General features: G+C 52.2%; 3 protein-coding genes across 3 annotated transcripts; all 3 read right to left on the bottom strand.

Moving 5' to 3' along the window:
• Positions 1 to 14,442: 14,442 nt before the first annotated feature.
• Positions 14,443 to 23,929, bottom strand: LOC134056956 (serine/threonine-protein kinase PAK 3-like). The gene is made up of 11 exons (XM_062513917.1): positions 23,854 to 23,929; positions 22,859 to 22,952; positions 21,427 to 21,506; positions 20,305 to 20,368; positions 18,985 to 19,033; positions 17,675 to 17,787; positions 17,029 to 17,146; positions 16,292 to 16,391; positions 15,649 to 15,845; positions 14,921 to 15,058; positions 14,443 to 14,532 (listed from the first exon to the last, which is right to left on the bottom strand). Exons 1-11 carry the CDS (start codon positions 23,927 to 23,929, stop codon positions 14,443 to 14,445), a joined length of 1,119 nt encoding a protein of 372 aa, XP_062369901.1.
• A 4,846-nt stretch (positions 23,930 to 28,775) lies between these two features.
• LOC134056955 (serine/threonine-protein kinase PAK 3-like) lies at positions 28,776 to 38,243 on the bottom strand. Its single transcript, XM_062513916.1, has 11 exons — positions 38,168 to 38,243; positions 37,173 to 37,266; positions 35,765 to 35,844; positions 34,643 to 34,706; positions 33,323 to 33,371; positions 32,008 to 32,120; positions 31,362 to 31,479; positions 30,625 to 30,724; positions 29,982 to 30,178; positions 29,254 to 29,391; positions 28,776 to 28,865 (listed from the first exon to the last, which is right to left on the bottom strand). The coding sequence occupies exons 1-11, from the start codon at positions 38,241 to 38,243 to the stop codon at positions 28,776 to 28,778; spliced, it is 1,119 nt and encodes a 372-aa protein (XP_062369900.1).
• A 2,386-nt stretch (positions 38,244 to 40,629) lies between these two features.
• On the bottom strand, positions 40,630 to 50,092 carry LOC134056954 (serine/threonine-protein kinase PAK 3-like). The gene is made up of 11 exons (XM_062513915.1): positions 50,017 to 50,092; positions 49,021 to 49,114; positions 47,604 to 47,683; positions 46,482 to 46,545; positions 45,170 to 45,218; positions 43,860 to 43,972; positions 43,216 to 43,333; positions 42,479 to 42,578; positions 41,836 to 42,032; positions 41,108 to 41,245; positions 40,630 to 40,719 (listed from the first exon to the last, which is right to left on the bottom strand). Exons 1-11 carry the CDS (start codon positions 50,090 to 50,092, stop codon positions 40,630 to 40,632), a joined length of 1,119 nt encoding a protein of 372 aa, XP_062369899.1.
• Between the last annotated feature and the right edge of the window lie 3,138 nt (positions 50,093 to 53,230).

The following is a 53,230-nucleotide window of genomic DNA, read 5'->3' as shown; positions in this document are numbered from 1 at the left end:
TGCCCCCGCTCTGCCAGTCACAAGAGATAGGCAGAAAGGAAGCTCGGAAGATGAAATCAATCCTCCCCTTCCCACCCATTCCACCCAAGCCATGGCAAGCACCAACGCAATCCCTTACCTCGCGGGAGACAGCTGCTATCTCTCCTTCTGCCATTTGGATCTCCCTAATGACATCGTGCAAAGACCCTCCGTCCATGTATTCCATCACGAGCCAGAGTTCCTCGTGCAGCAGGTAGCTGAAAGGAGGAAACAACCACCTGCAGGTGAATGCGTGCGCTTGCGTGACCTGATGGACCCTTTTGTCCGTGTCTCTCTCCGAGGAAGACAGGACGAAGGGAATAGGCATTCACAAGGCTCTACAGGGCTTGAACTCTGTGCAGTAGAAAAGACTGCTTGGTATGCACAGCTGTGCAACAGGCCATGGGAAATACCATCTCCAGTGCTTTGTCAGAACTCAAGAACCTTGGGGGAAAAATCAAACACCAAACCCAACAGGACAATGGGCACGGAGGGCAGGAACTTGGAGGCTGCTGACGCAGTAAAATTGGGCCGAGACCTGCTCTTTGAAAGCGCACTTCAAACTAGATATGCCGCAAAAGATAAATGCAGCCCCCATGCAAACTCCTCCAAGATGCTGTGGATCAGCCCAGAAAGGGGAAGGAATTAACAGCTCCACCCTCTGCCAGCAACCAAAGGAGTGCTTGAACCTCTGGCTTGCAGCACGTCAGTGACCCTTCACGGCAGAAGAGCAGAACCACTCACCTGTCTACATAGTTCACCACATTGGCGTTCTTATTGTCCCGCATGACCTGGATTTCATTCACGCACAGTTCGTTGCTCTTCACTTGCAACAGACTGATTTTCTTTATGGCCACCTAAAACGACATGCAAACCATGGATCAAAGAAGTCGATGGCACAGGAACACAAGGCCAACAGGGACACTGTGATTTTGGGATGATACAGCTGCGCTGTGCCAAAATGCCTTGGGACTGGACATCAGAGGAACCGGAAGCTGAGCTTGCAAGAGCCCTTTACACTGCTTCCTTGGTCGCCACTCCCAGGACACACAGCCAGAAACCCTTTGCCTTGCAAACCTGGCAGAAACACAGTCTCAACTCTCCAGCTCAAAGCTCTAACCACCCTCGCTGCACCCACATTCTTCCCCCAGGGCCTCACTTTATCATCCCCATTTTGAATTCACACACCACTTGCAAGCAGGAAACAACTTAGGCCTAGGAAAAATGGAGCAAAACTCCTGGGAAACCTTGGCCATTTCTAGGGGGCTTGATCATTACTCCGGTGGCCACCGGCATTCTTCACTGCACAACAACAGGGCAAACCCTTACAGATATGACAGATAAAATGCCGCCCTACAAACATCCTGACCGTCCCCCCCACCCCACACCCCCCAGAGAAATAAAAACCGACAGATTTTATGGAAAAATTGTTGTCATGATGAGAACATCATTAAGGACACATCAAAAAAAAACAAGGCTAGCACATCCTCACTTCAGCAATTTTCCATTTGTTCTGCTAAAATGCTTTCTAGCACACCAGTGACATTTGCAATTCCTGACTGATTCTAAAAAGAAATAGCTCATGCCTTGATCCTCTAGCGATACACACCAGGCTCTGAGCAGGGCTTAGGCCCTCGAGAGACTCCTTGCAGACCTCTCTCTCTAAGCACAGTTCCCAAGGGCAGCACTGCACGTGCCTAAGGAACTACCATCAAAATTCCCATGGATTTGCTGACAGCGCGAAAGGAGAAGTCGGGAACCGCGAGCCAAAGCCCCAAAGGGCACCGCCATTCTCTAAGACACCGCCTTGCCACTAAGAACCAGCTAGCGTGTCCTCCTCAGAAAGACAGCCCTTGGCCTCCTTGCATTGCTTGCGGCAGCTCAGAAGGACACAGTCTGTCCCCACTGGGCTTGGCAGGCAGACCCTGCTCTGCACTTCAGTTGCCTTTGCAGCAAAGCTCTAGTGGCGACCCAAAGCTCAGGCACAGCTCACAGCACAGGGGAGGGCACTCGAGAGCTGCACAAGCTGCAGCACCGCTTGACACTTACCTCTTCTCCTGTGGCAGTCTCCACTGCCGTGCACACAGTGCCGAAACCCCTAGAAACAAAACAGCAGCAGAGAAAGGAGAAGTCCTTTAGTCCCTGCAGAAGCCAGACACTGTGGCCCAAGGAGGAAAAAGAGGCCAGGGACAAACAGCAAATGCACCGCGACACATTCTGCTCTGGCTCCTTTCCCCCTTTCTCTTTCTGTGGCCGTGCGTGTCTGTGATTTTTCCAGACACACACACACACACACACACACACACACACACACACGGCCGTTGGGCCTGCTCACACTTCTCCTTGCAGTGGATGTGCCACACTCAGGCACCTCCACACAGGCCTTCTGAGAAGCCTGAAGCCATGTCACAGACATCAGAAGAAAACCTCTCAACACACATCCTTTCTGCAGCTGACAAGGAAAGTAGTCTCCAGCCACAGCTGCAGCCACAGGCAGAGCAGGCACAGGTCTCCACTGCTGCACACACAAATGGAGAAGTGCTCAAAGCAGAAGATCCTCAGACAGCTGCCTTCTGGCTCCAGAGCCATGGGCAGCTGCTTCTCTTGGGTGCAGCAGACACAGGAAGCACTCTACTTTTCAGGGGACTTCTTCTACATTTGGCTCCTCCCAGAGGAAATGTTGCAAATCAATCCCACTGACAGTCAGCAGAGCTGGCTTTCAGTAGGGAATAGCTTGGTGCTTTCTTTGCAGGAAAGGCCGCAACCCCACAGGATCCACGAGGGCTCTCCCCTCAGGCACTCGATGCCTTTTCCTCTAGAGTGCATTGGCATTGGACACTGGCCTGAAGCTTTGGCTTTTGCCACCTCAGCTACAAAAGAGAGCTGCTGCTTTTGTGTCTGCTTTTGGCTTCTAGACTAGCTAGGTGGTCATCCTGACCACTGAACCTTGTTTTCAGCAAAACGCTGGAACAAAGCTTCCTGAGAGCTGTTCCCTGACAGCCCGCAGCTGCTACCTTGACCTTGGAGGCAATGAAGTTTTTCCTCCTTTCATTGCCACGGATCCTGTATCCTTTTGGGACACAGAGAAATGATTTGTCCCAAGAAAAGCGGCAAGAGGGGGAAAGACACTTGAGGGACAGGAGATGTGCCAGGTGCTGCTCCTTGCTGCAGAAAGGACCATTCCAGCATCCAGGTGTCTTTGCCATGCCTTCAGACCACAGCTATCAATGCTGACCAAAACTGAGACATAGCAGCGTCTCAGCGCAGCGTCTGCACAGCTTTGCAGCTTGCCTGACATCACTCCGGCGACAGGTGACAGCAGCAAAGTACACAGCCCCTCCCTTTGAAGAAGCACCTGTGGCTGCACTCACCCTTTGCCAATAATTTCCAGTTCTGTATATTTAGCCTCCGGATCTCCTTCGCTCACCAGCATCCCTGTAAAAACCCAAAGGAAAGATGCTCACTTCAAAACTGAGATGCCAGCCTGCAGCAGATCACCAAGGCAGCCCCACTCTCTGGCCCACTGGGCCCTTTCAACTCCCTCACTGGACAAACAACAACACCATTGCCGCACCAGCACCACCAGCAGCACCACCAAAACAACAGCAGCAGGACAAGCAGCTCTGCAGCACATACGGTCTGCACTAAACTAGAAGCCTAAACTAAAATCTAAGCACGTGGAGAAACAGTCCAAGGACACAGAGATCAGAAGGCCACGATCAAGACAAGTGAGTGTGGTCTATAAAACCCAAACCTTTCTGTTCTTGGCCATGAACACTCTGCGCCATTCAACAATTGCTGGCATCCTTGCAAGCAGCAAAGGCACCTTGGCTTCTGCAATCAATTTGTATCAACAGCTGCCCGCTCCAGAAGCGGAAGAATAGTGCGCAGTGCTTCCAGCAGAGGCATGATCTCCGCCTTGAAGCAGCACTTTACCTAAACAATGCCTTTCTGGCTTGCAAGAGCAGCAGCAGCAGCTGACGTTGCAACCTATTGCCATGGGCCTTAACAATGAGGTTCCTCAGCCTTCAGGAGAGGCTATGATCTGAAGATGACCTTGGCTGTGCCCCACAGGAGCTGGGCCCCACAGGAGCTCCCTGAAGTCGCCTCATTCACAAGGTCCCGGCCTCCTGCTCAGCCACAAACCATCTCTCTTTTGCCTTTTGTACTGAGGCAAGCTCAGGCAAAGCCAAAGCACGCCAGGCTGCCCTCAGAGGCAGCAGCAAGAGCCCGCTGTTCCTTCAGCACCTCCAAGCACAACAACAGCTCCTGTGTGGAGGCCGCAGCAGCCGACACTCAGCCCAGCAGGAACTGCAGGTGGGACAGCTCACGCTGACACAGGATCACACAGGGCACTGCTCCAGCACACAGGCATCACAAAGGACATACTCAGCAGGGCCAGGCACTCGTCCTCTGTCCTCTCTCTAAGCAGCTGCTCCATGCTGCCCGAGGAACTACTTGTGCTCCAGGTGCACGAGCTGCTCGCGCTTGACTTTCCAGCTTGGGGACAGGAGGCTTCTTCAGAGCCGGCAGCTGCAGCTCGTGCTGGCGCCAGGCCAGAGGAAGTGGAGCTCTGGGACAAGAAACAAATTTGGGTCACAAACACGCCTGCCACAGATGCCCCTCCAATCCCATTTCAAATGCAAGCCCCTTGGAAGATGCTGCTGGCCACATCCTGGGCTCTTCACCTCTCGGCTTTTGCTGCCCCCTTCTCTCACACAAGGCGCAAATTCCAAAGGCTGCTTTTACCCGATGCACAACATGACCCCAAAGACACCGCTGACCAAAGCAGGCGCTTACTGATGTTGGCTGCTCAGGCCGTGGGCTGACAGCAGGGACAGGTTCATTAGCACCTTCCTCCTCTTCAGCCTCTTCCTTGACTCCAAGTTCAGCAAGAGCAGGGGCTGGTGCTGCCCTTGGGCTCTGGGCACAGACAGCAGCGGGAGGGACAGGAAAGAACCTGTCATTCAGAACCTGACAGATATTCAGCTACAGGCCCCTGCTGCAGCTTAGCTGCTCCTTGAGCTCCCCACAGCTGCTGATGAGCAGGGCCAGGTCCCTCCAGGGGACAGTGGCTCCTCCATATCCTGCAAGGCTGTCAAGTGCATCTTTGCACGGCTCTCCTCACCAGAGATAGGGAGCCTGCACAGCCACTGGCCACCAAGGGCCTCACTTGTACCCCAGCAGCATCCCAAGACACCCTAATGCTACCTCTTGTCTCTTGCTAAGAGGAATTCACAGCCCCTATCAGAGTGGTGGGGAACGGATGCCTAAATGTCCAAGTTCCACACCCCTTTCCCAGGGGTGAAACACTCTGCAAGTGCCAGAAAGATTCCAGCCTGACTCAGCATCTTCAACTACGCAGGGGAGGTGCTGTCTGATCAAAAACTTCCAGCTCTCCTTTGCTCCAGCCACAGGGCCACTCCCAGCTGCCACTTACTGATGCTGGATGCTCAGGCCCCACAGTAGCAGCAGCTGCAGCTTGGTGGGCATCTTCCTCCCCTTTGGCCTCTTCTTCAGGAAGATGCGCAGCCGCAGGAGGCTCTGAGGTTGCTTTTGGGCTCTGCAGACAGACAGCAACGGGAGGGACAGGCAACCTTCTTGATATTCAGCTCTAGAACCCAGATGCACTAAGGAGGAATCATCTGGATTCTAAGTTGCTCAGCCTCCAGCTAATTGGACCAATCAGAGCAGACTGCGCTCTCTTGCACAGGAGAAATTCCATCATGCATTCAAGCAACGAGCAACCCCACTTTCCACTGCTTAAAAGCTCTGAAATGGAACTGGGCAAAACAGACACACATCCTCCACACATTGCTGCTGCTGCTGCTGCTGCTGCTGCTGCTGCAGAGAGCCTGCACTGTACTTTCATTCATCCAAGCAGGCTGGCACTGGACTGCAGCAGGCCCAGCTCACAGCTTGCTCCACAGCTGTCCAATGCTACCAACGCCAAAGGCTCCTTTCCCACTCACCCAAGGGCTGGATTCTCTCCAGGCACGGGCGATGTGACCTGCAACACACAAAGGAAAAAGAACCCCATGCTGTGAGAAAACTGCCCGCTCCGGGAAAACCCACCAAAAATCAACCCAAAGCCAGAGCATACTGCTTTCACTCCATGCCTCCAGCAGCAAGCCTCGTGTCACACAGCAAGCAAGACAACAGCACAAAGGATTGCCTCGTGTCTGTCTTTTGTCCTTTTTGGCCACTCAACCCTCAGAAACCTGAGGCCCATGAAGTCCAAGTTCTGAAACAGTCATTGTTTCTGCCCTGCCCCACCCAGCAGGAGCTACAGCTCGTCTCCTTCCTGTATTTCAGTTTTCTGAAGAGATGCAAGCGTCAGTTGCCACGAGCTTGCTGAAAACTTTTGCCCCGAAATGCTTCAGCCCAAGCCCTTTAGCCATGGTGGCAGTTCTAATGTGACGCTGCACAGCAACACCTCCTGTGCCCAGCAGCATACCGGAACTTGTCTGAAATGTCTATTTCAAGGGCCTTTCCCAAGCTGATTCTGTGATTTCCTCACAGAGGGAAGGGCTCTTTCAGCACACAGGAACTGTCAAGTCCCACACACATGTGCTGGGATGGGGGAATGCAGACAAGAAGAGGCTTCCCCTCAGTCCTGGAGAGCAGCGCAGTTTTTCCAAGCGCTCCTTCTAAGCTCTCCCTGTCTTCCCCTCTTAGAAGTTGTCATTCTTGAGCCAGCAAACGCAGGAGATTCCAGACTCCACTGCCACAGGCCATGCCGTGTGGGGAGAAGAAGCCCAGCAGGCGACATTACAAATGCAGCCCACGCCCCGCTGGCTAGAGACACCCCCTTGTCAGCTGCAGCTGCTGACAGCAGCTTTACCCAACAAAAGGCCTCTTCATGGCCTTTGGCCTTCCATCTGCTGCACCGAATAGAAGCGCCTACTTACGTGCCAGGTGGGTGAAAAAGTAGCCAGAATAAGCCACGGTAAAAGCCGTGCAAACTGCAGCACACACTCTCTCCATGGCGGGAGCTATGCTGCTCAAGTCAGCTCCAGACAGCACTTGTGGGGACAAACAAAAATCCTGCGAGAGCTCTCAGGGTGCAGCTGGCTGTCAGAGACCTCGTCGATCAGCAGGTTGCACCTGCAGGGAGCATGCCAAAGAGCTGCTCTGCCCACTGAGGCCTCCCGTGCCTGGGCACAGCAACTTTGCCTTGACAGCGCTGGGATGCGGCCGCTGACATCACAATAGCAGCTGCTCTAGGCTGCCTTGTGAAGTCATGCAGAGAAGCACACCTTCTCACTTCAGCTAAGGCCAAAAGGCACCTGCAAAGTTCTCCTCTGCTACAAAGCAACACAAAAAGGCCGCCTAGTCCATAAGCTGTTGCTCAAGGCATCTGGGAGTAACACCAAGAACACAGGAAGCCCTTGTAGCCCACGCTGAGAAGCTGAACACGGAGAAGGGACCATGATGATGTGAGGAGAAACCAAAAAAGAGAACAGCACCTTTGGCCACTCATTGTCCTGTGTTAAATCATGAGGCTTGATGCAGGTGGGGCTCTAAAAGGCAGCACCAATGGAAATCCCCCCTTCAGTGCCAGCTGTGGGACAAAACCTCAGGAAGGCCTTTCAGAGCCCTTCTTCCTCACTTGTTTGCTGCAGAACAAGGTGGGACACAGGCCTAAAAAGGTACATTGATGAAAACATGGAAAGCTAAGCAACACATCCACTAAAATCACATCATCCTCCTGGTGCACTGCTGTAGCATTTCCAAGGAGGCTCGCCCATCTGAGGTGCACCTGAGGGAGCTTCCCTGGGCAAACGTGTGCCTCAGAGGGGGCTGCCTGCTGCAGATGGGAAGGAAGGAAGAAAGGAAGGAAAAGAAAGAAAGAAAGAAAGAAAGGAAGGAAGGAAAAGAAAGAAAAGAAAGAAAGAGAGAAAGAAAGAAAGAAAGAGAGAAAGAAAGAAAAACAAAGAAAGAAAGAAAGAGAATAGAAGGTACCAGCATCATCGCTGTGGGCCGAGTCCCAAAGTGCTGGAAGGAGTAAAGCAGTGTGCCCAAGTGGGCTGGTCCCAGAAAAACTGAAGTTTTGAGGCAGAGACCAAATAGATCACGTGCTGGAGCAGCTACGGGAAGGCAGGCTGAGGAAAACAGAAAAACCACCGCCATTCCAAAACGTGGATGCTTCCTTCTCCCTCCTCCTCTTGCATTCCAACCTCTTTTGCTGTATTTGCCATGTTGTGGTATAAGCCCAGGCAGCAAGCAAGTGCCACACACAGCCATTCTCACTCGATGCCCGGTCACCAGCAGGCTGGCCTGTGCAGAGAATTGGAAGAGTAGAAGCTGGAAAATTGCCAGGTGCAGAAAACAATTGAGCTGCATAGGGAATGCAGAAGCCTCATGCATAGGCCAAGAAACCCCTTTGAACTCATTCCCCATTTCCCAAGTGGAGGCAGGTGTTTCACATCTCCAGGACATCAGGGACCCCTCAAGCCTCACAGTGACTTGAGAAGACAAATGCCATCACTCCAAACATCCTTCCTCCTGCTGGTACCCAGCTTGAAATACTGAGCAGCATGTGGGATGGTCAGGAATATCTCTTTGGGCACTTTGGGTCCCCTGCCCTGGCTGTGTCTCCTGCCAGCCTCGTGTGCAGCATGACCCCAGGGAGCTCTGTCTGGGCAGCTCCTTCCCTAGTGCGGGGTGCCCAGCTGACACAGCCCTTGGCTCACACAGATCCAAACTGCAGAACTTTTCATCCCTCATCTTGGCCTCAGTTCCCGTAGCAGAACTCGTGTTCCCACCATATCGGAAAAATAATGTTAGGAGAAATGGGGCAACTGAGAGACTGGATAAAAAGTGCTTTCTAGCCTTATGGCATCAATCTCATAGAAAGGTGAGGCATTAAAGGTGTTACATCCAGTGCCATAGTATCAGAAGCCTTTCCCTTCTTCATTCCGATGCCTTATGTTCGTTTTTTCACTAGTCACATACTTCTGCAAAACTTGTGAACATCTTTTCATAGCAATCATTAATTCCTTACTTTCTGCAGCCTTGCCAGAATGCATCATTTTTCAACCAATCATACAGCATTTCTAAATTCACATTGCTGCATCTTCATCTTTTCACTCACTTTAGAACAAGTTCTATTGCTACGTTTGAAAACCTTTTGCAACCTTACTTAACGTATTGCCTGGCTTGCATAACACATCTTTCCCTTTGCTTAAAACATATTTCCATTTCAAGTGCAAACCTGTATTCCTCTTTCCTGTCTGCTTCACTTTTTAGCTTGTAATTCTAAAGGCCTTCCCTAAAGTCTCAGGTTAAACATTGTATCCATCTCTACCTCTGAGCCTGGATGCACAAGGCCCGGAGAGCTCTCTGGGCTTTGCATTTCCCACAAGCGAATGAGCAAAGAGCTCATTTCCCATTTCCCAAGGTGTAATGGTTTCGTTTGTTTGTTTGTTTGTTTCCGGGCCAATGTACCAATAATGTAATAGTTTAAGGTTTGCCAATTTTAATATCGTTACCTTTTGTGGTGAACTAGAATTAGGAGTAAAAGTAAAGCAGGCCAAACACTTACAAAGGGAATAAAGAAAAAGACTTTATTAACTACACAAAGAATAAGAATAATAAATTCAGAGCAGATTTTCAGACCAGCTCTTCTTTCCCCCTTTGTTACAGCTTAACAACATGCAGAGACACTTCCGTCAATTTCTTCCGTAAATTATCTTTTCCAGTTCACTTTAGGGAGAGGAGTTTCTTTTTCTTTAGCTATAAGGATCTTTTACTAAGAGAGGAAATTGCCAGTTCTCTTTTGACTCCACTTGCTCAGGATTCACAGCTGCCCGGGATCTGCTGTCAGGAAACTCCTCCCACTTCACAGTCTGTTCACAACTGAGTTGCGGGCCATGGTAAAAAGTCATGGGGTATTACTTGTAAGGATGAGCTACTCCAAGGCAAAAGTTCTCTTTAGCTCACTTCTCTCTCTGTTTATATATTATTCCCAGGAACAGAGATCCCCCTCTTTTCCTCAGGGCAAAGGATTCTTCAAACCCTTTACACCTTGCTCCACCCCCCCACCACCCCAGGTCTCTCTTTTTTTCCATGGTTTAAAGAAAATGTTTGTGAAGCACAGTCCACCCCTATAACTTACAAAAAAGATATTTCAGCCCACCTTCATGGAGTCTCTTCATTCTCCTTCCATTTAGAAACTTAGCTTTGACTTCATTGACTTTGGTGTATCTTTTCTGTTCTTCTTCCTCTCACCCACGGGAAGATGAAAGGCGGTAAGTCTTATCTGAGCATTGGAAAAAAACTTAAAATCTCCCACAGAAGTTGCAGGAGATGGGCCCGGCCATGCGGCAGCTGTGTCAGGAGCTCAGGCCGCCCAGGCCACGCTGGAGGGGCAGGACGAAAACTGCAAAGTCCAGCCAGAGGAGAAATGGGTGCCAAGGCTCTGGCTCCATGGCTTTCTTCCGGCTCTCACTGCACCCGGCTCCAGCTGCAGGCCGGGGGTTCTCCCTCTGCCTTGCCCAGCACACAAAGCCGTGGGGGGCTCTCCCAAACGGGGCCCAGCTGCCTCCCCCCAGGCCGTGAGGGCGGCCGGGCGGGCTCGGCCACCCCAGGGCTGCTCCGAGCCGGGGCAGGGCAGGGCCCCGCCGAGCCACAGCCGCACCGGGAAAAGGCGAGGATCCCAGCAATGGGCCTCTCCTCCTCTTGACCACTGGGGCCCCTGCTTAAAGATGGGGCCCGGCAGCCTCTGGAGCTTGGCCCTGTGCCTGGCCCGGGCCCCATACTAGAAGGGACCGGTGCTAGGCCAATGCCACACCTTAAGAGGCCAAAAATGCAAGAGAGCGTTCCCGGGGCTTACCTGCTTCAAATGTGATGCACGGAGCAAACCGACTTTTCCAATTCTTTTCTCAGGCTGTCAACAACTAAACCAGCCTCCAATTGGTCCCATCAATCCACAGAGGAAGTTCTCATGGGGAAAAACTTGCTAGTGGGCACGCCCGCCAGGGTAAAACCAGCACACAAGGGGAGGCAGGTGTTTCACATCTCCAGGACATCAGGGACCCCTCAAGCCTCACAGTGACTTGAGAAGACAAATGCCATCACTCCAAACATCCTTTCTCCTGCTGGTACCCAGCTTGAAATACTGAGCAGCATGTGGGATGGTCAGGAATATCTCTTTGGCCACTTTGGGTCCCCTGCCCTGGCTGTGTCTCCTGCCAGCCTCGTGTGCAGCATGACCCCAGGGAGCTCTGTCTGGGCAGCTCCTTCCCTAGTGCGGGGTGCCCAGCTGACACAGCCCTTGGCTCACACAGATCCAAACTGCAGAACTTTTCATCCCTCATCTTGGCCTCAGTTCCCGTAGCAGAACTCGTGTTCCCACCATATCGGAAAAATAATGTTAGGAGAAATGGGGCAACTGAGAGACTGGATAAAAAGTGCTTTCTAGCCTTATGGCATCAATCTCATAGAAAGGTGAGGCATTAAAGGTGTTACATCCAGTGCCATAGTATCAGAAGCCTTTCCCTTCTTCATTCCGATGCCTTATGTTCGTTTTTTCACTAGTCACATACTTCTGCAAAACTTGTGAACATCTTTTCATAGCAATCATTAATTCCTTACTTTCTGCAGCCTTGCCAGAATGCATCATTTTTCAACCAATCATACAGCATTTCTAAATTCACATTGCTGCATCTTCATCTTTTCACTCACTTTAGAACAAGTTCTATTGCTACGTTTGAAAACCTTTTGCAACCTTACTTAACGTATTGCCTGGCTTGCATAACACATCTTTCCCTTTGCTTAAAACATATTTCCATTTCAAGTGCAAACCTGTATTCCTCTTTCCTGTCTGCTTCACTTTTTAGCTTGTAATTCTAAAGGCCTTCCCTAAAGTCTCAGGTTAAACATTGTATCCATCTCTACCTCTGAGCCTGGATGCACAAGGCCCGGAGAGCTCTCTGGGCTTTGCATTTCCCACAAGCGAATGAGCAAAGAGCTCATTTCCCATTTCCCAAGGTGTAATGGTTTCGTTTGTTTGTTTGTTTGTTTCCGGGCCAATGTACCAATAATGTAATAGTTTAAGGTTTGCCAATTTTAATATCGTTACCTTTTGTGGTGAACTAGAATTAGGAGTAAAAGTAAAGCAGGCCAAACACTTACAAAGGGAATAAAGAAAAAGACTTTATTAACTACACAAAGAATAAGAATAATAAATTCAGAGCAGATTTTCAGACCAGCTCTTCTTTCCCCCTTTGTTACAGCTTAACAACATGCAGAGACACTTCCGTCAATTTCTTCCGTGAATTATCTTTTCCAGTTCACTTTAGGGAGAGGAGTTTCTTTTTCTTTAGCTATAAGGATCTTTTACTAAGAGAGGAAATTGCCAGTTCTCTTTTGACTCCACTTGCTCAGGATTCACAGCTGCCCGGGATCTGCTGTCAGGAAACTCCTCCCACTTCACAGTCTGTTCACAACTGAGTTGCGGGCCATGGTAAAAAGTCATGGGGTATTACTTGTAAGGATGAGCTACTCCAAGGCAAAAGTTCTCTTTAGCTCACTTCTCTCTCTGTTTATATATTATTCCCAGGAACAGAGATCCCCCTCTTTTCCTCAGGGCAAAGGATTCTTCAAACCCTTTACACCTTGCTCCACCCCCCCACCACCCCAGGTCTCTCTTTTTTTCCATGGTTTAAAGAAAATGTTTGTGAAGCACAGTCCACCCCTATAACTTACAAAAAAGATATTTCAGCCCACCTTCATGGAGTCTCTTCATTCTCCTTCCATTTAGAAACTTAGCTTTGACTTCATTGACTTTGGTGTATCTTTTCTGTTCTTCTTCCTCTCACCCACGGGAAGATGAAAGGCGGTAAGTCTTATCTGAGCATTGGAAAAAAACTTAAAATCTCCCACAGAAGTTGCAGGAGATGGGCCCGGCCATGCGGCAGCTGTGTCAGGAGCTCAGGCCGCCCAGGCCACGCTGGAGGGGCAGGACGAAAACTGCAAAGTCCAGCCAGAGGAGAAATGGGTGCCAAGGCTCTGGCTCCATGGCTTTCTTCCGGCTCTCACTGCACCCGGCTCCAGCTGCAGGCCGGGGGTTCTCCCTCTGCCTTGCCCAGCACACAATGCCGTGGGGGGCTCTCCCAAACGGGGCCCAGCTGCCTCCCCCCAGGCCGTGAGGGCGGCCGGGCAGGCTCGGCCACCCCAGGGCTGCTCCCAGCCGGGGCAGGGCAGGGCCCCGCCGAGCCACAGCCGCACCGGGAAAAGGCGAGGATCCCAGCAATGGGCCTCTCCTCCTCTTGACCACTGGGGCCCCTGCTTAAAGATGGGGCCCGGCAGCCTCTGGAGCTTGGCCCTGTGCCTGGCCCGGGCCCCATACTAGAAGGGACCGGTGCTAGGCCAATGCCACACCTTAAGAGGCCAAAAATGCAAGAGAGCGTTCCCGGGGCTTACCTGCTTCAAATGTGATGCACGGAGCAAACCGACTTTTCCAATTCTTTTCTCAGGCTGTCAACAACTAAACCAGCCTCCAATTGGTCCCATCAATCCACAGAGGAAGTTCTCATGGGGAAAAACTTGCTAGTGGGCACGCCCGCCAGGGTAAAACCAGCACACAAGGGGAGGCAGGTGTTTCACATCTCCAGGACATCAGGGACCCCTCAAGCCTCACAGTGACTTGAGAAGACAAATGCCATCACTCCAAACATCCTTCCTCCTGCAGGCACCCAGCTTGAAATACTGAGCAGCATGTGGGATGGTCAGGAATATCTCTTTGGGCACTTTGGGTCCCCTGCCCTGGCTGTGTCTCCTGCCAGCCTCGTGTGCAGCATGACCCCAGGGAGCTCTGTCTGGGCAGCTCCTTCCCTAGTGCGGGGTGCCCAGCTGACACAGCCCTTGGCTCACACAGATCCAAACTGCAGAACTTTTCATCCCTCATCTTGGCCTCAGTTCCCGTAGGAGAACGCATGTTCCTGCTGGACACTCACCTGCGCCTGAGCCTGTGGAGAAGCCTGGCTGCCTTCCTCTCTGCCCAGGGCAGCACAGACACTCCCAAACTTTCCCAGCAGCTGCCACACAACCACGGCCACAGCGGCGTCCCCAGCAGTGACACCCCTGCTCTGCTCTGTTTTGCCCTCTTCTGCTCCTCTATTCACAGCTAAAAGCCTGTATCTCCACAAGGAGGTTTGTTCTGGAGGAAGACCTCCGCCCACTTCCAAACTGACTCCCAAACCCCATCCCTCTATCTTCCCATGCTTTAGAAACACCTGACCATTCAGACTCAAATTTACAGCTTATTCACAGAAGGAAGGGAAGCTTCCAACACAGTGATGGTTTTACAGTATTTATTTTGACTATCAGTCTAAACTATCTACAAACTACAAACTACAAACTACTCCTTCCAACCTACAAACTCAAAAGAACAACAAACAACAACGGCCTCTTGCACGGCTAGAATCTTCTGTCAGCCATAAACTGCTGCGCTGCCATGATCAGAGGCGTCAGGCTGGAGGTCGGCTTGGCTGAAGTTACAAACGGATGCTGCCCAAAGAGAAAAAGAACAAATGAACTTCTGCTTTCCTCACAGGCTGAAGCAGCCTTTCTCTGGCTACCAGAGACACAGAGAAACGAGGGCAGTCTGTGCACCTCTGTCTCCCTGTCCAGGACTTTCCTGCCACAGGCAAACATGGCTTCCAATTCCACAAATGCATGAAGCCAGAGGTCTGCAGCTTAAGGAGACTTAGTCTAATTGTCATTGCAAGGCTCCTTCCAAGCCATGGCAGGCCGGGATTCTCCTTGTTTTTCCTTTGGAAAGCCCCCAGAATGGAGATTCTTAGGAGCGGGGCCCACCTGACGCCTTGGACTTGAGCAGAGGAGGAGCCCCTGGCAGTGGGTAGCTGGCACAGCCTGTAGCTGCTCTGCCTTTTACCTGCAGAAGTTCCTGGGCAGACCAGCGCCTGTCCTCGTCTGTCTCCAGGCAGCAGTGCAGAAAGTCTCGCAACCAAGCCGACTGCTGCCTGGGCTTCTGCAGCTTCGGGGTGCCCCCGGTGCTGATCAGCTGTCGAGCCTAGAGAAGAAGGCAACGCCACACTCCACCTGTCTCCTTCGCACCCAAAACTGCTCACCCACACCCCGCTGGCCAAGCTGCACTCTCACAAGTGGCCCTTTCTTCCCCGCCAGAGGCTGTGACATGCCTTTCCCACCCCAACCAACTGAACCCAAAGCCAGAGGCAACCACAGCCAGTCCAATGTGCAAAGGCTCCTGCCTTCAGCCCTGATTTCATGGGCTGATTGGGAATCAGGAGCAAATCCATCAGCAAAAGCACACTCGGCTTCTCCGAGGACTGACACCAGCTCTACCGCCGCTTTGGAAGAGGGACTTTGGTCTAACTCTATTCTTCACAAGGATTCTACCGTAACATGCAGCTTTGCGCTGCTCACTGCTCCCTTAGGCAAAGCTGCCAGCAAGCAAATGGCATCAGCGTACTTTGGGCCGTTCCTAATTCAAGGGCAAGGGGAATAATACAGGGCAAGAAGCACAAGAGACTATGCAGCCCGGGAGCTATGGTCTTCAGGTGTTACCAAGCTTGGCAGGCAGAAGAACGGGGGCAGATTTTCTTAGAGGGACGGGAGCATCTGAGAGAAGTTGCAGCGCACCGTGCGGGAGGTTTCCATCAGGTAAGGAGGAGCTCCTTCCACCATCTCCATCCCCACGATGCCAAAGGACCAGATGTCCACTTTGGGGCCGTAGGGCTTCCTGGTGAAAATTTCAGGCGCCATCCAGTAAGTAGTCCCGACAGCCGATCTGCGTTTGCTCTGCTCAGCCGTGAGCTGAGCAGCGAGGCCAAAATCAGCTGAGGAGAAAAAACACACTCGGATCAAGCCAGCGTGAAGTAGGAAAGCAAAGAGAAGAAGTCCCCACTCTCCCAGTGCCCAAGAAGGCAGTGTGGAATCCAAAGGGAATGCAAACGGGAATGGCATGCTGGCATTCCTAACAGCTGCAGCTGAGGAAATAGCAGATGGGCCACTTAGCAAAAGCCCCCCGTTTCACACAGTGGCTTTTAGTTCCCTGAAGCTCCAGACTGAAACTGCCTTGCTTGCGTGAGGGCACACACAGCCCAAAGCCCCTCCTGACACCTTCTTCCCAGCCACACCGCCCTGCACCTTGTGGCTGTGCTCTGCGCTTGCAGCAGGGCAGCCTGCACTGCCACGGGCACCACTCTTGGGCAACTGGAAGTCACTCAAATGCACCCCCAGCCCACAGCCCACCACGGCTAGGCCTGCCCTTAACAACACCCACCCAGCTTGACAGATCCATCCAAGCCCAGGAGAATGTTGTGGCTTTTGATGTCTCGGTGGATCACTTGCTTGCAGTGAAGGAAATCCAGGCCTTGCAGGCACTGAGGGAGGAAAAACAAACAGGAGATCTGACTTCGTCCCTCATGCAGTGCAGTGGCACATCTGCAAGACTGACTTGCTGGGGGACGCCGAGCCATGGCAGGCAAGGCTGAGGGGAGGGCAAGAGCTTGCTGCTGCAACATGACGACAGCAGGGCCTTTCTAAGAGAGGGTGTATTCGCTTTGAAAGAGAAAGGGCAATGCTTTTTCTGGCCAGTGCCCTGCAAACACAGACTGAAGGAGCACCGCTGCAGTGCCTGTGCTCTCTCCAGCCAGATGACAGCAAATGCCTTTGCAAATGCCCCTTTGGGTGCAAAGCTCTCCTTGGAGGCTGAGCTCTGGCAGAGTCCTGTGAGTGTCTCTTTGTCTTTGCCACTCGGTTGACACTGTGCCACCAGCACGGCTGCTCTTACAGGGAAGGAATGCAGCACACACAGCCAGCAGGCAAGTGTTTGCAGAGGCCAACGCAAACAAACGCACTAGAAGAAGGGCCCGCACCTTGGCAGGCCCTCCAGATGCACTTGCCCCTGCTCTGCCAGTCACAAGAGATAGGCAGAAAGGAAGCTCGGAAGATGAAATCAATCCTCCCCTTCCCACCCATTCCACCCAAGCCATGGCAAGCACCAACGCAATCCCTTACCTCGCGGGACACAGCTGCTATCTCTCCTTCTGCCATTTGGATCTCCCTAATGACATCGTGCAAAGACCCTCCGTCCATGTATTCCATCACGAGCCAGAGTTCCTCGTGCAGCAGGTAGCTGAAAGGAGGAAACAACCACCTGCAGGTGAATGCGTGCGCTTGCGTGACCTGATGGACCCTTTTGTCCGTGTCTCTCTCCGAGGAAGACAGGACGAAGGGAATAGGCATTCACAAGGCTCTACAGGGCTTGAACTCTGTGCAGTAGAAAAGACTGCTTGGTATGCACAGCTGTGCAACAGGCCATGGGAAATACCATCTCCAGTGCTTTGTCAGAACTCAAGAACCTTGGGGGAAAAATCAAACACCAAACCCAACAGGACAATGGGCACGGAGGGCAGGAACTTGGAGGCTGCTGACGCAGTAAAATTGGGCCGAGACCTGCTCTTTGAAAGCGCACTTCAAACTAGATATGCCGCAAAAGATAAATGCAGCCCCCATGCAAACTCCTCCAAGATGCTGTGGATCAGCCCAGAAAGGGGAAGGAATTAACATAGCTCCACCCTCTGCCAGCAACCAAAGGAGTGCTTGAACCTCTGGCTTGCAGCACGTCAGTGACCCTTCACGGCAGAAGAGCAGAACCACTCACCTGTCTACATAGTTCACCACATTGGCGTTCTTATTGTCCCGCATGACCTGGATTTCATTCACGCACAGTTCGTTGCTCTTCACTTGCAACAGACTGATTTTCTTTATGGCCACCTAAAACGACATGCAAACCATGGATCAAAGAAGTCGATGGCACAGGAACACAAGGCCAACAGGGACACTGTGATTTTGGGATGATACAGCTGCGCTGTGCCAAAATGCCTTGGGACTGGACATCAGAGGAACCGGAAGCTGAGCTTGCAAGAGCCCTTTACACTGCTTCCTTGGTCGCCACTCCCAGGACACACAGCCAGAAACCCTTTGCCTTGCAAACCTGGCAGAAACACAGTCTCAACTCTCCAGCTCAAAGCTCTAACCACCCTCGCTGCACCCACATTCTTCCCCCAGGGCCTCACTTTATCATCCCCATTTTGAATTCACACACCACTTGCAAGCAGGAAACAACTTAGGCCTAGGAAAAATGGAGCAAAACTCCTGGGAAACCTTGGCCATTTCTAGGGGGCTTGATCATTACTCCGGTGGCCACCGGCATTCTTCACTGCACAACAACTGGGCAAACCCTTACAGATATGACAGATAAAATGCCGCCCTACAAACATCCTGACCGTCCCCCCCAGCCCACCCCACACCCCCCAGAGAAATAAAAACCGACAGATTTTATGGAAAAATTGTTGTCATGATGAGAACATCATTAAGGACACATCAAAAAAAAACAAGGCTAGCACATCCTCACTTCAGCAATTTTCCATTTGTTCTGCTAAAATGCTTTTTAGCACACCAGTGACATTTGCAATTCCTGACTGATTCTAAAAAGAAATAGCTCATGCCTTGATCCTCTAGTGATACACACCAGGCTCTGAGCAGGGCTTAGGCCCTTGAGAGACTCCTTGCAGACCTCTCTCTCTAAGCACAGTTCCCAAGGGCAGCACTGCACGTGCCTAAGGAACTACCATCAAAATTCCCATGGATTTGCTGACAGCGCGAAAGGAGAAGTCGGGAACCGCGAGCCAAAGCCCCAAAGGGCACCGCCATTCTCTAAGACACCGCCTTGCCACTAAGAACCAGCTAGCGTGTCCTCCTCAGAAAGACAGCCCTTGGCCTCCTTGCATTGCTTGCGGCAGCTCAGAAGGACACAGTCTGTCCCCACTGGGCTTGGCAGGCAGACCCTGCTCTGCACTTCAGTTGCCTTTGCAGCAAAGCTCTACTGGCGACCCAAAGCTCAGGCACAGCTCACAGCACAGGGGAGGGCACTCGAGAGCTGCACAAGCTGCAGCACCGCTTGACACTTACCTCTTCTCCTGTGGCAGTCTCCACTGCTGTGCACACAGTGCCGAAACCCCTAGAAACAAAACAGCAGCAGAGAAAGGAGAAGTCCTTTAGTCCCTGCAGAAGCCAGACACTGTGGCCCAAGGAGGAAAAAGAGGCCAGGGACAAACAGCAAATGCACCGCGACACATTCTGCTCTGGCTCCTTTCCCCCTTTCTCTTTCTGTGGCCGTGCGTGTCTGTGATTTTTCCAGACACACACACACACACACACACACACACACACACATGGCCGTTGGGCCTGCTCACACTTCTCCTTGCAGTGGATGTGCCACACTCAGGCACCTCCACACAGGCCTTCTGAGAAGCTTGAAGCCATGTCACAGACATCAGAAGAAAACCTCTCAACACACATCCTTTCTGCAGCTGACAAGGAAAGTAGTCTCCAGCCACAGCTGCAGCCACAGGCAGAGCAGGCACAGGTCTCCACTGCTGCACACACAAATGGAGAAGTGCTCAAAGCAGAAGATCCTCAGACAGCTGCCTTCTGGCTCCAGAGCCATGGGCAGCTGCTTCTCTTGGGTGCAGCAGACACAGGAAGCACTCTACTTTTCAGGGGACTTCTTCTACATTTGGCTCCTCCCAGAGGAAATGTTGCAAATCAATCCCACTGACAGTCAGCAGAGCTGGCTTTCAGTAGGGAATAGCTTGGTGCTTTCTTTGCAGGAAAGGCCGCAACCCCACAGGATCCACGAGGGCTCTCCCCTCAGGCACTCGATGCCTTTTCCTCTAGAGTGCATTGGCATTGGACACTGGCCTGAAGCTTTGGCTTTTGCCACCTCAGCTACAAAAGAGAGCTGCTGCTTTTGTGTCTGCTTTTGGCTTCTAGACTAGCTAGGTGGTCATCCTGACCACTGAACCTTGTTTTCAGCAAAACGCTGGAACAAAGCTTCCTGAGAGCTGTTCCCTGACAGCCCGCAGCTGCTACCTTGACCTTGGAGGCAATGAAGTTTTTCCTCCTTTCATTGCCACAGATCCTGTATCCTTTTGGGACACAGAGAAATGATTTGTCCCAAGAAAAGCGGCAAGAGGGGGAAAGACACTTGAGGGACAGGAGATGTGCCAGGTGCTGCTCCTTGCTGCAGAAAGGACCATTCCAGCATCCAGGTGTCTTTGCCATGCCTTCAGACCACAGCTATCAATGCTGACCAAAACTGAGACATAGCAGCGTCTCAGCGCAGCGTCTGCACAGCTTTGCAGCTTGCCTGACATCACTCCGGCGACAGGTGACAGCAGCAAAGTACACAGCCCCTCCCTTTGAAGAAGCACCTGTGGCTGCACTCACCCTTTGCCAATAATTTCCAGTTCTGTATATTTAGCCTCCGGATCTCCTTCGCTCACCAGCATCCCTGTAAAAACCCAAAGGAAAGATGCTCACTTCAAAACTGAGATGCCAGCCTGCAGCAGATCACCAAGGCAGCCCCACTCTCTGGCACACTGGGCCCTTTCAACTCCCTCACTGGACAAACAACAACACCATTGCCGCACCAGCACCACCAGCAGCACCACCAAAACAACAGCAGCAGGACAAGCAGCTCTGCAGCACATACGGTCTGCACTAAACTAGAAGCCTAAACTAAAATCTAAGCACGTGGAGAAACAGTCCAAGGACACAGAGATCAGAAGGCCACGATCAAGACAAGTGAGTGTGGTCTATAAAACCCAAACCTTTCTGTTCTTGGCCATGAACACTCTGCGCCATTCAACAATTGCTGGCATCCTTGCAAGCAGCAAAGGCACCTTGGCTTCTGCAATCAATTTGTATCAACAGCTGCCCGCTCCAGAAGCGGAAGAATAGTGCGCAGTGCTTCCAGCAGAGGCATGATCTCCGCCTTGAAGCAGCACTTTACCTAAACAATGCCTTTCTGGCTTGCAAGAGCAGCAGCAGCAGCTGACGTTGCAACCTATTGCCATGGGCCTTAACAATGAGGTTCCTCAGCCTTCAGGAGAGGCTATGATCTGAAGATGACCTTGGCTGTGCCCCACAGGAGCTGGGCCCCACAGGAGCTCCCTGAAGTCGCCTCATTCACAAGGTCCCGGCCTCCTGCTCAGCCACAAACCATCTCTCTTTTGCCTTTTGTACTGAGGCAAGCTCAGGCAAAGCCAAAGCACGCCAGGCTGCCCTCAGAGGCAGCAGCAAGAGCCCGCTGTTCCTTCAGCACCTCCAAGCACAACAACAGCTCCTGTGTGGAGGCCGCAGCAGCCGACACTCAGCCCAGCAGGAACTGCAGGTGGGACAGCTCACGCTGACACACGATCACACAGGGCACTGCTCCAGCACACAGGCATCACAAAGGACATACTCAGCAGGGCCAGGCACTCGTCCTCTGTCCTCTCTCTAAGCAGCTGCTCCATGCTGCCCGAGGAACTACTTGTGCTCCAGGTGCACGAGCTGCTCGCGCTTGACTTTCCAGCTTGGGGACAGGAGGCTTCTTCAGAGCCGGCAGCTGCAGCTCGTGCTGGCGCCAGGCCAGAGGAAGTGGAGCTCTGGGACAAGAAACAAATTTGGGTCAGAAACACGCCTGCCACAGATGCCCCTCCAATCCCATTTCAAATGCAAGCCCCTTGGAAGATGCTGCTGGCCACATCCTGGGCTCTTCACCTCTCGGCTTTTGCTGCCCCCTTCTCTCACACAAGGCGCAAATTCCAAAGGCTGCTTTTACCCCATGCACAACATGACCCCAAAGACACCGCTGACCAAAGCAGGCGCTTACTGATGTTGGCTGCTCAGGCCGTGGGCTGACAGCAGGGACAGGTTCATTAGCACCTTCCTCCTCTTCAGCCTCTTCCTTGACTCCAAGTTCAGCAAGAGCAGGGGCTGGTGCTGCCCTTGGGCTCTGGGCACAGACAGCAGCGGGAGGGACAGGAAAGAACCTGTCATTCAGAACCTGACAGATATTCAGCTACAGGCCCCTGCTGCAGCTTAGCTGCTCCTTGAGCTCCCCACAGCTGCTGATGAGCAGGGCCAGGTCCCTCCAGGGGACAGTGGCTCCTCCATATCCTGCAAGGCTGTCAAGTGCATCTTTGCACGGCTCTCCTCACCAGAGATAGGGAGCCTGCACAGCCACTGGCCACCAAGGGCCTCACTTGTACCCCAGCAGCATCCCAAGACACCCTAATGCTACCTCTTGTCTCTTGCTAAGAGGAATTCACAGCCCCTATCAGAGTGGTGGGGAACGGATGCCTAAATGTCCAAGTTCCACACCCCTTTCCCAGGGGTGAAACACTCTGCAAGTGCCAGAAAGATTCCAGCCTGACTCAGCATCTTCAACTACGCAGGGGAGGTGCTGTCTGATCAAAAACTTCCAGCTCTCCTTTGCTCCAGCCACAGGGCCACTCCCAGCTGCCACTTACTGATGCTGGATGCTCAGGCCCCACAGTAGCAGCAGCTGCAGCTTGGTGGGCATCTTCCTCCCCTTTGGCCTCTTCTTCAGGAAGATGCGCAGCCGCAGGAGGCTCTGAGGTTGCTTTTGGGCTCTGCAGACAGACAGCAACGGGAGGGACAGGCAACCTTCTTGATATTCAGCTCTAGAACCCAGATGCACTAAGGAGGAATCATCTGGATTCTAAGTTGCTCAGCCCCCAGCTAATTGCACCAATCAGAGCAGACTGCGCTCTCTTGCACAGGAGAAATTCCATCATGCATTCAAGCAACGAGCAACCCCACTTTCCACTGCTTAAAAGCTCTGAAATGGAACTGGGCAAAACAGACACACATCCTCCACACATTGCTGCTGCTGCTGCTGCTGCTGCTGCTGCTGCTGCTGCTGCAGAGAGCCTGCACTGTACTTTCATTCATCCAAGCAGGCTGGCACTGGACTGCAGCAGGCCCAGCTCACAGCTTGCTCCACAGCTGTCCAATGCTACCAACGCCAAAGGCTCCTTTCCCACTCACCCAAGGGCTGGATTCTCTCCAGGCACGGGCGATGTGACCTGCAACACACAAAGGAAAAAGAACCCCATGCTGTGAGAAAACTGCCCGCTCCGGGAAAACCCACCAAAAATCAACCCAAAGCCAGAGCATACTGCTTTCACTCCATGCCTCCAGCAGCAAGCCTCGTGTCACACAGCAAGCAAGACAACAGCACAAAGGATTGCCTCGTGTCTGTCTTTTGTCCTTTTTGGCCACTCAACCCTCAGAAACCTGAGGCCCATGAAGTCCAAGTTCTGAAACAGTCATTGTTTCTGCCCTGCCCCACCCAGCAGGAGCTACAGCTCGTCTCCTTCCTGTATTTCAGTTTTCTGAAGAGATGCAAGCGTCAGTTGCCACGAGCTTGCTGAAAACTTTTGCCCCGAAATGCTTCAGCCCAAGCCCTTTAGCCATGGTGGCAGTTCTAATGTGACGCTGCACAGCAACACCTCCTGTGCCCAGCAGCATACCGGAACTTGTCTGAAATGTCTATTTCAAGGGCCTTTCCCAAGCTGATTCTGTGATTTCCTCACAGAGGGAAGGGCTCTTTCAGCACACAGGAACTGTCAAGTCCCACACACATGTGCTGGGATGGGGGAATGCAGACAAGAAGAGGCTTCCCCTCAGTCCTGGAGAGCAGCGCAGTTTTTCCAAGCGCTCCTTCTAAGCTCTCCCTGTCTTCCCCTCTTAGAAGTTGTCATTCTTGAGCCAGCAAACGCAGGAGATTCCAGACTCCACTGCCACAGGCCATGCCGTGTGGGGAGAAGAAGCCCAGCAGGCTACATTACAAATGCAGCCCACGCCCCGCTGGCTAGAGACACCCCCTTGTCAGCTGCAGCTGCTGACAGCAGCTTTACCCAACAAAAGGCCTCTTCATGGCCTTTGGCCTTCCATCTGCTGCACCGAATAGAAGCGCCTACTTACGTGCCAGGTGGGTGAAAAAGTAGCCAGAATAAGCCACGGTAAAAGCCGTGCAAACTGCAGCACACACTCTCTCCATGGCGGGAGCTATGCTGCTCAAGTCAGCTCCAGACAGCACTTGTGGGGACAAACAAAAATCCTGCGAGAGCTCTCAGGGTGCAGCTGGCTGTCAGAGACCTCGTCGATCAGCAGGTTGCACCTGCAGGGAGCATGCCAAAGAGCTGCTCTGCCCACTGAGGCCTCCCGTGCCTGGGCACAGCAACTTTGCCTTGACAGCGCTGGGATGCGGCCGCTGACATCACAATAGCAGCTGCTCTAGGCTGCCTTGTGAAGTCATGCAGAGAAGCACACCTTCTCACTTCAGCTAAGGCCAAAAGGCACCTGCAAAGTTCTCCTCTGCTACAAAGCAACACAAAAAGCCCGCCTAGTCCATAAGCTGTTGCTCAAGGCATCTGGGAGTAACACCAAGAACACAGGAAGCCCTTGTAGCCCACGCTGAGAAGCTGAACACGGAGAAGGGACCATGATGATGTGAGGAGAAACCAAAAAAGAGAACAGCACCTTTGGCCACTCATTGTCCTGTGTTAAATCATGAGGCTTGATGCAGGTGGGGCTCTAAAAGGCAGCACCAATGGAAATCCCCCCTTCAGTGCCAGCTGTGGGACAAAACCTCAGGAAGGCCTTTCAGAGCCCTTCTTCCTCACTTGTTTGCTGCAGAACAAGGTGGGACACAGGCCTAAAAAGGTACATTGATGAAAACATGGAAAGCTAAGCAACACATCCACTAAAATCACATCATCCTCCTGGTGCACTGCTGTAGCATTTCCAAGGAGGCTCGCCCATCTGAGGTGCACCTGAGGGAGCTTCCCTGGGCAAACGTGTGCCTCAGAGGGGGCTGCCTGCTGCAGATGGGAAGGAAGGAAGAAAGGAAGGAAAAGAAAGAAAGAAAGAAAGAAAGGAAGGAAGGAAAAGAAAGAAAAGAAAGAAAGAGAGAAAGAAAGAAAGAAAGAGAGAAAGAAAGAAAAACAAAGAAAGAAAGAAAGAGAATAGAAGGTACCAGCATCATCGCTGTGGGCCGAGTCCCAAAGTGCTGGAAGGAGTAAAGCAGTGTGCCCAAGTGGGCTGGTCCCAGAAAAACTGAAGTTTTGAGGCAGAGACCAAATAGATCACGTGCTGGAGCAGCTACGGGAAGGCAGGCTGAGGAAAACAGAAAAACCACCGCCATTCCAAAACGTGGATGCTTCCTTCTCCCTCCTCCTCTTGCATTCCAACCTCTTTTGCTGTATTTGCCATGTTGTGGTATAAGCCCAGGCAGCAAGCAAGTGCCACACACAGCCATTCTCACTCGATGCCCGGTCACCAGCAGGCTGGCCTGTGCAGAGAATTGGAAGGGTAGAAGCTGGAAAATTGCCAGGTGCAGAAAACAATTGAGCTGCATAGGGAATGCAGAAGCCTCATGCATAGGCCAAGAAACCCCTTTGAACTCATTCCCCATTTCCCAAGTGGAGGCAGGTGTTTCACATCTCCAGGACATCAGGGACCCCTCAAGCCTCACAGTGACTTGAGAAGACAAATGCCATCACTCCAAACATCCTTCCTCCTGCTGGTACCCAGCTTGAAATACTGAGCAGCATGTGGGATGGTCAGGAATATCTCTTTGGCCACTTTGGGTCCCCTGCCCTGGCTGTGTCTCCTGCCAGCCTCGTGTGCAGCATGACCCCAGGGAGCTCTGTCTGGGCAGCTCCTTCCCTAGTGCGGGGTGCCCAGCTGACACAGCCCTTGGCTCACACAGATCCAAACTGCAGAACTTTTCATCCCTCATCTTGGCCTCAGTTCCCGTAGCAGAACTCGTGTTCCCACCATATCGGAAAAATAATGTTAGGAGAAATGGGGCAACTGAGAGACTGGATAAAAAGTGCTTTCTAGCCTTATGGCATCAATCTCATAGAAAGGTGAGGCATTAAAGGTGTTACATCCAGTGCCATAGTATCAGAAGCCTTTCCCTTCTTCATTCCGATGCCTTATGTTCGTTTTTTCACTAGTCACATACTTCTGCAAAACTTGTGAACATCTTTTCATAGCAATCATTAATTCCTTACTTTCTGCAGCCTTGCCACAATGCATCATTTTTCAACCAATCATACAGCATTTCTAAATTCACATTGCTGCATCTTCATCTTTTCACTAACTTTAGAACAAGTTCTATTGCTACGTTTGAAAACCTTTTGCAACCTTACTTAACGTATTGCCTGGCTTGCATAACACATCTTTCCCTTTGCTTAAAACATATTTCCATTTCAAGTGCAAACCTGTATTCCTCTTTCCTGTCTGCTTCACTTTTTAGCTTGTAATTCTAAAGGCCTTCCCTAAAGTCTCAGGTTAAACATTGTATCCATCTCTACCTCTGAGCCTGGATGCACAAGGCCCGGAGAGCTCTCTGGGCTTTGCATTTCCCACAAGCGAATGAGCAAAGAGCTCATTTCCCATTTCCCAAGGTGTAATGGTTTCGTTTGTTTGTTTGTTTGTTTCCGGGCCAATGTACCAATAATGTAATAGTTTAAGGTTTGCCAATTTTAATATCGTTACCTTTTGTGGTGAACTAGAATTAGGAGTAAAAGTAAAGCAGGCCAAACACTTACAAAGGGAATAAAGAAAAAGACTTTATTAACTACACAAAGAATAAGAATAATAAATTCAGAGCAGATTTTCAGACCAGCTCTTCTTTCCCCCTTTGTTACAGCTTAACAACATGCAGAGACACTTCCGTCAATTTCTTCCGTAAATTATCTTTTCCAGTTCACTTTAGGGAGAGGAGTTTCTTTTTCTTTAGCTATAAGGATCTTTTACTAAGAGAGGAAATTGCCAGTTCTCTTTTGACTCCACTTGCTCAGGATTCACAGCTGCCCGGGATCTGCTGTCAGGAAACTCCTCCCACTTCACAGTCTGTTCACAACTGAGTTGCGGGCCATGGTAAAAAGTCATGGGGTATTACTTGTAAGGATGAGCTACTCCAAGGCAAAAGTTCTCTTTAGCTCACTTCTCTCTCTGTTTATATATTATTCCCAGGAACAGAGATCCCCCTCTTTTCCTCAGGGCAAAGGATTCTTCAAACCCTTTACACCTTGCTCCACCCCCCCACCACCCCAGGTCTCTCTTTTTTTCCATGGTTTAAAGAAAATGTTTGTGAAGCACAGTCCACCCCTATAACTTACAAAAAAGATATTTCAGCCCACCTTCATGGAGTCTCTTCATTCTCCTTCCATTTAGAAACTTAGCTTTGACTTCATTGACTTTGGTGTATCTTTTCTGTTCTTCTTCCTCTCACCCACGGGAAGATGAAAGGCGGTAAGTCTTATCTGAGCATTGGAAAAAAACTTAAAATCTCCCACAGAAGTTGCAGGAGATGGGCCCGGCCATGCGGCAGCTGTGTCAGGAGCTCAGGCCGCCCAGGCCACGCTGGAGGGGCAGGACGAAAACTGCAAAGTCCAGCCAGAGGAGAAATGGGTGCCAAGGCTCTGGCTCCATGGCTTTCTTCCGGCTCTCACTGCACCCGGCTCCAGCTGCAGGCCGGGGGTTCTCCCTCTGCCTTGCCCAGCACACAAAGCCGTGGGGGGCTCTCCCAAACGGGGCCCAGCTGCCTCCCCCCAGGCCGTGAGGGCGGCCGGGCGGGCTCGGCCACCCCAGGGCTGCTCCGAGCCGGGGCAGGGCAGGGCCCCGCCGAGCCACAGCCGCACCGGGAAAAGGCGAGGATCCCAGCAATGGGCCTCTCCTCCTCTTGACCACTGGGGCCCCTGCTTAAAGATGGGGCCCGGCAGCCTCTGGAGCTTGGCCCTGTGCCTGGCCCGGGCCCCATACTAGAAGGGACCGGTGCTAGGCCAATGCCACACCTTAAGAGGCCAAAAATGCAAGAGAGCGTTCCCGGGGCTTACCTGCTTCAAATGTGATGCACGGAGCAAACCGACTTTTCCAATTCTTTTCTCAGGCTGTCAACAACTAAACCAGCCTCCAATTGGTCCCATCAATCCACAGAGGAAGTTCTCATGGGGAAAAACTTGCTAGTGGGCCCGCCCGCCAGGGTAAAACCAGCACACAAGGGGAGGCAGGTGTTTCACATCTCCAGGACATCAGGGACCCCTCAAGCCTCACAGTGACTTGAGAAGACAAATGCCATCACTCCAAACATCCTTCCTCCTGCAGGCACCCAGCTTGAAATACTGAGCAGCATGTGGGATGGTCAGGAATATCTCTTTGGCCACTTTGGGTCCCCTGCCCTGGCTGTGTCTCCTGCCAGCCTCGTGTGCACCATGACCCCAGGGAGCTCTGTCTGGGCAGCTCCTTCCCTAGTGCGGGGTGCCCAGCTGACACAGCCCTTGGCTCTCACAGATCCAAACTGCAGAACTTTTCATCCCTCATCTTGGCCTCAGTTCCCGTAGGAGAACGCATGTTCCTGCTGGACACTCACCTGCGCCTGAGCCTGTGGAGAAGCCTGGCTGCCTTCCTCTCTGCCCAGGGCAGCACAGACACTCCCAAACTTTCCCAGCAGCTGCCACACAACCACGGCCACAGCGGCGTCCCCAGCAGTGACACCCCTGCTCTGCTCTGTTTTGCCCTCTTCTGCTCCTCTATTCACAGCTAAAAGCCTGTATCTCCACAAGGAGGTTTGTTCTGGAGGAAGACCTCCGCCCACTTCCAAACTGACTCCCAAACCCCATCCCTCTATCTTCCCATGCTTTAGAAACACCTGACCATTCAGACTCAAATTTACAGCTTATTCACAGAAGGAAGGGAAGCTTCCAACACAGTGATGGTTTTACAGTATTTATTTTGACTATCAGTCTAAACTATCTACAAACTACAAACTACAAACTACTCCTTCCAACCTACAAACTCAAAAGAACAACAAACAACAACGGCCTCTTGCACGGCTAGAATCTTCTGTCAGCCATAAACTGCTGCGCTGCCATGATCAGAGGCGTCAGGCTGGAGGTCGGCTTGGCTGAAGTTACAAACGGATGCTGCCCAAAGAGAAAAAGAACAAATGAACTTCTGCTTTCCTCACAGGCTGAAGCAGCCTTTCTCTGGCTACCAGAGACACAGAGAAACGAGGGCAGTCTGTGCACCTCTGTCTCCCTGTCCAGGACTTTCCTGCCACAGGCAAACATGGCTTCCAATTCCACAAATGCATGAAGCCAGAGGTCTGCAGCTTAAGGAGACTTAGTCTAATTGTCATTGCAAGGCTCCTTCCAAGCCATGGCAGGCCGGGATTCTCCTTGTTTTTCCTTTGGAAAGCCCCCAGAATGGAGATTCTTAGGAGCGGGGCCCACCTGACGCCTTGGACTTGAGCAGAGGAGGAGCCCCTGGCAGTGGGTAGCTGGCACAGCCTGTAGCTGCTCTGCCTTTTACCTGCAGAAGTTCCTGGGCAGACCAGCGCCTGTCCTCGTCTGTCTCCAGGCAGCAGTGCAGAAAGTCTCGCAACCAAGCCGACTGCTGCCTGGGCTTCTGCAGCTTCGGGGTGCCCCCGGTGCTGATCAGCTGTCGAGCCTAGAGAAGAAGGCAACGCCACACTCCACCTGTCTCCTTCGCACCCAAAACTGCTCACCCACACCCCGCTGGCCAAGCTGCACTCTCACAAGTGGCCCTTTCTTCCCCACCAGAGGCTGTGACATGCCTTTCCCACCCCAACCAACTGAACCCAAAGCCAGAGGCAACCACAGCCAGTCCAATGTGCAAAGGCTCCTGCCTTCAGCCCTGATTTCATGGGCTGATTGGGAATCAGGAGCAAATCCATCAGCAAAAGCACACTCGGCTTCTCCGAGGACTGACACCAGCTCTACTGCCGCTTTGGAAGAGGGACTTTGGTCTAACTCTATTCTTCACAAGGATTCTACCGTAACATGCAGCTTTGCGCTGCTCACTGCTCCCTTAGGCAAAGCTGCCAGCAAGCAAATGGCATCAGCGTACTTTGGGCCGTTCCTAATTCAAGGGCAAGGGGAATAATACAGGGCAAGAAGCACAAGAGACTATGCAGCCCGGGAGCTATGGTCTTCAGGTGTTACCAAGCTTGGCAGGCAGAAGAACGGGGGCAGATTTTCTTAGAGGGACAGGAGCATCTGAGAGAAGTTGCAGCGCACCATGCGGGAGGTTTCCATCAGGTAAGGAGGAGCTCCTTCCACCATCTCCATCCCCACGATGCCAAAGGACCAGATGTCCACTTTGGGGCCGTAGGGCTTCCTGGTGAAAATTTCAGGCGCCATCCAGTAAGTAGTCCCGACAGCCGATCTGCGTTTGCTCTGCTCAGCCGTGAGCTGAGCAGCGAGGCCAAAATCAGCTGAGGAGAAAAAACACACTCGGATCAAGCCAGCGTGAAGTAGGAAAGCAAAGAGAAGAAGTCCCCACTCTCCCAGTGCCCAAGAAGGCAGTGTGGAATCCAAAGGGAATGCAAACGGGAATGGCATGCTGGCATTCCTAACAGCTGCAGCTGAGGAAATAGCAGATGGGCCACTTAGCAAAAGCCCCCCGTTTCACACAGTGGCTTTTAGTTCCCTGAAGCTCCAGACTGAAACTGCCTTGCTTGCGTGAGGGCACACACAGCCCAAAGCCCCTCCTGACACCTTCTTCCCAGCCACACCGCCCTGCACCTTGTGGCTGTGCTCTGCGCTTGCAGCAGGGCAGCCTGCACTGCCACGGGCACCACTCTTGGGCAACTGGAAGTCACTCAAATGCACCCCCAGCCCACAGCCCACCACGGCTGGGCCTGCCCTTAACAACACCCACCCAGCTTGACAGATCCATCCAAGCCCAGGAGAATGTTGTGGCTTTTGATGTCTCGGTGGATCACTTGCTTGCAGTGAAGGAAATCCAGGCCTTGCAGGCACTGAGGGAGGAAAAACAAACAGGAGATCTGACTTCGTCCCTCATGCAGTGCAGTGGCACATCTGCAAGACTGACTTGCTGGGGGACGCCGAGCCATGGCAGGCAAGGCTGAGGGGAGGGCAAGAGCTTGCTGCTGCAACATGACGACAGCAGGGCCTTTCTAAGAGAGGGTGTATTCGCTTTGAAAGAGAAAGGACGATGCTTTTTCTGGCCAGTGCCCTGCAAACACAGACTGAAGGAGCACCGCTGCAGTGCCTGTGCTCTCTCCAGCCAGATGACAGCAAATGCCTTTGCAAATGCCCCTTTGGGTGCAAAGCTCTCCTTGGAGGCTGAGCTCTGGCAGAGTCCTGTGAGTGTCTCTTTGTCTTTGCCACTCGGTTGACACTGTGCCACCAGCACGGCTGCTCTTACAGGGAAGGAATGCAGCACACACAGGCAGCAGGCAAGTGTTTGCAGAGGCCAACGCAAACAAACGCACTAGAAGAAGGGCCCGCACCTTGGCAGGCCCTCCAGATGCACTTGCCCCTGCTCTGCCAGTCACAAGAGATAGGCAGAAAGGAAGCTTGGAAGATGAAATCAATCCTCCCCTTCCCACCCATTCCACCCAAGCCATGGCAAGCACCAACGCAATCCCTTACCTCGCGGGACACAGCTGCTATCTCTCCTTCTGCAATTTGGATCTCCCTAATGACATCGTGCAAAGACCCTCCGTCCATGTATTCCATCACGAGCCAGAGTTCCTCGTGCACCAGGTAGCTGAAAGGAGGAAACAACCACCTGCAGGTGAATGCGTGCGCTTGCGTGACCTGATGGACCCTTTTGTCCGTGTCTCTCTCCGAGGAAGACAGGACGAAGGGAATAGGCATTCACAAGGCTCTACAGGGCTTGAACTCTGTGCAGTAGAAAAGACTGCTTGGTATGCACAGCTGTGCAACAGGCCATGGGAAATACCATCTCCAGTGCTTTGTCAGAACTCAAGAACCTTGGGGGAAAAATCAAACACCAAACCCAACAGGACAATGGGCACGGAGGGCAGGAACTTGGAGGCTGCTGACGCAGTAAAATTGGGCCGAGACCTGCTCTTTGAAAGTGCACTTCAAACTAGATATGCCGCAAAAGATAAATGCAGCCCCCATGCAAACTCCTCCAAGATGCTGTGGATCAGCCCAGAAAGGGGAAGGAATTAACATAGCTCCACCCTCTGCCAGCAACCAAAGGAGTGCTTGAACCTCTGGCTTGCAGCACGTCAGTGACCCTTCACGGCAGAAGAGCAGAACCACTCACCTGTCTACATAGTTCACCACATTGGCGTTCTTATTGTCCCGCATGACCTGGATTTCATTCACGCACAGTTCGTTGCTCTTCACTTGCAACAGACTGATTTTCTTTATGGCCACCTAAAACGACATGCAAACCATGGATCAAAGAAGTCGATGGCACAGGAACACAAGGCCAACAGGGACACTGTGATTTTGGGATGATACAGCTGCTCTGTGCCAAAATGCCTTGGGACTGGACATCAGAGGAACCGGAAGCTGAGCTTGCAAGAGCCCTTTACACTGCTTCCTTGGTCGCCACTCCCAGGACACACAGCCAGAAACCCTTTGCCTTGCAAACCTGGCAGAAACACAGTCTCAACTCTCCAGCTCAAAGCTCTAACCACCCTCGCTGCACCCACATTCTTCCCCCAGGGCCTCACTTTATCATCCCCATTTTGAATTCACGCACCACTTGCAAGCAGGAAACAACTTAGGCCTAGGAAAAATGGAGCAAAACTCCTGGGAAACCTTGGCCATTTCTAGGGGGCTTGATCATTACTCCGGTGGCCACCGGCATTCTTCACTGCACAACAACAGGGCAAACCCTTACAGATATGACAGATAAAATGCCGCCCTACAAACATCCTGACCGTCCCCCCCACCCCACCCCACCCCACACCCCCCAGAGAAATAAAAACCGACAGATTTTATGGAAAAATTGTTGTCATGATGAGAACATCATTAAGGACACATCAAAAAAAAACAAGGCTAGCACATCCTCACTTCAGCAATTTTCCATTTGTTCTGCTAAAATGCTTTCTAGCACACCAGTGACATTTGCAATTCCTGACTGATTCTAAAAAGAAATAGCTCATGCCTTGATCCTCTAGCGATACACACCAGGCTCTGAGCAGGGCTTAGGCCCTCGAGAGACTCCTTGCAGACCTCTCTCTCTAAGCACAGTTCCCAAGGGCAGCACTGCACGTGCCTAAGGAACTACCATCAAAATTCCCATGGATTTGCTGACAGCGCGAAAGGAGAAGTCGGGAACCGCGAGCCAAAGCCCCAAAGGGCACCGCCATTCTCTAAGACACCGCCTTGCCACTAAGAACCAGCTAGCGTGTCCTCCTCAGAAAGACAGCCCTTGGCCTCCTTGCATTGCTTGCGGCAGCTCAGAAGGACACAGTCTGTCCCCACTGGGCTTGGCAGGCAGACCCTGCTCTGCACTTCAGTTGCCTTTGCAGCAAAGCTCTAGTGGCGACCCAAAGCTCAGGCACAGCTCACAGCACAGGGGAGGGCACTCGAGAGCTGCACAAGCTGCAGCACCGCTTGACACTTACCTCTTCTCCTGTGGCAGTCTCCACTGCCGTGCACACAGTGCCGAAACCCCTAGAAACAAAACAGCAGCAGAGAAAGGAGAAGTCCTTTAGTCCCTGCAGAAGCCAGACACTGTGGCCCAAGGAGGAAAAAGAGGCCAGGGACAAACAGCAAATGCACCGCGACACATTCTGCTCTGGCTCCTTTCCCCCTTTCTCTTTCTGTGGCCGTGCGTGTCTGTGATTTTTCCAGACACACACACACACACACACACACACACACACACATGGCCGTTGGGCCTGCTCACACTTCTCCTTGCAGTGGATGTGCCACACTCAGGCACCTCCACACAGGCCTTCTGAGAAGCCTGAAGCCATGTCACAGACATCAGAAGAAAACCTCTCAACACACATCCTTTCTGCAGCTGACAAGGAAAGTAGTCTCCAGCCACAGCTGCAGTCACAGGCAGAGCAGGCACAGGTCTCCACTGCTGCACACACAAATGGAGAAGTGCTCAAAGCAGAAGATCCTCAGACAGCTGCCTTCTGGCTCCAGATCCATGGGCAGCTGCTTCTCTTGGGTGCAGCAGACACAGGAAGCACTCTACTTTTCAGGGGACTTCTTCTACATTTGGCTCCTCCCAGAGGAAATGTTGCAAATCAATCCCACTGACAGTCAGCAGAGCTGGCTTTCAGTAGGGAATAGCTTGGTGCTTTCTTTGCAGGAAAGGCCGCAACCCCACGGGACCCACGAGGGCTCTCCCCTCAGGCACTCGATGCCTTTTCCTCTAGAGTGCATTGGCATTGGACACTGGCCTGAAGCTTTGGCTTTTGCCACCTCAGCTACAAAAGAGAGCTGCTGCTTTTGTGTCTGCTTTTGGCTTCTAGACTAGCTAGGTGGTCATAGTGACCACTGAACCTTGTTTTCAGCAAAACGCTGGAACAAAGCTTCCTGAGAGCTGTTCCCTGACAGCCCACAGCTGCTACCTTGACCTTGGAGGCAATGAAGTTTTTCCTCCTTTCATTGCCACGGATCCTGTATCCTTTTGGGACACAGAGAAATGATTTGTCCCAAGAAAAGCGGCAAGAGGGGGAAAGACACTTGAGGGACAGGAGATGTGCCAGGTGCTGCTCCTTGCTGCAGAAAGGACCATTCCAGCATCCAGGTGTCTTTGCCATGCCTTCAGACCACAGCTATCAATGCTGACCAAAACTGAGACATAGCAGCGTCTCAGCGCAGCGTCTGCACAGCTTTGCAGCTTGCCTGACATCACTCCGGCGACAGGTGACAGCAGCAAAGTACACAGCCCCTCCCTTTGAAGAAGCACCTGTGGCTGCACTCACCCTTTGCCAATAATTTCCAGTTCTGTATATTTAGCCTCCGGATCTCCTTCGCTCACCAGCATCCCTGTAAAAACCCAAAGGAAAGATGCTCACTTCAAAACTGAGATGCCAGCCTGCAGCAGATCACCAAGGCAGCCCCACTCTCTGGCACACTGGGCCCTTTCAACTCCCTCACTGGACAAACAACAACACCATTGCCGCACCAGCACCACCAGCAGCACCACCAAAACAACAGCAGCAGGACAAGCAGCTCTGCAGCACATACGGTCTGCACTAAACTAGAAGCCTAAACTAAAATCTAAGCACGTGGAGAAACAGTCCAAGGACACAGAGATCAGAAGGCCACGACCAAGACAAGTGAGTGTGGTCTATAAAACCCAAACCTTTCTGTTCTTGGCCATGAACACTCTGTGCCATTCAACAAAAGCTGGCATCCTTGCAAGCAGCAAAGGCACCTTGGCTTCTGCAATCAATTTGTATCAACAGCTGCCCGCTCCAGAAGCGGAAGAATAGTGCCCAGTGCTTCCAGCAGAGGCATGATCTCCGCCTTGAAGCAGCACTTTACCTAAACAATGCCTTTCTGGCTTGCAAGAGCAGCAGCAGCAGCTGATGTTGCAACCTATTGCCATGGGCCTTAACAGTGAGGTTCCTCAGCCTTCAGGAGAGGCTATGATCTGAAGATGACCTTGGCTGTGCCCCACAGGAGCTGGGCCCCACAGGAGCTCCCTGAAGCCGCCTCATTCACAAGGTCCCGGCCTCCTGCTCAGCCACAAACCATCTCTCTTTTGCCTTTTGTACTGAGGCAAGCTCAGGCAAAGCCAAAGCACGCCAGGCTGCCCTCAGAGGCAGCAGCAAGAGCCCGCTGTTCCTTCAGCACCTCCAAGCACAACAACAGCTCCTGTGTGGAGGCCGCAGCAGCCGACACTCAGCCCAGCAGGAACTGCAGGTGGGACAGCTCACGCTGACACACGATCACACAGGGCACTGCTCCAGCACACAGGCATCACAAAGGACATACTCAGCAGGGCCAGGCACTCGTCCTCTGTCCTCTCTCTAAGCAGCTGCTCCATGCTGCCCGAGGAACTACTTGTGCTCCAGGTGCACGAGCTGCTCGCGCTTGACTTTCCAGCTTGGGGACAGGAGGCTTCTTCAGAGCCGGCAGCTGCAGCTCGTGCCGGCGCCAGGCCAGAGGAAGTGGAGCTCTGGGACAAGAAACAAATTTGGGTCAGAAACACGCCTGCCACAGATGCCCCTCCAATCCCATTTCAAATGCAAGCCCCTTGGAAGATGCTGCTGGCCACATCCTGGGCTCTTCACCTCTCGGCTTTTGCTGCCCCCTTCTCTCACACAAGGCGCAAATTCCAAAGGCTGCTTTTACCCCATGCACAACATGACCCCAAAGACACCGCTGACCAAAGCAGGCGCTTACTGATGTTGGCTGCTCAGGCCGTGGGCTGACAGCAGGGACAGGTTCATTAGCACCTTCCTCCTCTTCAGCCTCTTCCTTGACTCCACGTTCAGCAAGAGCAGGGGCTGGTGCTGCCCTTGGGCTCTGGGCACAGACAGCAGCGGGAGGGACAGGAAAGAACCTGTCATTCAGAACCTGACAGATATTCAGCTACAGGCCCCTGCTGCAGCTTAGCTGCTCCTTGAGCTCCCCACAGCTGCTGATGAGCAGGGCCAGGTCCCTCCAGGGGACAGTGGCTCCTCCATATCCTGCAAGGCTGTCAAGTGCATCTTTGCACGGCTCTCCTCACCAGAGATAGGGAGCCTGCACAGCCACTGGCCACCAAGGGCCTCACTTGTACCCCAGCAGCATCCCAAGACACCCTAATGCTACCTCTTGTCTCTTGCTAAGAGGAATTTACAGCCCCTATCAGAGTGGTGGGGAACGGATGCCTAAATGTCCAAGTTCCACACCCCTTTCCCAGGGGTGAAACACTCTGCAAGTGCCAGAAAGATTCCAGCCTGACTCAGCATCTTCAACTACGCAGGGGAGGTGCTGTCTGATCAAAAACTTCCAGCTCTCCTTTGCTCCAGCCACAGGGCCACTCCCAGCTGCCACTTACTGATGCTGGATGCTCAGGCCCCACAGTAGCAGCAGCTGCAGCTTGGTGGGCATCTTCCTCCCCTTTGGCCTCTTCTTCAGGAAGATGCGCAGCTGCAGGAGGCTCTGAGGTTGCTTTTGGGCTCTGCAGACAGACAGCAACGGGAGGGACAGGCAACCTTCTTGATATTCAGCTCTAGAACCCAGATGCACTAAGGAGGAATCATCTGGATTCTAAGTTGCTCAGCCTCCAGCTAATTGGACCAATCAGAGCAGACTGCGCTCTCTTGCACAGGAGAAATTCCATCATGGATTCAAGCAACGAGCAACCCCACTTTCCACTGCTTAAAAGCTCTGAAATGGAACTGGGCAAAACAGACACACATCCTCCACACATTGCTGCTGCTGCTGCTGCAGAGAGCCCGCACTGTACTTTCATTCATCCAAGCAGGCTGGCACTGGACTGCAGCAGGCCCAGCTCACAGCTTGCTCCACAGCTGTCCAATGCTACCAACGCCAAAGGCTCCTTTCCCACTCACCCAAGGGCTGGATTCTCTCCAGGCACGGGCGATGTGACCTGCAACACACAAAGGAAAAAGAACCCCATGCTGTGAGAAAACTGCCCGCTCCGGGAAAACCCACCAAAAATCAACCCAAAGCCAGAGCATATTGCTTTCACTCCATGCCTCCAGCAGCAAGCCTCGTGTCACACAGCAAGCAAGACAACAGCACAAAGGATTGCCTCGTGTCTGTCTTTTGTCCTTTTTGGCCACTCAAGCCCCAGAAACCTGAGGCCCATGAAGTCCAAGTTCTGAAACAGTCATTGTTTCTGCCCTGCCCCACCCAGCAGGAGCTACAGCTCGTCTCCTTCCTGTATTTCAGTTTTCTGAAGAGATGCAAGCGTCAGTTGCCACGAGCTTGCTGAAAACTTTTGCCCAATAATGCTTCAGCCCAAGCCCTTTAGCCATGGTGGCAGTTCTAATGTGACGCAGCACAGCAGCACCTCCTGTGCCCAGCAGCATACCGGAACTTGTCTGAAATGTCTATTTCAAGGGCCTTTCCCAAGCTGATTCTGTGATTTCCTCACAGAGGGAAGGGCTCTTTCAGCACACAGGAACTGTCAAGTCCCACACACATGTGCTGGGATGGGGGAATGCAGACAAGAAGAGGCTTCCCCTCAGTCCTGGAGAGCAGCGCAGTTTTTCCAAGCGCTCCTTCTAAGCTCTCCCTGTCTTCCCATCTTAGAAGTTGTCATTCTTGAGCCAGCAAACGCAGGAGATTCCAGACTCCACTGCCACAGGCCATGCCGTGTGGGGAGAAGAAGCCCAGCAGGCTACATTACAAATGCAGCCCACGCCCCGCTGGCTAGAGACACCCCCTTGTCAGCTGCAGCTGCTGACAGCAGCTTTACCCAACAAAAGGCCTCTTCATGGCCTTTGGCCTTCCATCTGCTGCACCGAATAGAAGCGCCTACTTACGTGCCAGGTGGGTGAAAAAGTAGCCAGAATAAGCCACGGTAAAAGCCGTGCAAACTGCAGCACACACTCTCTCCATGGCGGGAGCTATGCTGCTCAAGTCGGCACCAGACAGCACTTGTGGGGACAAACAAAAATCCTGCGAGAGCTCTCAGGGTGCAGCTGGCTGTCAGAGACCTCGTCGATCAGCAGGTTGCACCTGCAGGGAGCATGCCAAAGAGCTGCTCTGCCCACTGAGGCCTCCCGTGCCTGGGCACAGCAACTTTGCCTTGACAGCGCTGGGATGCGGCCGCTGACATCACAATAGCAGCTGCTCTAGGCTGCCTTGTGAAGTCATGCAGAGAAGCACACCTTCTCACTTCAGCTAAGGCCAAAAGGCACCTGCAAAGTTCTCCTCTGCTACAAAGCAACACAAAAAGGCCGCCTAGTCCATAAGCTGTTGCTCAAGGCATCTGGGAGTAACACCAAGAACACAGGAAGCCCTTGTAGCCCACGCTGAGAAGCTGAACACGGAGAAGGGACCATGATGATGTGAGGAGAAACCAAAAAAGAGAACAGCACCTTTGGCCACTCATTGTCCTGTGTTAAATCATGAGGCTTGATGCAGGTGGGGCTCTAAAAGGCAGCATCAATGGAAATCCCCCCTTCAGTGCCAGCTGTGGGACAAAACCTCAGGAAGGCCTTTCAGAGCCCTTCTTCCTCACTTGTTTGCTGCAGAACAAGGTGGGACACAGGCCTAAAAAGGTACATTGATGAAAACATGGAAAGCTAAGCAACACATCCACTAAAATCACATCATCCTCCTGCTGCACTGCTGTGGCATTTCCAAGGAGACTCGCCCATCTGAGGTGCACCTGAGGGAGCTTCCCTGGGCAAACGTGTGCCTCAGAGGGAGCTGCCTGCTGCAGATGGGAAGGAAGGAAGAAAGGAAGGAAAAAAAGAAAGAAAGAAAGGAAGGAAGGAAAAGAAAGAAAGAAAGAAAGAAAGGGAGGAAAGAAGGAAGGAAGGAAGGAAGGAAGGAAGGAAGGAAGGAAGGAAGAAAGAAAGAAAGAAAGAAAGAAAGAAAGAAAGAAAGAAAGAAAGAAAGAAAGAAAGAGAGAAAGAAAGAAAGAGAGAAAGAAAGAAAGAAAGAAAGAAAGTAAGAAAGAAAAAGAAAGAAAGAAAGAAAGAAAGAAAGAAAGAGAATAGAAGGTACCAGCATCATCGCTGTGGGCCGAGTCCCAAAGTGCTGGAAGGAGTAAAGCAGTGCGCCCAAGTGGGCTGGTCCCAGAAAAACTGAAGTTTTGAGGCAGAGACCAAATAGATCACGTGCTGGAGCAGCTACGGGAAGGCAGGCTGAGGAAAACAGAAAAACCACCGCCATTCCAAAACGTGGATGCTTCCTTCTCCCTCCTCCTCTTGCATTCCAACCTCTTTTGCTCTATTTGCCATGTTGTGGTTTAAGCCCAGGCAGCAAGCAAGTGCCACACACAGCCATTCTCACTCAATGCCCGGTCACCAGCAGGCTGGCCTGTGCAGAGAATTGGAAGGGTAGAAGCTGGAAAATTGCCAGGTGCAGAAAACAATTGAGCTGCATAGGGAATGCAGAAGCCTCATGCATAGGCCAAGAAACCCCTTTGAACTCATTCCCCATTTCCCAAGGGGAGGCAGGTGTTTCACATCTCCAGGACATCAGGGACCCCTCAAGCCTCACAGTGACTTGAGAAGACAAATGCCATCACTCCAAACATCCTTCCTCCTGCTGGTACCCAGCTTGAAATACTGAGCAGCATGTGGGATGGTCAGGAATATCTCTTTGGCCACTTTGGGTCCCCTGCCCTGGCTGTGTCTCCTGCCAGCCTCGTGTGCAGCATGACCCCAGGGAGCTCTGTCTGGGCAGCTCCTTCCCTAGTGCGGGGTGCCCAGCTGACACAGCCCTTGGCTCACACAGATCCAAACTGCAGAACTTTCCATCCCTCATCTTGGCCTCAGTTCCCGTAGGAGAACGCATGTTCCTGCTGGACACTCACCTGCGCCTGAGCCTGTGGAGAAGCCTGGCTGCCTTCCTCTCTGCCCAGGGCAGCACAGACACTCCCAAACTTTCCCAGCAGCTGCCACACAACCACGGCCACAGCGGCGTCCCCAGCAGTGACACCCCTGCTCTGCTCTGTTTTGCCCTCTTCTGCTTCTCTATTCACAGCTAAAAGCCTGTATCTCCACAAGGAGGTTTGTTCTGGAGGAAGACCTCCGCCCACTTTCAAAATGACTCCCAAACCCCATCCCTCTATCTTCCCATGCTTTAGAAACACCTGACCATTCAGACTCAAATTTACAGCTTATTCACAGAAGGAAGGGAAGCTTCCAACACAGTGATGGTTTTACAGTATTTATTTTGACTATCAGCCTAAACTATCTACAAACTACAAACTACTCCTTCCAACCTACAAACTCAAAAGAACAACAAACAACAACGGCCTCTTGCACGGCTAGAATCTTCTGTCAGCCATAAACTGCTGCGCTGCCATGATCAGAGGCGTCAGGCTGGAGGTCGGCTTGGCTGAAGTTACAAACGGATGCTGCCCAAAGAGAAAAAGAACAAATGAACTTCAGCTTTCCTCACAGGCTGAAGCAGCCTTTCTCTGGCTTCCAGAGACACAGAGAAACGAGGGCAGTCTGTGCACCTCTGTCTCCCTGTCCAGGACTTTCCTGCCACAGGCAAACATGGCTTCCAATTCCACAAATGCATGAAGCCAGAGGTCTGCAGCTTAAGGAGATTTAGTCTAATTGTCATTGCAAGGCTCCTTCCAAGCCATGGCAGGCCGGGATTCTCCTTGTTTTTCCTTTGGAAAGCCCCCAGAATGGAGATTCTTAGGAGCGGGGCCCACCTGACGCCTTGGACTTGAGCAGAGGAGGAGCCCCTGGCAGTGGGTAGCTGGCACAGCCTGTAGCTGCTCTGCCTTTTACCTGCAGAAGTTCCTGGGCAGACCAGCGCCTGTCCTCGTCTGTCTCCAGGCAGCAGTGCAGAAAGTCTCGCAACCAAGCCGACTGCTGCCTGGGCTTCTGCAGCTTCGGGGTGCCCCCGGTGCTGATCAGCTGTCGAGCCTAGAGAAGAAGGCAACGCCACACTCCACCTGTCTCCTTCGCACCCAAAACTGCTCACCCACACCCCGCTGGCCAAGCTGCACTCTCACAAGTGGCCCTTTCTTCCCCGCCAGAGGCTGCGACATGCCTTTCCCACCCCAACCAACTGAACCCAAAGCCAGAGGCAACCACAGCCAGTCCAATGTGCAAAGGCTCCTGCCTTCAGCCCTGATTTCGTGGGCTGATTGGGAATCAGGAGCAAATCCATCAGCAAAAGCACACTCGGCTTCTCCGAGGACTGACACCAGCTCTACCGCCGCTTTGGAAGAGGGACTTTGGTCTAACTCTACTCATCCCAAGGATTCTTCCGTAACATGCAGCTTGGCGCTGCTCACTGCTCCCTTAGGCAAAGCTGCCACCAAGCAAATGGCATCAGCGTACTTTGGGCCGTTCCTAGTTCAAGGGCAAGGGGAATAATACAGGGCAAGAAGCACAAGAGACTATGCAGCCCGGGAGCTATGGTCTTCAGGTGTTACCAAGCTTGGCAGGCAGAAGAACGGGGGCAGATTTTCTTAGAGGGACGGGAGCATCTGAGAGAAGTTGCAGCGCACCGTGCGGGAGGTTTCCATCAGGTAAGGAGGAGCTCCTTCCACCATCTCCATCCCCACGATGCCAAAGGACCAGATGTCCACTTTGGGGCCGTAGGGCTTCCTGGTGAAAATTTCAGGCGCCATCCAGTAAGTAGTCCCGACAGCCGATCTGCGTTTGCTCTGCTCAGCCGTGAGCTGAGCAGCGAGGCCAAAATCAGCTGAGGAGAAAAAACACACTCGGATCAAGCCAGCGTGAAGTAGGAAAGCAAAGAGAAGAAGTCCCCACTCTCCCAGTGCCCAAGAAGGCAGTGTGGAATCCAAAGGGAATGCAAACGGGAATGGCATGCTGGCATTCCTAACAGCTGCAGCTGAGGAAATAGCAGATGGGCCACTTAGCAAAAGCCCCCCGTTTCACACAGTGGCTTTTAGTTCCCTGAAGCTCCAGACTGAAACTGCCTTGCTTGCGTGAGGGCACACACAGCCCAAAGCCCCTCCTGACACCTTCTTCCCAGCCACACCGCCCTGCACCTTGTGGCTGTGCTCTGCGCTTGCAGCAGGGCAGCCTGCACTGCCACGGGCACCACTCTTGGGCAACTGGAAGTCACTCAAATGCACCCCCAGCCCACAGCCCACCACGGCTGGGCCTGCCCTTAACAACACCCACCCAGCTTGACAAATCCATCCAAGCCCAGGAGAATGTTGTGGCTTTTGATGTCTCGGTGGATCACTTGCTTGCAGTGAAGGAAATCCAGGCCTTGCAGGCACTGAGGGAGGAAAAACAAACAGGAGATCTGACTTCGTCCCTCATGCAGTGCAGTGGCACATCTGCAAGACTGACTTGCTGGGGGACGCCGAGCCATGGCAGGCAAGGCTGAGGGGAGGGCAAGAGCTTGCTGCTTCAACATGACGACAGCAGTGCCTTTCTAAGAGAGGGTGTATTCGCTTTGAAAGAGAAAGGGCAATGCTTTTTCTGGCCAGTGCCCTGCAAACACAGACTGAAGGAGCACCGCTGCAGTGCCTGTGCTCTCTCCAGCCAGATGACAGCAAATGCCTTTGCAAATGCCCCTTTGGGTGCAAAGCTCTCCTTGGAGGCTGAGCTCTGGCAGAGTCCTGTGAGTGTCTCTTTGTCTTTGCCACTCGGTTGACACTGTGCCACCAGCACGGCTGCTCTTACAGGGAAGGAATGCAGCACACACAGGCAGCAGGCAAGTGTTTGCAGAGGCCAACGCAAACAAACGCACTAGAAGAAGGGCCCGCACCTTGGCAGGCCCTCCAGATGCACTTGCCCCCGCTCTGCCAGTCACAAGAGATAGGCAGAAAGGAAGCTCAGAAGATGAAATCAATCCTCCCCTTCCCACCCATTCCACCCAAGCCATGGCAAGCACCAACGCAATCCCATACCTCGCGGGAGACAGCTGCTATCTCTCCTTCTGCCATTTGGATCTCCCTAATGACATCGTGCAAAGACCCTCCGTCCATGTATTCCATCACGAGCCAGAGTTCCTCGTGCAGCAGGTAGCTGAAAGGAGGAAACAACCACCTGCAGGTGAACGCGTGCGCTTGCGTGACCTGATGGACCCTTTTGTCCGTGTCTCTCTCCGAGGAAGACAGGACGAAGGGAATAGGCATTCACAAGGCTCTACAGGGCTTGAACTCTGTGCAGTAGAAAAGACTGCTTGGTATGCACAGCTGTGCAACAGGCCATGGGAAATACCATCTCCAGTGCTTTGTCAGAACTCAAGAACCTTGGGGGAAAAATCAAACACCAAACCCAACAGGACAATGGGCACGGAGGGCAGGAACTTGGAGGCTGCTGACGCAGTAAAATTGGGCCGAGACCTGCTCTTTGAAAGCGCACTTCAAACTAGATATGCCGCAAAAGATAAATGCAGCCCCCATGCAAACTCCTCCAAGATGCTGTGGATCAGCCCAGAAAGGGGAAGGAATTAACAGCTCCACCCTCTGCCAGCAACCAAAGGAGTGCTTGAACCTCTGGCTTGCAGCACGTCAGTGACCCTTCACGGCAGAAGAGCAGAACCACTCACCTGTCTACATAGTTCACCACATTGGCGTTCTTATTGTCCCGCATGACCTGGATTTCATTCACGCACAGTTCGTTGCTCTTCACTTGCAACAGACTGATTTTCTTTATGGCCACCTAAAACGACATGCAAACCATGGATCAAAGAAGTCGATGGCACAGGAACACAAGGCCAACAGGGACACTGTGATTTTGGGATGATACAGCTGCGCTGTGCCAAAATGCCTTGGGACTGGACATCAGAGGAACCGGAAGCTGAGCTTGCAAGAGCCCTTTACACTGCTTCCTTGGTCGCCACTCCCAGGACACACAGCCAGAAACCCTTTGCCTTGCAAACCTGGCAGAAACACAGTCTCAACTCTCCAGCTCAAAGCTCTAACCGCCCTTGCTGCACCCACATTCTTCCCCCAGGGCCTCACTTTATCATCCCCATTTTGAATTCACGCACCACTTGCAAGCAGGAAACAACTTAGGCCTAGGAAAAATGGAGCAAAACTCCTGGAAAACCTTGGCCATTTCTAGGGGGCTTGATCATTACTCCGGTGGCCACCGGCATTCTTCACTGCACAACAACAGGGCAAACCCTTACAGATATGACAGATAAAATGCCGCCCTACAAACATCCTGACCGTCCCCCCCAGCCCACCCCACACCCCCCAGAGAAATAAAAACCGACAGATTTTATGGAAAAATTGTTGTCATGATGAGAACATCATTAAGGACACATCAAAAAAAAACAAGGCTAGCACATCCTCACTTCAGCAATTTTCCATTTGTTCTGCTAAAATGCTTTTTAGCACACCAGTGACATTTGCAATTCCTGACTGATTCTAAAAAGAAATAGCTCATGCCTTGATCCTCTAGCGATACACACCAGGCTCTGAGCAGGGCTTAGGCCCTCGAGAGACTCCTTGCAGACCTCTCTCTCTAAGCACAGTTCCCAAGGGCAGTACTGCACGTGCCTAAGGAACTACCATCAAAATTCCCATGGATTTGCTGACAGCACGAAAGGAGAACTCGGGAACCGCGAGCCAAAGCCCCAAAGGGCACCGCCATTCTCTAAGACACCGCCTTGCCACTAAGAACCAGCTAGCGTGTCCTCCTCAGAAAGACAGCCCTTGGCCTCCTTGCATTGCTTGCGGCAGCTCAGAAGGACACAGTCTGTCCCCACTGGGCTTGGCAGGCAGACCCTGCTCTGCACTTCAGTTGCCTTTGCAGCAAAGCTCTACTGGCGACCCAAAGCTCAGGCACAGCTCACAGCACAGGGGAGGGCACTCGAGAGCTGCACAAGCTGCAGCACCGCTTGACACTTACCTCTTCTCCTGTGGCAGTCTCCACTGCCGTGCACACAGTGCCAAAACCCCTAGAAACAAAACAGCAGCAGAGAAAGGAGAAGTCCTTTAGTCCCTGCAGAAGCCAGACACTGTGGCCCAAGGAGGAAAAAGAGGCCAGGGACAAACAGCAAATGCACCGCGACACATTCTGCTCTGGCTCCTTTCCCCCTTTCTCTTTCTGTGTCCGTGCGTGTCTGTGATTTTTCCAGACACACACACACACACACACACACACATGGCCGTTGGGCCTGCTCACACTTCTCCTTGCAGTGGATGTGCCACACTCAGGCACCTCCACACAGGCCTTCTGAGAAGCCTGAAGCCATGTCACAGACATCAGAAGAAAACCTCTCAACACACATCCTTTCTGCAGCTGACAAGGAAAGTAGTCTCCAGCCACAGCTGCAGCCACAGGCAGAGCAGGCACAGGTCTCCACTGCTGCACACACAAATGGAGAAGTGCTCAAAGCAGAAGATCCTCAGACAGCTGCCTTCTGGCTCCAGAGCCATGGGCAGCTGCTTCTCTTGGGTGCAGCAGACACAGGAAGCACTCTACTTTTCAGGGGACTTCTTCTACATTTGGCTCCTCCCAGAGGAAATGTTGCAAATCAATCCCACTGACAGTCCGCAGAGCTGGCTTTCAGTAGGGAATAGCTTGGTGCTTTCTTTGCAGGAAAGGCCGCAACCCCACGGGATCCACGAGGGCTCTCCCCTCAGGCACTCGATGCCTTTTCCTCTAGAGTGCATTGGCATTGGACACGGGCCTGAAGCTTTGGCTTTTGCCACCTCAGCTACAAAAGAGAGCTGCTTCTTTTGTGTCTGCTTTTGGCTTCTAGACTAGCTAGGTGGTCATCCTGACCACTGAACCTTGTTTTCAGCAAAACGCTGGAACAAAGCTTCCTGAGAGCTGTTCCCTGACAGCCCGCAGCTGCTACCTTGACCTTGGAGGCAATGAAGCTTTTCCTCCTTTCATTGCCACGGATCCTGTATCCTTTTGGGACACAGAGAAATGATTTGTCCCAAGAAAAGCGGCAAGAGGGGGAAAGACACTTGAGGGACAGGAGATGTGCCAGGTGCTGCTCCTTGCTGCAGAAAGGACCATTCCAGCATCCAGGTGTCTTTGCCATGCCTTCAGACCACAGCTATCAATGCTGACCAAAACTGAGACATAGCAGCGTCTCAGCGCAGCGTCTGCACAGCTTTGCAGCTTGCCTGACATCACTCCGGCGACAGGTGACAGCAGCAAAGTACACAGCCCCTCCCTTTGAAGAAGCACCTGTGGCTGCACTCACCCTTTGCCAATAATTTCCAGTTCTGTATATTTAGCCTCCGGATCTCCTTCGCTCACCAGCGTCCCTGTAAAAACCCAAAGGAAAGATGCTCACTTCAAAACTGAGATGCCAGCCTGCAGCAGATCACCAAGGCAGCCCCACTCTCTGGCACACTGGGCCCTTTCAACTCCCTCACTGGACAAACAACAACACCATTGCCGCACCAGCACCACCAGCAGCACCACCAAAACAACAGCAGCAGGACAAGCAGCTCTGCAGCACATACGGTCTGCACTAAACTAGAAGCCTAAACTAAAATCTAAGCACGTGGAGAAACAGTCCAAGGACACAGAGATCAGAAGGCCACGACCAAGACAAGTGAGTGTGGTCTATAAAACCCAAACCTTTCTGTTCTTGGCCATGAACACTCTGCGCCATTCAACAAAAGCTGGCATCCTTGCAAGCAGCAAAGGCACCTTGGCTTCTGCAATCAATTTGTATCAACAGCTGCCCGCTCCAGAAGCGGAAGAATAGTGCCCAGTGCTTCCAGCAGAGGCATGATCTCCGCCTTGAAGCAGCACTTTACCTAAACAATGCCTTTCTGGCTTGCAAGAGCAGCAGCAGCAGCTGATGTTGCAACCTATTGCCATGGGCCTTAACAGTGAGGTTCCTCAGCCTTCAGGAGAGGCTATGATCTGAAGATGACCTTGGCTGTGCCCCACAGGAGCTGGGCCCCACAGGAGCTCCCTGAAGTCGCCTCATTCACAAGGTCCCGGCCTCCTGCTCAGCCACAAACCATCTCTCTTTTGCCTTTTGTACTGAGGCAAGCTCAGGCAAAGCCAAAGCACGCCAGGCTGCCCTCAGAGGCAGCAGCAAGAGCCCGCTGTTCCTTCAGCACCTCCAAGCACAACAACAGCTCCTGTGTGGAGGCCGCAGCAGCCGACACTCAGCCCAGCAGGAACTGCAGGTGGGACAGCTCACGCTGACACACGATCACACAGGGCACTGCTCCAGCACACAGGCATCACAAAGGACATACTCAGCAGGGCCAGGCACTCGTCCTCTGTCCTCTCTCTAAGCAGCTGCTCCATGCTGCCCGAGGAACTACTTGTGCTCCAGGTGCACGAGCTGCTCGCGCTTGACTTTCCAGCTTGGGGACAGGAGGCTTCTTCAGAGCCGGCAGCTGCAGCTCGTGCCGGCGCCAGGCCAGAGGAAGTGGAGCTCTGGGACAAGAAACAAATTTGGGTCAGAAACACGCCTGCCACAGATGCCCCTCCAATCCCATTTCAAATGCAAGCCCCTTGGAAGATGCTGCTGGCCACATCCTGGGCTCTTCACCTCTCGGCTTTTGCTGCCCCCTTCTCTCACACAAGGCGCAAATTCCAAAGGCTGCTTTTACCCGATGCACAACATGACCCCAAAGACACCGCTGACCAAAGCAGGCGCTTACTGATGTTGGCTGCTCAGGCCGTGGGCTGACAGCAGGGACAGGTTCATTAGCACCTTCCTCCTCTTCAGCCTCTTCCTTGACTCCACGTTCAGCAAGAGCAGGGGCTGGTGCTGCCCTTGGGCTCTGGGCACAGACAGCAGCGGGAGGGACAGGAAAGAACCTGTCATTCAGAACCTGACAGATATTCAGCTACAGGCCCCTGCTGCAGCTTAGCTGCTCCTTGAGCTCCCCACAGCTGCTGATGAGCAGGGCCAGGTCCCTCCAGGGGACAGTGGCTCCTCCATATCCTGCAAGGCTGTCAAGTGCATCTTTGCACGGCTCTCCTCACCAGAGATAGGGAGCCTGCACAGCCACTGGCCACCAAGGGCCTCACTTGTACCCCAGCAACATCCAAAGACACCCTAATGCTACCTCATGTCTCCTGCTAAGAGGAATTCACAGCCCCTATCAGAGTGGTGGGGAACGGATGCCTAAATGTCCAAGTTCCACACCCCTTTCCCAGGGGTGAAACACTCTGCAAGTGCCAGAAAGATTCCAGCCCTCAGCATCTTCAACTACGCAGGGGAGGTGCTGTCTGATCAAAAACTTCCAGCTCTCCTTTGCTCCAGCCACAGGGCCACTCCCAGCTGCCACTTACTGATGCTGGATGCTCAGGCCCCACAGTAGCAGCAGCTGCAGCTTGGTGGGCATCTTCCTCCCCTTTGGCCTCTTCTTCAGGAAGATGCGCAGCCGCAGGAGGCTCTGAGGTTGCTTTTGGGCTCTGCAGACAGACAGCAATGGGAGGGACAGGCAACCTTCTTGATATTCAGCTCTAGAACCCAGATGCACTAAGGAGGAATCATCTGGATTCTAAGTTGCTCAGCCTCCAGCTAATTGCACCAATCAGAGCAGACTGCGCTCTCTTGCACAGGAGAAATTCCATCATGCATTCAAGCAACGAGCAACCCCACTTTCCACTGCTTAAAAGCTCTGAAATGGAACTGGGCAAAACAGACACACATCCTCCACACATTGCTGCTGCTGCTGCTGCTCCTGCTGCTGCAGAGAGCCCGCACTGTACTTTCATTCATCCAAGCAGGCTGGCACTGGACTGCAGCAGGCCCAGCTCACAGCTTGCTCCACAGCTGTCCAATGCTACCAACGCCAAAGGCTCCTTTCCCACTCACCCAAGGGCTGGATTCTCTCCAGGCACGGGCGATGTGACCTGCAACACACAAAGGAAAAAGAACCCCATGCTGTGAGAAAACTGCCCGCTCTGGGAAAACTCACCAAAAAGTCAACCCAAAGCCAGAGCATATTGCTTTCACTCCATGCCTCCAGCAGCAAGCCTCGTGTCACACAGCAAGCAAGACAACAGCACAAAGGATTGCCTCGTGTCTGTCTTTTGTCCTCTTTGGCCACTCAAGCCCCAGAAACCTGAGGCCCATGAAGTCCAAGTTCTGAAACAGTCATTGTTTCTGCCCTGCCCCACCCAGCAGGAGCTACAGCTCGTCTCCTTCCTGTATTTCAGTTTTCTGAAGAGATGCAAGCGTCAGTTGCCACGAGCTTGCTGAAAACTTTTGCCCAGAAATGCTTCAGCCCAAGCCCTTTAGCCATGGTGGCAGTTCTAATGTGACTCTGCACAGCAACACCTCCTGTGCCCAGCAGCATACCGGAACTTGTCTGAAATGTCTATTTCAAGGGCCTTTCCCAAGCTGATTCTGTGATTTCCTCACAGAGGGAAGGGCTCTTTCAGCACACAGGAACTGTCAAGTCCCACACACATGTGCTGGGATGGGGGAATGCAGACAAGAAGAGGCTTCCCCTCAGTCCTGGAGAGCAGCGCAGTTTTTCCAAGCGCTCCTTCTAAGCTCTCCCTGTCTTCCCCTCTTAGAAGTTGTCATTCTTGAGCCAGCAAACGCAGGAGATTCCAGACTCCACTGCCACAGGCCATGCCGTGTGGGGAGAAGAAGCCCAGCAGGCTACATTACAAATGCAGCCCACGCCCCGCTGGCTAGAGACACCCCCTTGTCAGCTGCAGCTGCTGACAGCAGCTTTACCCAACAAAAGGCCTCTTCATGGCCTTTGGCCTTCCATCTGCTGCACCGAATAGAAGCGCCTACTTACGTGCCAGGTGGGTGAAAAAGTAGCCAGAATAAGCCACGGTAAAAGCCGTGCAAACTGCAGCACACACTCTCTCCATGGCGGGAGCTATGCTGCTCAAGTCGGCACCAGACAGCACTTGTGGGGACAAACAAAAATCCTGCGAGAGCTCTCAGGGTGCAGCTGGCTGTCAGAGACCTCGTCGATCAGCAGGTTGCACCTGCAGGGAGCATGCCAAAGAGCTGCTCTGCCCACTGAGGCCTCCCGTGCCTGGGCACAGCAACTTTGCCTTGACAGCGCTGGGATGCGGCCGCTGACATCACAATAGCAGCTGCTCTAGGCTGCCTTGTGAAGTCACACCGAGAAGCACACCTTCTCACTTCAGCTAAGGCCAAAAGGCACCTGCAAAGTTCTCCTCTGCTACAAAGCAACACAAAAAGCCCGCCTAGTCCATAAGCTGTTGCTCAAGGCATCTGGGAGTAACACCAAGAACACAGGAAGCCCTTGTAGCCCACGCTGAGAAGCTGAACATGGAGGAGGGACCATGATGATGTGAGGAGAAACCAAAAAAGAGAACAGCACCTTTGGCCACTCATTGTCCTGTGTTAAATCATGAGGCTTGATGCAGGTGGGGCTCTAAAAGGCAGCATCAATGGAAATCCCCCCTTCAATGCCAGCTGTGGGACAAAACCTCAGGAAGGCCTTTCAGAGCCCTTCTTCCTCACTTGTTTGCTGCAGAACAAGGTGGGACACAGGCCTAAAAAGGTACATTGATGAAAACATGGAAAGCTAAGCCACACATCCACTAAAATCACATCATCCTCCTGCTGCACTGCTGTGGCATTTCCAAGGAGACTCGGCCATCTGAGGTGCACCTCAGGGAGCTTCCCTGGGCAAACGTGTGCCTCAGAGGGAGCTGCCTGCTGCAGATGGGAAGGAAGGAAGAAAGGAAGGAAAAGAAAGAAAGAAAGGAAGGAAGGAAGGAAGGAAAAGAAAGAAAAGAAAGAAAGAGAGAAAGAAAGAAAGAGAGAAAGAAAGAAAAAAAAAGAAAGAAAGAAAGAGAATAGAAGGTACCAGCATCATCGCTGTGGGCCGAGTCCCAAAGTGCTGGAAGGAGTAAAGCAGTGCGCCCAAGTGGGCTGGTCCCAGAGAAACTGAAGTTTTGAGGCAGAGACCAAATAGATCACGTGCTGGAGCAGCTACGGGAAGGCAGGCTGAGGAAAACAGAAAAACCACCGCCATTCCAAAACGTGGATGCTTCCTTCTCCCTCCTCCTCTTGCATTCCAACCTCTTTTGCTCTATTTGCCATGTTGTGGTTTAAGCCCAGGCAGCAAGAAAGTGCCACACACAGCCATTCTCACTCGATGCCCGGTCACCAGCAGGCTGGCCTGTGCAGAGAATTGGAAGGGTAGAAGCTGGAAAATTGCCAGGTGCAGAAAACAATTGAGCTGCATAGGGAATGCAGAAGCCTCATGCATAGGCCAAGAAACCCCTTTGAACTCATTCCCCATTTCCCAAGGGGAGGCAGGTGTTTCACATCTCCAGGACATCAGGGACCCCTCAAGCCTCACAGTGACTTGAGAAGACAAATGCCATCACTCCAAACATCCTTCCTCCTGCTGGTACCCAGCTTGAAATACTGAGCAGCATGTGGGATGGTCAGGAATATCTCTTTGGCCACTTTGGGTCCCCTGCCCTGGCTGTGTCTCCTGCCAGCCTCGTGTGCAGCATGACCCCAGGGAGCTCTGTCTGGGCAGCTCCTTCCCTAGTGCGGGGTGCCCAGCTGACACAGCCCTTGGCTCACACAGATCCAAACTGCAGAACTTTTCATCCCTCATCTTGGCCTCAGTTCCCGTAGCAGAACTCGTGTTCCCACCGTATCGGAAAAATAATATTAGGAGAAATGGGGCAACTGAGAGACTGGATAAAAAGTGCTTTCTTGCCTTATGGCATCAATCTCATAGAAAGGTGAGGCATTAAAGGTGTTACATCCAGTGCCATAGTATCAGAAGCCTTTCCCTTCTTCATTCCGATGCCTTATGTTCGTTTTTTCACTAGTCACATACTTCTGCAAAACTTGTGAACATCTTTTCATAGCAATCATTAATTCCTTACTTTCTGCAGCCTTGCCACAATGCATCATTTTTCAACCAATCATACAGCATTTCTAAATTCACATTGCTGCATCTTCATCTTTTCACTAACTTTAGAACAAGTTCTATTGCTACGTTTGAAAACCTTTTGCTACCTTACTTAACGTATTGCCTGGCTTACATAACACATCTTTCTCTTTGCTTAAAACATATTTCCATTTCAAGTGCAAACCTGTATTCCTCTTTCCTGTCTGCTTCACTTTTTAGCTTGTAATTCTAAAGGCCTTCCCTAAAGTCTCAGGTTAAACATTGTATCCATCTCTACCTCTGAGCCTGGATGCACAAGGCCCGGAGAGCTCTCTGGCCTTTGCATTTCCCACAAGCGAATGAGCAAAGAGCTCATTTCCCATTTCCCAAGGTGTAATGGTTTCGTTTGTTTGTTTGTTTGTTTCAGGGCCAATGTACCAATAATGTAATAGTTTAAGGTTTGCCAATTTTAATATCGTTACCTTTTGTGGTGAACTAGAATTAGGAGTAAAAGTAAAGCAGGCCAAACACTTACAAAGGGAATAAAGAAAAAGACTTTATTAACTACACAAAGAATAAGAATAATAAATTCAGAGCAGATTTTCAGACCAGCTCTTCTTTCCCCCTTTGTTACAGCTTAACAACATGCAGAGACACTTCTGTCAATTTCTTCCGTAAATTATCTTTTCCAGTTCACTTTAGGGAGAGGAGTTTCTTTTTCTTTAGCTATAAGGATCTTTTACTAAGAGAGGAAATTGCCAGTTCTCTTTTGACTCCACTTGCTCAGGATTCACAGCTGCCCGGGATCTGCTGTCAGGAAACTCCTCCCACTTCACAGTGTGTTCACAACTGAGTTGCGGGCCATGGTAAAAAGTCATGGGGTATGACTTGTAAGGATGAGCTACTCCAAGGCAAAAGTTCTCTTTAGCTCACTTCTCTCTCTGTTTATATATTATTCCCAGGAACAGAGATCCCCCTCTTTTCCTCAGGGCAAAGGATTCTTCAAACCCTTTACACCTTGCTCCACCCCCCCACCACCCCAGGTCTCTCTTTTTTTCCATGGTTTAAAGAAAATGTTTGTGAAGCACAGTCCACCCCTATAACTTACAAAAAAGAT

Source organism: Cinclus cinclus, chromosome Z (assembly GCF_963662255.1).
Source record: "Cinclus cinclus chromosome Z, bCinCin1.1, whole genome shotgun sequence".
NCBI lineage: Eukaryota > Metazoa > Chordata > Aves > Passeriformes > Cinclidae > Cinclus > Cinclus cinclus.
Note: the sequence above shows the minus strand (reverse complement) of the source record. Positions and strands in the feature narration are given on the sequence as shown.

Coding starts and splice junctions, on each gene's coding strand:
- LOC134056955 (XM_062513916.1), bottom strand. CDS start 38,243: ATGGAGAGAGTGTGTGCTGCAGTTTGCACGGCTTTTACCGTGGCTTAT. Junction 32,121..33,322: donor AGACTGCCACAGGAGAAGAG/GTAAGTGTCAAG, acceptor ATGTCGTTTTAG/GTGGCCATAAAGAAAATCAG. Junction 28,866..29,253: donor CTGCCCAGGAACTTCTGCAG/GTAAAAGGCAGA, acceptor CTCTTTGGGCAG/CATCCGTTTGTAACTTCAGC.
- LOC134056954 (XM_062513915.1), bottom strand. CDS start 50,092: ATGGAGAGAGTGTGTGCTGCAGTTTGCACGGCTTTTACCGTGGCTTAT. Junction 43,973..45,169: donor AGACTGCCACAGGAGAAGAG/GTAAGTGTCAAG, acceptor ATGTCGTTTTAG/GTGGCCATAAAGAAAATCAG. Junction 40,720..41,107: donor CTGCCCAGGAACTTCTGCAG/GTAAAAGGCAGA, acceptor CTCTTTGGGCAG/CATCCGTTTGTAACTTCAGC.
- LOC134056956 (XM_062513917.1), bottom strand. CDS start 23,929: ATGGAGAGAGTGTGTGCTGCAGTTTGCACGGCTTTTACCGTGGCTTAT. Junction 17,147..17,674: donor GTGGTGAACTATGTAGACAG/GTGAGTGGTTCT, acceptor TCCTCCTTTCAG/CTACCTGCTGCACGAGGAAC. Junction 15,846..16,291: donor GGATGGATCTGTCAAGCTGG/GTGGGTGTTGTT, acceptor TTTTCTCCTCAG/CTGATTTTGGCCTCGCTGCT.